A 63,778-nucleotide genomic window follows, 5' to 3' on the forward strand; every position below is an offset into this window, starting at 1 on the left:
ATAAAGAGAACCCAGTTAAACAAATGAGACAAAAATATTATACTTGGTCATTTATTTATTGAGGAAAATTATCCAATATTACATATCAGTGAGTGGCAAAAGTATGTGAACCTCTGGGATTAGCAGTTAATTTGAAGGTGAAATTAGAGTCAGGTGTTTTCAATCAATTGGGATGACAATCAGGTGTGAGTGGGCACCCTGTTTTATTTAAAGAACAGGGATTGATCAAAGTCTGATCTTCACAACACATGTTTGTGGAAATGTATCATGGCACGAACAAAGGAGGTTTCTGAGGACCTCAGAAAAAGCGTTGTTGATGCTCATCAGGCTGGATAAGGTTACAAAACCATCTCTAAAGAGTTTGGACTCCACCAATCCACAGTCAGACAGATTGTGTACAAATGGAGGAAATTCAAAACCATTGTTACCCTCCCCAGGAGTGGTCGACCAACAAAGATCACTCCAAGAGTAAGGCGTGTAATAGTCGGCGAGGTCACAAAGGACCCCAGGGTAACTTCTAAGCAACTGAAGGCCTCTCTCACATTGGCTAATGTTAATGTTCATGAGTCCACCATCAGAAGAACACTGAACAACAGTGGTCTGCATGGCAGAGCTGCAAGGAGAAAGCCACTGCTCTCCAAAAAAAACATTGCTGCTTGTCTGCAGTTCACTAAAGATCACGTGGACAAGCCAGAAGGCTACTGGAAAAATGTTCTGTGGATGGATGAGACCAAAATAGAATTTTGGTTTAAATGAGAAGCATTATGTTTGCAGAAAGGAAACCACTGCATTACAGCATAAGAACCTTATCCCAGCTGTGAAACATGGTGGTGGTAGTATCATGGTTTGGGCCTGTTTTACTGCATCTGGGCCAGGACAGCTTGCCATCATTGGTGGAACAATTAATTCTGAATTATACCAGTGAATTCTAAAGGAAAATGTCAGGACATCTGTCCATGAACTGAATCTCAAGAGAAGGTGGGTCATGCAGCAAGACAATGACCCTAAGCACACAAGTCGTTCTACCAAAGAATGGTTAAAGAAGAATAAAGTTAATGTTTTGGAATGGCCAAGTCAAAGTCCTGACCTTAATCCAATCCAAATGTTGTGGAAGGACCTGAAGCGAGCAGTTCATGTGAGGAAACCCACCAACATCCCAGAGTTGAAGCTGTTTTGTATGGAGGAATGGGCTAAAATTCTTCCAAGCTGGTGTGCAGGACTGATCAACAGTTACCGGAAACGTTTAGTTGCAGTTATTGCTGCACAAGGGGGTCACACCAGATACTGAAAGCAAAGGTTCACATACTTTTGCCACTCTCAGATATGTAATATTGTGTAATTTTCCTCAATAAATAAATGACCAAGTATAATATTTTTGTCTCATTTGTTTAACTGGGTTCTCTTTATCTACTTTTCAGACTTGTGTGAAAATCTGATGATGTTTTAGATCATATTTATGCAGAAATATAGAAAATTCTAAAGGGTTCACAAACTTTCAAGCACCACTGTAGCCTTCACTATACGAGGTACCAGCAGATAGCCTGCACCTTGTGATCTAAGTAGGCGTGGCGGGTCATAGAGGAGCAGAAGTTCACTCAGGTACTGTGGTGCGAGACCATTTAGTGCTTTAAAGGTCAATAGTAATATTTTATAATCAATACAAAATTTGATTGGGAGCCAATGCAGTGTGGATAAGACAGGGGTAATGTGGTCATATTTTCTAGTTTTAGTAAGGACTCTTGCTGCTGCATTTTGAACTAACTGGAGCTTGTTTATGCACTTATTGGAACATCCAGACAGTAAGGCATTACAATAGTCCAACCTGGAGGTAACAAAAGCATGAACTAGTTTTTCCGCATCATGTAGTGACACTAAATTTCTTATCTTAGCAATATTTCTGAGATGAAAGAAAGCTATCCGGGTAATGTTATCAATGTGAGTTTCGAATGAAAGACTAGGGTCAATAATCACTCCGAGGTCTTTTACTGCTGCACGTGAAGAAACAGAAAGGCCATCCAGAGTTACTGTGTAATCAGAAAACTTACTTCTAGCTGCATGTGGTCCTAGTACAAGTACTTCAGTCTTGTCAGAGTTAAGCAGAAGGAAATTAATAAGCATCCAGTGTCTAATGTCCTTTACACATTCCTCAATTCTATTAAGCTGGTGTCTCTCATCAGGTTTTGCAGAAACATACAACTGTGTGTCATCAGCATAACAGTGGAAACTAATACAATGTTTACGAATAATATCACCCAGAGGTAACACATATAAACAGCTGGAGGACCAAATTGCAACTCATTAGGTCAATTGGCAATAGGTCATTAACATGACTGGGTATAAAAAGAGCATCTTGGAGTGGCAGTGGCTCTCAGAAGTAAAGATGGGAAGAGGATCACCAATCCCCCTAATTCTGCGCCGACAAATAGTGCAGCAATATCAGAAAGGAGTTTGACAGTGTAAAATTGCAAAGAGTTTGAACATATCATCTACAGTGCATAATATCATCAAAAGATTCAGAGAATCTGGAAGAATCTCTGTGCCTAAGGGTCAAGGCTGGAAAACCATACAGGGTGCCCGTGATCTTCGGGCCCTTAGACGGCACTGCATCACATACAGGCATGCTTCTGTATTGGAAATCACAAAATGGGCTCAGGAATATTTCCAGAGAACATTATCTGTGAACACAATTCACCGTGCCATCCGCCGTTGCCAGCTAAAACTCTATAGTTCAAAGAAGAAGCTGTATCTAAACATGATCCAGAAGCACAGACGTCTTCTCTGGGCCAAGGCTCATTTAAAATGGACTGTGGCAAAGTGGAAAACTGTTCTGTGGTCAGACGAATCAAAATTTGAGGTTCTTTATGGAAATCAGGGATGCCATGTCATTCGGACTAAAGAGGAGAAGGACGACCCAAGTTGTTATCAGCGCTCAGTTCAGAAGCCTGCATTTCTGATGGTATGGGGTTGCATTAGTGCATGTGGCATGGGCAGCTTACACATCTGGAAAGACACCATCAATGCTGAAAGGTATATCCAGGTTCTAGAGCAACATATGCTCCCATCCAGACGACATCTCTTTCAGGGAAGACCTTGCATTTTCCAACATGACAATGCCAAACCACATACTGCATCAATTACAGCATCATGGCTGCATAGAAGAAGGGTCCGGGTACTGAACTGGCCAGCCTGCAGTCCAGATCTTTCACCCATAGAAAACATTTGGCGCATCATAAAACGGAAGATATGACAAAAAAGACCAAGACAGTTGAGCAACTAGAATCCTACATTAGACAAGAATGGGTTAACATTCTTGGGATGGTGGCCAGGTGTTTGGCAATGTTGTAAGTAACAGAGTTTATACTGCTGATGATAGGTCTGTGTGGAGCTCCTTCCTTGTGAATCTTGGGAAGTCCGTATATGAGAGGAACGGCTTCCCCAGGGTACAATCTGTAGTACAGAGATCGGTTGATGGCTTGGTCTTTTTCTAGTTGTTGCAGGCAGCTAACAACTTTCTCTTTGTAACAAACACCTGGCCACCATCCTGGCTCCTCTCGTTGGGAATACGCCACATCACGTCAAAAACTCCCAAGACTTTGCTACTAAAGTTGCAGACCTCAAACTAGACGCAGATGAAACCATAGTTTCCTACGACGTCACTTCTCTGTTCACCTGCATTCCCACCACAGAAGCAGTTGAATCTGTTAGAAAATGACTCCTTCGAGACAGCACCTTATTGGATAGAACGAACCTCACCATGGACCAGATTTGCACCCTGCTTGACCTCTGCCTGACTACCACTTATTTCCAGTTTAATGAAAGTTTCTACAGACAGAAGTATGGATGTGCCATGGGCTCACCGGTATCCCCTATTGTGGCCAATCTTTACATGGAGGAAGTGGAACATAAAGCTTTGACCACTTTTTCAGGAGTTGCTCCCAGCCACTGGTTCAGATATGTGGATGACACCTGGGTTAAAATCAAAACCCATGAGGTGGAAGCCTTCTCTAAGCACATCAATGCAGTGGATATTAACATCAACTTCACTCGGGAGGACGTCAGTGGGAATAATCTAGCCTTCTTGGATTGTGATGTACACATTAGACAAGACAGAAGCCTGAGCATCGAGGTCTACCGGAAACCCACACACAGAGACCAGTACCTACTCTTTCACTCTCACCACCCACTGGAACACAAATTGGGGGTCATTAGGACCTTGCAACACAGGGCTCAGAATATCCCTACAACGATAGAGGGAAAAGAGAAGGAGCAGAATCACATCAAGAAAGCACTTCAGAACTGCAGGTATCCCAACTGGTCTTCCCTCAAGAGCAGAAAAAGGAACAGAACGGACAAGGAGGATAACAGGAACAAACGCAAGAACATTGTCATTCCCTACATTTCTGGTCTATCTGAGAAACTCAGGAGGATCTTCTATAAACACAACATTCCGGTACATTTCAGACCCAGTAACACTCTGAAGCAGAAACTGGTCCACCCTAAGGACAGAATACCCAGACACAAACAGGACAACATAGTGTATGCCATTCAGTGCAGTGAGGAATGCACGGACTCGTATACTGGGGAGACAAAGCAACCACTTCACAGGCGCATGGCTCAACACAGGAGAGCCAGTTCCTCAGGCCAGGACTCTGCTGTCTACCTTCATCTTAACAACAAAGGACACTCATTTCAGGATTGCAACGTATGCATTTTAGCCAGAGAGGATCGTTGGTATGAGCGAGGAGTTAAAGAAGCCATTTTTGTCAACCTGGAATGGCCATCACTGAACAGAGGTGGGGGTCTAAGACATCATTTATCAGCCACCTACAATGCAGTCCTTGGCACACTTCCCAGACAACTGAATGCACACCAAAACCCAGCTGTTTTCAGTGACTCACAGGAGGACAGAGAGAATCAGCATTCCATTGATCACCCTAACAGGCAATCCATTGATCATCCTAATGACTCTTGAGGACGTTCACAACCAGCCCCCAGTTGACCCACACCAACAGGATGACTCAATTACACCTTAGATGAGCTTTTCATCCATGAGAGGATAAATACCTGATGCTCCCTACTAGTCAGACAGAACTGAAGAAGCCTTTCAGATGAGAGGTGAAACGTCTTCAAGAATCTTCAAGCAAAATCAGATCTGAGAAAATCTGCAAATTCAGAAAGAAACTCAGAATATGGCCCCAGGGGCCTGTAAATAATAAGCAATGGAATTAACTGGGTAGACTTATTTTTCGAGGCTACATACTGTACATTATATGAGTATGAAGAACTTCAAATGTATTAAATTTATAACCAGGTTTTTGTGTTACACCTAGATAATCATTATAAATAACCGCAACGCCTCCTCCTCTGCCAGTTAGACGAGGCTGGTGTATATAACTGTATCCAGGAGGACTCGCTTCATTTAATGCTATATATTCATTTGGCTTAATCCATGTTTCAATTAAACAAAGAACATTAAACTCCTGATCAGTAATGAGTTCATTAACCATTAGTGCTTTAGATGTAAGAGATCTAATATTTAATAGCCCCACCTTTAGATCAAAGGTGCTGGCAGCAGCTGTACAGTCAGTATGATCTAATTTTATATTGATTAGGTTACTGGAACAAACTCTCTGAATATTTCTACCTTTTTGTTGAGCTCAAGGAACAGACACAGTCTCGATGTAGTGGACCCTGAGTGACGACTCTGTGCAGCTAGCAGACAGTCGGTTTAGCCTGTTCGTCTGCTCCCTGGCCTTGGCTCTGGATTGTCAGAAATTAACTAGGCCTGTTTTGAGACTATGACCTCTGCTGCAGGAAATGAGAGCAGCACCTTCCTGAGTGGGATGGATACCGTCCCACGCTAACAGGCCAGCAGTGCCCTCAAAATTAGCCCAATTATCTATAAAGCCCACACTGTTTTCAGAGCACCACCTGGACAGCCAGCAGTTCAGTTCAGTAAATTAAGTGAAGGTGGAGCTACAAAAGAATTCCAAAGACTGTTATAAATGTCCGGATAAGAAAAATCACGTTTAACAATATGTCATTAGCTTATGGCTATAAATAAGACAGTTTGCACTGGCTTTGTTTTCTACTGTTGCATCACATTAATACTTAACTAACATCATGCACTTATTTGCACTTGGTGAGAATAAATGCATACTTAATACTTTTAATAGTTTTTTTTTCTTTAAACAAGCCTGTTTGACTGTTCACTAATGAGATGAGATGAGATGAGATGAGATGAGAGGATAAATAATATGACAAATGTATATTTAAAAAAATATTTGAAAGATTTTCCTTTCTGAGATAATGTATCTAACCCTAGTCTATGGTCTGATGAGCTGCCTAAACCAAATCATGTGCATAAATTCACCACATTGGGTGCAACAAAGGATTTGTTTTCGAAGCCAAGCTGGGACATGTTTAGAAAACTAGAGTCTCTGAACTACAGACAGTTCTTTTCATACATTTATGGACTATGCTATAGTATACTTTAGAGGCCTGTTCTACCTAGAGACAACCTTCAGTTGTCTCTGCTTCATGCTGTGTTGAAGCTGCATTTCCAAGCTATGGCATGTGAAGCAGACCTTTGCTGTTTGGTTGTACTGTACTTTATATATACAGTGATAATAAATACTATTTGTCTGTCTACTTCCTGGGTTCAGCCTGTCAGTGATACTTCAGATCTATGCAAGAGGTAATACAATGGTGCTTGAAAGTTTGTGAACTGTAACGGTGGTGTTTGTCTTCGAAAGTTAGTTAGTTTATTTATTTATTTAAGTTGGGTGCCAGGCAGTGAAAGACTGCCACAAGTCAAAAAAAAATCCCCGTTACCAAAACCCTTTTAAAGCATTAAAATACAACATAGCACAGGACACAGAAAAAATTTTGTTTTAGTGTATTTAGAAAACTCAGTTCGCTGGGTTCCAGTCTTCCATAAATTGAAGCAACAAACAAAAATCAACAAAATAAACAGTCAAATGAAACAAACAAACAAACAAAAAAAATGTTGGTTTACTGTGGGTGAGTGAAGGTGTATGCTTTTATAAGCAGGCGTGAGGGTGGGTGGGGTGAGAGCAGGTGGTCAGCCGTGTGTGAGACCCGGGAGAGCTTATTTTATTTTATTTTCTCTCCTTTTTTATTTTTATTTTTTCTGTGTTTGTGTAGTTTGATGTTTATTTGAGTGTTTTTGTCCGCCGGTTGTGGTGTAGCTCCGGACCCAGTTTTGGGCGTTGGTTCCCTCCAGGCCTTGGGTCGCTGTGGGTGATGCCTGTGCTCCCAGCTATGGACTGCAGTGAGCTCGTTGCTCATTTTAACATCGTGGTTGTCCAGCGCTCTGTGCTTTAATGCTTGGCGTGATGTTCCAAGCGATGTTGTTCGGTGGCATCGCGGCGGCTGTGCAGGCAGTTTGGGACATACCAGCGCTCTGCGTGGCGGTGCTTCTGTGCTCGCTTTGTGGATCCATGGCATGGTGTTCGAGCGATGTTGCTGGCGGCGTCACGGTGGCTGTGCTGGCAGTGTGGGACTTGTTTTCATGCGCCTTTTGGTGGGACTGTGGCTGCTACACCACTGGAATGACATCCTGACCCCCATTTGGTGGACTTTTTTTTTTTGTCTATAATTGTAAAGCGACTTTGGGTTTTGAGAAAGGCGCTATATAAATTGAACTTATTATTATTATTATTATTATTATTATTATTATTAAAAGATGGCTCCGAAACTCTCCTTCCGAATACTAAAACTGGCTCCTCAGCCACACTCACTGGTGTGCCGTTCACAGTAACTCTCACCACAGTTTGACATTTCACTTCCTGTTTTGTCAAAAGACCGTGATCTGCCGTGTCGTACTAGGCCACTTGTGACTGGTCAGACAATTAAGAAAGAGGAAAAAACTACTGATTTCTTGTAAAGTTATATAAATGAAATGAACGCATGGGTGTGAATGGAAACGTGATGTTAGATTAAAAAAATAAAAATGCACTTTGACAGAGGGCCATTCTGTCACACTTTCCCCCCTTTAGGAAAACAACCCTTGGTTGTATCAAAAAAGTTATTCAAATCCCAGGAAATCTTCATCATCAGACTCTTCTTCAAAGAGGTCCAGAAATATTTTACGCTCACAAGCATCAAGTTCCTCCGCTGTGGGGTAGCAAGGTTTGAGATTGACAACATTGATGTTGCATAGGTCTTCTCCATTATCCTCCTGAACTACAAGATAGTTCACAGGACCAAGTTGCTGGAGGACCCGATACGGACCCTTCCACTTAGGGGCAAGTTTGGCCACAAAGTGTTTGGATGCACTGGACTGAGGATGAGTACGAACCCAAACACGGTCCTTACACTTATATCCAACAACCCTACAATGCTTGTTGCAGTTCCGTAGTTGTCGTTTTTTAGCAAATATGCTATTCTCATGGGCCTTTGCTTTTATGCTTTCAATCAACTGTATCATCTCATAAGGTGGAGAGTCAGGGGTGAGATCATTCCATTGTAGGAGTTTATCCAAAGGACTTTTTAGTTTTCGACCCAACTGCAGTTCAGCTGGGGAAAGACCAGTTGTCTCATGGACTGCGGAGTTTAAGGAAAAACAAAACTCCGACAGATATTTGTCCCAATGTCGGTGATTCTCAGTGATGAAAGATGAGATCATGGTCTTGAGATTCCTGTTGACTCTTTCCATCATGTTTGTTTGTGGATGATAAGCGGTAGTGGTTCGTGGTTGCACAGTCCATTTCTTGCAGAGTTCCTGGAAGATATTTGAGACAAACTGAGAACCTCTGTCTGACGAAACATAGTCCGGGACACCCCACCGAGTGATTATTTCACAGTGAAAGACTTTGGCAATCACTGGTGCCATGGCAAAGTGAAGAGGAAACATTTCCACCCAGTGAGTGAAATAGTCGACGAAGACTAATAGATGTTCATTTCTGTTTGAGCTACGTGGTAAGGGACCCATCAGATCAACGCCAGTCATCTGATTTGGATGTTTCACTGAGGTCTGCTGCATGAGTCCAGCTGGCTTTCATGTGTCGCTCTTACAGACCTGACCAGTGGTACAATTTCTGACAAACTCTTTCACTCAGTCCACATCCTAGGCCAGAAGGCAACTTCTTGAAGATGCTTATAGATTTTGAAAAACCCCTGGTGGCCAGCCATGGGATGATCATGGTGTAGGTGCAATGGGCTTACCAGATCAGTCTCATCAAATCAGTCTCATGTAAAAAGGTATCAGTCTCATAAATTCATTAATCAGTAAATCAAATCAGTCTCATATAAAAAGGTATCAGTCTCATAAATTCATTAATCAGTAAATCAAATCAGTCTCATAAAAAGGAATCAGTCTCATAAATTCATTAATCAGGCTCATAAATTCATTAACAAAATGGGTGAAGGCAATTAGAGTTATTTTCTTAGCAGAGGTTGGCACTTCAGTGAATATTGTGGCAATAGACAGGACACAGTTTATTCCAAAGATACCATTTATTGAAATAGCTGACAGGAATTAGCAAACTAATACTGATCAGATATAGCAACAATAGCAGCCAAGGAATAATTCAATATAAATGATACAATATATACAAAATATAAGCAAAAGAATCAGTAGTGTGTATAATTGAAGCACTAATGGTGATCAGAAGTAATAGGGCGAGTGGATGTTAAAATGTGATAGGGAAAAATCACGTGGTTATGTGTGTGTGTGGAATGCGAATGGAATGCACGAGCCATGCCAGGCTACGCCTACAAGGAAAGCGCGCGAAAATTAAGACAAAGGAATCTGGAGTTTGAACTAGCCTCAGTTAAAAAGCGAGAAAAAGAGAGAGAGCATGCACAATCTAACTAAACAGATAGTAAACAAAGTAAACCAACAACACACGGTCTAAGACCAACTTTCATGTGAATCAAAATGCATACATTTAAATCATAAATGAATTCAAACAACACTGTTCATGTTAACTAGCTACAAGTAAAACTAACACACTTTGCCCAGATGCCAGCCTTACTCATTAGCGATTGGAAGTGTGCCTTCTCTGATTCGGGAAGAAGATGGTATTGAAAGTGAGCCTTCCGATCCGGGATAGCGCGGAACGCAGATCTGGAGTGAAGACGGTTTTGCTCCTTACTTGGGGTGATCGCTCTTATCAGCGATTGGAAGTGCCTTCTGTTATCTGGGATAGCACGGGATGCAGATCCGGGAAAAAGATGGTTTTGTTCCTTCAGCAGCTCGTCAGCTGGAGACCCTCGAGGTTTCGTTGGGCACCTGATGATCTAGAAAGAGTCTTGCTTATAATTTCGTCGATGTTGGAGAAAAAAAAGGGGTCCGGTTGCCTTTTCTCTCTTTGAAGTACTGCATAGGCTGCAGAACTAACAAGTTCAGTTATTATTACAACTCCGCGAAAACCAAATGCATTGAACTTTGGCTAAAGTCCGGTATCAACAGCTGGTTCTTTGTTCTCTGTCCTTCTGTAGCGCCAATGCATCGGCCTCTTTTTCACACATGGAGTCCACCAGAGAGAAGACATCCATGGCCAGAGAGAATGGAATTCATTTCCCTCGCTGATTTAAACCAGTCGTGACGTCACTGTACCTGGTATCCGGTACCCTCTGTATCCAATACCATTACAGAGAGTCAGAGGAAGGGGAGGAGATAAAGCATGGCATCGAGTACAGAGATGGGTGTGTTTCAAACTGGTTGTGAAAGGGTTACCATGGTTACGGGCATGGCCACTGTCCCTACAATGGTAAGCATGCAAGAGTGGTGGTGTTAGCGTGGACAGAATGTAGAGACGATAATGGACCTGCCCATCTGCTGGGTGAGTCTTCCGATACACTTTGTCTTCTAAGAGAGCAAAATTTTCCTGTGTGATGGGGTCTAAAGCGATCAAAGCTTTGTGTATCTTTTGAATTTCTGGGTGCTTCTTTTGCTCTTTCCAGATGGTGTCAATGGACAGCAGAAACTCAGAGTCACTGACACCATAGGACAAGATACAGTCAACACCACAGGAAATCCTAGACAGAGCATCGGGGCAGCGTTGAGTTTACCCTTGTGGTATTCCAAGACGAAATCAAACTTTTGTAAGCGAAGTGCCCACCTGATTAGACATGATGTGGTCTTAGTGGAGCTGATGACCCACTGTAAGGCAGCATGATCAGTAACCATGGTAAACATCTTCAGCTCAAGATAGTGTTGCCACTTCTCAAGTGCCCAGATCACGGCTAAGCACTCTCGCTCAGTGGTTGAGTAGTTTCTCTCGGCTTTATTCAAGGTCCAGCTGGTGTAGGTGAGGACTTCATGTCCAGATGGTTTCCGCTGTGCCAGCACAGCACCCAGACTGACTTCGCTGGCATCTGTGTAGACAGTGAACGGAAGTGGCAAGTCAGGGTGACCAAGAATAGGAGACGAGGTGAGATGCTTCTTCAATGTCTCAAAAGCAGTTTGGCACTGGTCACTCCAGACAAACTTGTGTCCTTTCCACTTCAAAGAATTAATCGGCTCTGCAAGCTGTGAGAAACCAGGAACGAAGCGATGATACCAGCCTGCAAGCCCTAAAAAACGCTGGACTTCCTTCAAATTGGTGGGGACTGGATAGTCTTGGATGGCGGCAATTTTTTCAGGGTCAGCTGTAATTCCTTGTGCAGAGATTACATGTCCTAAATATTTAATCTGGTGGAGGCAGAACTTGCATTTTTTTTAGGTTCAAAGTTAGCCCTGCTGCACAGAGTTTGTCAAGGACAGCTTCGAGGTCAGAGAGATGTTGTTGAACTGTATGAGAATATATGATTGTCACCAAGATAAACCATACAGTTTTTGCCAAGAAGTTCGCCCAGAACATGCTCCATCAAACGTTGGAAAGAGGCTGGGGCATTCTTTAACCCAAAAGGCATTACGGTAAACTGAAAAAGACCAGCAGGCATTATGAATGCTGTTTTAGCTTTGTTGTTCTCATCCATGGTTACCTGCCAGTATCCACTGTTCAGGTCCAGTGTGGAGAAGATGGCAGCTCCAGCAAGCGATTCCAAAAGCTCTGAGATGTTGGGCAGCAGATAAGCGTCTCATTTACTCCATTCAGCCTTCTGTAGTCCACACAGAAGCGGTATCCTCCACCTTTTTTGGGAACGAGAACTACAGGTTGGGATGAACCCATCCAGAGAATGAGGGTTCCACAATGCCACCGGACAGCATGTCACTCAGTTGCTGTTCCACAATAGATTGCTTCAACGCAGACATCTGATAAGCTTTCTGCTTAATTGGCATTTGGGAGGTGGTATAGATGTAATTTGCAAGACATTGGTTTTTCCTGGTTTCCCAGGGCAAAGTTCTGGATACTCTTCCAAGAGTTGGCATAACAAGACTTTTTCTTCCTTCTGCAGGTCACTGTTCTGTATACTGCAAACTGAATATAATCTGCAGGCATCAACTTTAAAGGAGAGGGCATGAAAGATGAAGGCACAGAAGAAAAAAGACCAAGGCCTGATTTCGGTGATGCAGTTGGTGCTGGTGGTTTTCAGGCAGAGGATGTAACTGATGGTAGTACATGACGGAAGAACCCCATCTCATTTGGCTGGAATGGGTATAAAATGGATTTAGATTTGAAGCTGTACTGCAAGTCTGCAGCATTCACCTGAAGGCCACTGAGAAAGAGAAAATCTAGGCCTAGCACTACAGCATAGGCTAAGGCCTTGGAAGTCAACACAGCCACTGGCAGTGAAAAGGTATGTTCATGGTGACACAATTGTAACTCCACCAGGCCTAACGGCGTTTCCGTCTCACCATTGGCAAGGTAGAGTGGGCCACTTATCCAAGGTTTTGACTCTTCACTGGGTTGTTTGATGTCATCCCAGACACTTTCCTGAATGACAGTGTACGTGGCTCCAGTATCAATGATGGCTTTTCCCAACCAGGAACGAATGGAAAGTGGAACAATCAGCTGCTTTGTGAAAACAAGAGATGGAAGGCCGGCATCTTTAACAGGTCTGGCATTCTTCCTATTTCTCACATTTCCTGTACTAGAAAGAGTGGAGTATGTGTTTTTACCGCCTTGACTCCCAGACTTCTGAGGGTGGGAGGTCTGCTGGGCATGTTTGAAAGAAGGCTGCCCTGCAGTTTGAGATGGTCCCTCAGTCTGAAACCGATACTGAGGGCAAGCACCAGGAACATGGTATCCGTTGCATCTCCAACAGGTGACAGTAACCTTTTCAGATGGCCTACTGGGCACCTTGGGCATCACATTAGGTTGGCGAGATGACAAATGCTTCTTTTCATACTCCCTCTGCTGCTCCAAGTCCTTCTCCAGTTGGTGACCTAACCTCATAAGTTCATCCACTGAAGAGACACGTCCTCTGAGCTGGCTAGTGAAATGAGGCTTCGCATTCTTTAAGATCATTTTCACAATATCACAATCTGACATCTCAGGTCTCCATCTTTTGCAGAGCGCTCAATAGGAAAACGCAAAGTCTCGGATTGGCTCCGAGTCTCCCTGTCACCTCTTGCACACATGGTCAGTGAGCTCTTCTTCGTAATCCTCTGACAAGAATGCACTCAGAAAAGAGGTCTGGAATTCATCCCAAGAATTGACAGTTGCACAGGCTATCTCCCACCAGTCACGAGCAGTGCCATGGAGAACAGACCTAAAAGTAGCTAGGATGTCAGCACCACCCAAAGGTTGAATGGCTAGGAAGTACTGGCATTTGGACAAGAAAAAAACAGGATCTGGATCATCATTGGGTCTACCAAAAGTTGGAAATGAAAGTTTGAGGTGATCTGTTTTAAGAGGTGGAACCATTGGCTGAGGAGGGAACACAGAGTGAGGAGGTCTCACAAGAGTGGGCCCAACTGAACTTTGGGTAACCAGAACTGGGTGTGAATAAGGAACAGGCTTTTTGCTGAGAATGTCTACCTGTGTGTACAGCTTTTTTAGTTCCTTTTCATTTTCTTGTATGTGACACATCAGCTGAGACTGAACACTGTTCACTGTTAAAGACAGACTTTCCACAAGTGCAATGCAATGATCTAATTTGTTATCAAGTTGTTCCTCAGAGGCATATGTTGCAGTGTGGCTAGCATGGATGTCCTGTTGAACTTCAACCTGCAGTTGTTGCACCATGAAGCGAACCTCAGTTGACTGTTTTACAATTTTATCTTCCAGTTGTTCAGACAATAAATTTTTCATTGCTTTTAGCATGTTGTCCAGTCATTGTGTCCTTATCCTCCTGAATGAGTTTAAGTTCAGACAGCTTTTGGCCATTCTCTTTGGCAAGAGAGTTCACCTTTGTTTCCAAGATAGAACAGTTTTTGTTGATTTGTGTTAGAATTTCTTGGTGCTGAGTGCTTCGCCTTTCCCCAGTCTCCTTTAACCCTTTGGTGACTGACCCCTTGAAAATGGTTCCTCCAGGAACGATGACGTTTCAGTTGTCAAGACAACGGAAAAACTAAAATACAAAAACAGAAAGATACGTCACAATGCTCTTGTGCACAAAACAAAATGCTCTTGTATTTGTATTTGTATTTTAGTTTTTCCGTTGTCTTGACAACTGAAATGTCATGGTCCCTGGAGGAACCATTTTCAAGGGGTCAGTCACCAAAGGGTTAACTGACCCTGAGCTCAGGCAACAAGATGTCTAGCAGGACTTGGAAGTGCCCTGGGGAGGTTGTGTTGTGAGACTGGTGTTAAGGACATGTCAGAGGATGTATCTTCTTGTTCCTCAGAAGGAGAAGCTTTTTGCGACACTTCCTCACGCACACCCTCTTCTGTGGGTGTTGGGTTATCATCATGTCTCCTGGCACGTGTAGAAGTTTGATGCAATGAGGTGTTGAGGGAGGGGAATGAACAGGCAACATGGAGAGGCAGTCTACCACTGAAAGAAGTTTGAAAAGGGGTAGATATGTTTGGTAGGCCTCTAAGGACTCATTGACATCAGAAGTGGCATTGGGTTTTTGGTCAGCCATTTTAAACAGTTGGATGTAACGGGGGGGTGCTGCTAAAAAGCACTTTCAAAATTCCCACACACAATGTACACTTGTTCAATTCACTTTTCAGTTTCACAATTCAAATTCATCTTTTTCAGTTGCAACGAAGTGTTTTCATAAAAAGAATTAAACTTCAGAAAATTCAAACTCACAAAACTTTCACTTGTTCACCAAAAAAGTTTGCTTAACCACATTTTTAATTAAACTTAAATTAAAAAAGAGGATTATTAGGAAATTAAACAACAGCACCTCCTTTGAGCCCCACGTTGGGCGCCATTGTAACGGTGGTGTTTGTCTTCGAAAGTTTATTTATTTATTTATTTATTTATTTATTTAAGTTGGGCACCAGGCAGTGAAAGACTACCACAAGTCAAAAAACATCCCTGTTACCAAAACCCTCTTAAAGCATTAAAATACAACATAGCACACGACACAGAATAAATTCTGTTTTAGTGTATTTAGAAAACTCAGTTCGCTGGGTTCCAGTCTTCCATAAATTGAAGCAACAAACAAAAATCAACAAAATAAACAGTCAAATGAAACAAACAAACAAAAAAAATGTTGGTTTACTGTGGGTGAGTGAAGGTGTATGCTTTTATAAGCAGGCGTGGGGGTGGGTGGAGTGAGAGCAGGGGGTCAGCCGTGTGTGTGACCCGGGAGGAGAGTAGTTCGGAGAGCGATGTAGAGAGGCTGGCAATTCTGTTGGAGGCCGGGTGTGAGAGTGGAGATCTGGGGGAATGATTGTGACGTAACCAAGGTAAGCTAGGCCAAAAAAACAATTGCGTTTCCTATTATGGTACCTGTGGAATTCCCGATCTGTCTGTTCCACTTCTTAGAAATCCCAGTCCCGTATTCCACCACGAGTGGTAAAATCCATCCAAAAGATGCCTCCAAAACTTTCCTTCCGAATACTAAAACTGGCTCCTCAGCCACACTCAGTTCACGGTAACTCTCACCACAGTTTGACGTTTCACTTCCTGTTTTGTCAAAAGACCATGGCCTGCCTCGTACTAGGCCACTTGTGATTGGTCAGACAATTAAGAAAGAGGAAAAAACTAGTGATTTCTTGTAAAGTCATATAAATGAAATGAGTGCATGGGTGTGAATGGAAACATGATGTTAGATTAAAAAAAATAAAAATGCACTTTGACATAGGGCCATTCTGTCACAGAACCCTTTAGAATTTTCTATATTTCTGCATAAATATAAGCTAAAACATCATCAGATTTTCACACAAGTCCTAAAAGTAGATAAAGAGAACCCAGTTAAACAAATGATCCAATATTACATATCTTGTGTGCTTAGGGTCATTGTCTTGCTGCATGACCCACCTTTTCTTGAGATTCAGTTCATGGACAGATGTCCTGACATTTTCCTTTAGAATTCGCTGGTATAATTCAGAATTCATTGTTCCATAAATGATGGCAAGCCGTCCTGGCCCAGATGCAGTAAAACAGGCCCAAACCATGATACGACCACCACCATGTTTCACAGATGGGATAAGGTTCTTATGCTGGAATGCAGTGTTTTCCTTTCTCCAAACGTAACATTTCTCATTTAAACCAAAAAGTACTATTTTGGTCTCATCTGTCCGCAAAACATTTTTCCAATAGCCTTCTGGCTTGTCCACGTGATCTTTAGCAAACTGCAGACAAACAGCAATGTTCATTTTGGAGAGCAGTGGCTTTCTCCTTGCAACCCTGCCATGCACACCATTGTTGTTCAGTGTTCTCCTGATGGTGGACTCATGAACATTAACATTAGCCAATGTGAGAGAGGCCTTCAGTTGCTTAGAAGTTACCCTGGGGTCCTTTGTGACCTCGTCGACTATTACACGCCTTGCTCTTGGAGTGATCTTTGTTGGTTGACCACTCCTGGGGAGGGGAACAATGGTCTTGAATTTCCTCCATTTGTACACAATCTGTCTGACTATGGATTGGTGGAGTCCAAACTCTTTAGAGATGGTTTTGTAACCTTTTCCAGCCTGATGAGCATCAACAACGCAACAACGCTTTTTCTGAGTTCCTCAGAAATCTCCTTTGTTCGTGCCATGATACACTTCCACAAACATGTGTTGTGAAGATCAGACTTTGATAGATCCCTGTTCTTTAAATAAAACAGGGTGCCTACTCACTCCTGATTGTCATCCCATTGATTGAAAACACCTGACTCTATTTTTACCTTCAAATTAACTGCTAATCCTAGAGGTTCACATACTTTTGCCACTCACAGATATGTAATATTGGATCATTTTCCTCAATAAATAAATGACCAAGTACAACCCCGATTCCAAAAAAGTTGGGACAAAGTACTAATTGTAAATAAAAATGGAATGCAATAATTTACAAATCTCAAAAACTGATATTGTATTCACAGTAGAACATAGACAACAAATCAAATGTTGAAAGTGAGACATTTTGAAATTTCATGCCAAATATTGCCTCATTTGAAATTTCATGACAGCAACACATCTCAAAAAAGTTGGGATGGGGCAGTAAGAGGCTGGAAAAGTTAAAGGTACAAAAAAGGAACAGCTGGAGGACCAAATTGCAACTCATTAGGTCTATTGGCAATAGGTCATTAACATGACTGGGTATAAAAAGAGCATCTTGGAGTGGCAGTGGCTCTCAGAAGTAAAGATGGGAAGAGGATCACCAATCCCCCTAATTCTGTGCCGACAAATAGTGGATCAATATCAGAAAGAAGTTTGACAGTGTAAAATTGCAAAGAGTTTGAACATATCATCATCTACAGTGCATAATATCATCAAAAGATTCAGAGAATCTGGAAGAATCTCTGTGCGTAAGGGTCAAGGCCGGAAAACCATACTGGGTGCCCGTGATCTTTGGGCCCTTAGACGGCACTGCATCACGTACAGGCATGCTTCTGTATTGGAAATCACAAAATGGGCTCAGGAATATTTCCAGAGAACATTATCTGTGAACACAATTCACCGTGCCATCCGCCATTGCCAGCTAAAACTCTATAGTTCAAAGAAGAAGCCGTATCTAAACATGATCCAGAAGCACAGATGTCTTCTCTGGGCCAAGGCTCATTTAAAATGGACTGTGGTAAAGTGGAAAACTGTTCTGTGGTCAGACGAATCAAAATTTGAAGTTCTTTATGGAAATCAGGGATGCTGTGTCATTTAGACTAAAGAGGAGAAGGACGACCCAAGTTGTTGTCAGCGCTCAGTTCAGAAGCCTGCATCTCTGATGGTATGGGGTTGCATTAGTGCGTGTGGCATGGGCAGCTTACACATCTGGAAAGACACCATCAATGCTGAAAGGTATATCCAGGTTCTAGAGCAACATATGCTCCCATCCAGACGATGTCTCTTTCAGGGAAGACCTTGCATTTTCCAACATGACAATGCCAAACCACATACTGCATCAATTACAGCATCATGGCTGCGTAGAAGACGGGTCCGGGTACTGAACTGGCCAGCCTGCAGTCCAGATCTTTCACCCATAGAAAACATTTGGCGCATCATAAAACGGAAGATACGACAAAAAAGACCTAAGACAGTTGAGCAACTAGAATCCTACATTAGACAAGAATGGGTTAACATTCCTATCCCTAAACTTGAGCAACTTGTCTCCTCAGTCCCCAGACGTTTACAGACTGTTGTAAAGAGAAAAGGGGATGTCTCACAGTGGTAAACATGGCCTTGTCCCAACTTTTTTGAGATGTGGTGTTGTCATGAAATTTAAAATCACCTAATTTTTCTCTTTAAATGATACATTTTCTCAGTTTAAACATTTGATATGTCATCTATGTTCTATTCTGAATAAAATATGGAATTTTGAATCTTCCACATCATTGCATTCTGTTTTTATTTACAATTTGTACTTTGTCCCAACTTTTTTGGAATCGGGGTTGTATAATATTTTTGCCTCATTTGTTTAACTGGGTTCTCTTTATCTACTTTTAGGACTCGTGTGAAAATCTGATGATGTTTTAGGTCATATTTATGCAGAAATATAGAAAATTCTAAAGGGTTCACAAACTTTCAAGCACCACTGTACAACAGAGCATCAGAAGAAAAGTATAGCTTCAAATACAGATGCTAGAAAGGACTCACAACAAGAGGGACACAGTTAACCTTAAGATTTCCAACAGGTACACAAAAATCCAAGAACCACACAAAGAACGTTATATTTAGTCAGGTGTTAAGAGCTAATGTCCATTCTGCCCCCTTGTGATCATTCAGAGCAAACTCATCCGACACATCAACTACAAGTTTTGTCTGTTCGTTAATTTCTCTGCAAGTCCATTAATCTGTCATTAATTCGTCTCAAAGTGCAGGCCACAGGAATAAATAAAAGCACTATTATCTCTGAATCACTTTAGTGCTGGTTTCTTATTTTCACCAGTTCACTAGAAGAAGTGTGTTTTGGAGATGCAAGTTTTATTCAACATAGTCTGAAGGTCAAAAGTGTCATGTATTTCTATAATGATGGAGACATTATTCCCCATAAAGCACATACCCCCCCCCCCCCCCCCCACACACACACACACACAGATATACATACATAATAGGTGAGAGCATGTCAGAGGGATCTTGTTTCTCCGCAGAACTGTTAATATGGACCTTTACATGTACCAGTGTCTACATGCCCCATGTACCAACATCCACTCGAACATGTGACCTGTGGTCCATAAAAATATAAAGTCGCTAAAACAGTATCATATTCTTATATGATCTTAGTCTATGAGATCTCAAGCTTTAACTCCAACTCCAATCCACAACATCCAATCCAGATACTCGAGATCTAGTGAAGTGTTTGTAAAGCTTTAGAGCCGTGAGTCTAAGCATAGGGTTTGAGCTACAGTATCCTCCAAAAGTTTTGGAATAGCAAAGTCAGTGCTGTTATTTTTGGCTATACTCCGTTATTATTTTTGCTATACACTGAAGACATTCAGGTTTGAGAACAAAGGATGAATATGAGACGATATATCAGAATTTCAACTTTCATTTCCTGATATTTACATCTAGGTGTGTTAAAGAACTTAGAACCTGGCACCTTTAGTTTAAACCCACTCAAATTATTACAATATCAAAAATATCGGAACATGTGACTGACAGGTGTTTCTTGTTGCCCAAGTGTGTGCTATTAGATTGACTGTTTAAACAATTAATATCACTAAATATCTATTCTTGGGGTAAGAGCTGGGTTTTGCCTGTGAAGGTGGTATTTGTTGTTAAGAAGAATAAACAAACGAAGTCTAGAGAGCTGTCTATGAGAGAAAAGCAAACCATTTTGAAGCTGAGAAAAGAGGGGAAATCAGAGCCATTGCATAAGCTTTGGGGATAGTCAATACAACAATTTGGAATGTCCTGAAAAAGAAAGTAACCACTGATGTACAAAGAACTAGATATCAAACAGGTCCAAAACCACACAGCCAACACAATAAAAGTATTCATCAAGGAAGACCCGCTCAACCAAACAACCTAACGAAGCTGCGGTACAAACCTGGAAAAGCATCACAGTGGGTCACTAGCTTGAAGCTGTTATTGTAAGGGATATGCAACCAAATATTAAGTTTAACTACTTTAATTTCCTTTAAGAATATCTGTTCCAATGCTTTTGCTCGCCTCAAAATTGGGTGGACTACCACCAAAGGTGCCATGTTCTAAGTTGTTTAACACATCTGGATGTAAATATCAGGAAATTAAAGCTCACATTCTGATCTATCATTACATCCAAAAGTCTTCAGTGTGTAGCAGAAACAAAAGAATTGGCCTTGCCATTCCAATACTTTCAGAGGAACTGTATTTTCTTCTGCATGACGGTACATTTCCAGATGTACATGTTCCAGATGTTCCAATCAGCATTTCCAATGGTTTGCTGAAAGTTCCAAAAAAAGACATCTGGGCCATCATGAGAAAAAAAAAACTGGCTTCTAGTCAAGATTGTGTGAAAGTAATTTCAGAAGTAACATTAAGGTTTCCTCTCAGAACATACTGTGTATTTTACCTGAATACAGACCTGAAGTATTTCAATACATAAGAGCGGAAGTGATATCACAAATCTATTCATTTAAAAAAAAAAATTTGTTCTGGAATACCACAACAGTGCGTTTAAATGTAAATTTTTTTAAATCTATAAAACCTTCCATTTTAAAGACCTACACCATATGTTTTCTAAACACCCTTTCACACTTTTCAGTAAGACTTTACTAACTTGTTGGATTGTGTTATTCTTTATATAATAATAATAATAATAATAATAATAATAATAATAATAATAATAATAATAATAATAATAATAACACTGCTTGTGATCAGTTTTGAATTGGAATTTTCAAGAATAATCTAATAAAGATCCTATTGTAAAATTCTTATAATTAAACCGAGGACAGAGGAAATGAATGAAAATCAATTTCTATCTTTTCCAAGTAGCTTCAAACACTATAATGCATTAACTAGAAATGTAACATTAGATATGTGGCCGCAGATTATCACTGCTGCTGATTCCACTTGCTTAATTCATTTATTATGGTCTTCAAACTTCAGAATATTAGGCACAGCTCCTGTAGCCATTGTGGCTTTTGCTAGAGAAAGGGACAGATAAGTCACTCATCACCTCACTACACATGAACCAGTGAATGGATCCCTGAATGCCACACAACCCAACACATAGAAAATAAACTCCATGCTTTACCTCATTATACATCTATTTCAGTATGAGAGTATCTGAGTAGTCTCTATAATATGCAGAAAGCTCTCTTACTTTAGGCAACTGGCTTTTTCTTTCTTTTCTCCTCTCAAGCCCATCCACCACATCATCAAAGTTATAAAACTTTAAGAAGCTCTGACTCAATAACCAGCAATGACAGCATGCTGAGTCTACTCTGGCCTACTTTAGTTTGGAGATCACTTTTAATTGGGTCCAGTCAGGAAAATGAACGTTCTATGGCATTTTTATTTTTAATTTCATCTACACACTTAGTGTGGGTTTATGGATATCCATGGTTGTTTAATCCATGTATCTAGCCCCAATTAAAAATAGTCAGGACCTAATTACAAATCCAAACCTCAGACCCACACACCAATAACATTCCCTGAATTTATATCAGATTATATGACTTTAAATTCATTGGCTCATTTTCTATATGTATGTATCATGTTATGGGTGACAGTAATTGCTGATTCATTCAAATCTTCACATCTATGCTTGCCGAGGGCCTCCTTGTACCTTCTAGTGCCTAATAGGTCTAATTAGCAATATTAGAGCAAGAGAGTCTGGTACTTTTGTTTAATAAACATGGGCTAAAAGTTAAGGGGGCCAGCTAACCCTTCCCAGAATCCTCCCCACCAAGTAGCAAGTCTCCATTTTCGATGCTAACAATATTCCACAAACAATACACAGTTTTGTGACATCTATCTTAACTAGTAACATGAAATTGAAGCTATTTTGTCAAAGTATCTATATTTCAGGGGAGGCACGGTGGTGTAGTGGTTAGCGCTGTCGCCTCACAGCAAGAAGGTCCTGGTTCAAGCCCCGTGGCCAGCGAGGGCCTTTCTGTGCGGAGTTTGCATGTTCTCCCCGTGTCTGTGTGGGTTTCCTCTGGGTGCTCCGGTTTCCCCCACAGTCCAAAGACATGCAGGTTAGGTTAACTGGTGACTCTAAATTGACCGTAGGTGTGAGTGTGAGTGGTTGTCTGTGTCTATGTGTCAGCCCTGTGATGACCTGGCGACTTGTCCAGGGTGTACCCCGCCTTTCGCCCGTAGTCAGCTGGGATAGGCTCCAGCTTGTCTGCGACCCTGTAGAACAGGATAAAGCGGCTACAGATGATGAGATGAGATGAGATGAGATCTATATTTCAAATTTTTTCAACAGGAACATTCCACTTTTGTACGGTTATTCTGTCGTAATGGACCCGAACCGGCCATGGCTGTTTAGCAAGAAATGATAAGGCAAATTTTGGTCAAAGCTTCCATGTGTGACACAGATGACGAAAAAGTTCAAGATGTATTTCAAAGAGATCACTAACAGTGAATTTGTAGAGGTTTTGACGCACAGAGAGCTAACAGATAGCGAACACATTCTTTCAAAACAAAAACAATAAATTGGATTCTGACAAGAGTGAGCCATCTCCTTTAAACACAGGGGCCATTAACTTTTACCAATCAAGTACCTACAACCCCAAATCAGAAAAGTTGGGATCTTATGTTAAAATTGAAATTTAAACTGAAAACAATTATTTATAAATAATCCTTGACCTGTGTTGCATTGAAAACAATACAACAACATATTATTTCATGTTTTACCTCGTTAAATTCATTGGGGTTTTTTTTCCCAAAAAATAATATCTTATTACAATTTTGATCCTTGCAACACATTTCAAGAAAAGTTGGGAGAGTAAAGCATTTACCACTTTATAATGTTGCCATTCCTTCTCACAACACTTTAAAGATGTTTAGGGACTTGAACACACCAAGTAATGAAGCGTTTCAGATGTTATTTTGTCACATTCTTCCTGAAAACAGGTCTTAAGGTGTGCAACAGTACAGGGTTGTTGTTGTTGTTATGTTTTCAGAATGATGCCAGATGCCACAGAGCCCAGAGAAGTTGACAGCGCTGATGTGGTTATATCAGCTATAGATGAATGATGGTTATTTGTATTTTCCATACCATCCCAATTTTTTTTTTCCCAATTTGGGGTTGTATATCTTCCTCTTAAAAAAGTTCAGGATCTGCATGTTGTGGGCAAAGCAACAGAGACTGAAACTCAAGATATCTGATTTAGAGTGTATGAAATAAACATGAATTTTCTCCACTCTCATAGATCATCAAACATTATTCCTCTGTGTATGCATTAGGAAACTCAAGGAAAACAAACACAGTGGTAACATCCTTACAACCCCGATTCCAAAAAAGTTGGGACAAAGTACAAATTGTAAATAAAAACGGAATGCAATGATGTGGAAGTTTCAAAATTCCATATTTTATTCAGAATAGAACATAGATGACATATCAAATGTTTAAACTGAGAAAATGTATCATTTAAAGAGAAAAATTAGGTGATTTTAAATTTCATGACAACACCACATCTCAAAAAAGTTGGGACAAGGCCATGTTTACCACTGTGAGACATCCCCTTTTCTCTTTACAACAGTCTGTAAACGTCTGGGGACTGAGGAGACAAGTTGCTCAAGTTTAGGGATAGGAATGTTAACCCATTCTTGTCTAATGTAGGATTCTAGTTGCTCAACTGTCTTAGGTCTTTTTTGTCGTATCTTCCACTTTATGATGTGCCAAATGTTTTCTATGGGTGAAAGATCTGGACTGCAGGCTGGCCAGTTCAGTACCCGGACCCTTCTTCTACGCAGCCATGATGCTGTAATTGATGCAGTATGTGGTTTGGCATTGTCATGTTGGAAAATGCAAGGACTTCCCTGAAAGAGATGTCGTCTGGATGGGAGCATATGTTGCTCTAGAACCTTGATTATACCTTTCAGCATTGATGGTGTCTTTCCAGATGTGTAAGCTGCCCATGCCACACGCACTAATGCAACCCCATACCATCAGAGATGCAGGCTTCTGAACTGAGCGCTGATAACAACTTGGGCCGTCCTTCTCTTCTTTAGTCCAAATGACACGGCGTCCCTGATTTCCATAAAGAACTTCAAATTTTGATTCGTCTGACCACAGAACAGTTTTCCACTTTGCCACAGTCCATTTTAAATGAGCCTTGGCCCAGAGAAGACGTCTGCGCTTCTGGATCATGTTTAGATACGGCTTCTTCTTTGAACTATAGAGTTTTAGCTGGCAACAGCGGATGGCACAGCGAATTGTGTTCACAGATAATGTTCTCTGGAAATATTCCTGAGCCCATTTTGTGATTTCCAATACAGAAGCATGCCTGTATGTGATGCAGTGCTGTCTAAGGGCCCGAAGGTCACGGGCACCCAGTATGGTTTTCCGGCCTTGACCCTTACGCACAGAGATTCTTCCAGATTCTCTGAATCTTTTGATGATATTATGCACTGTAGATGATGGTATGTTCAAACTCTTTGCAATTTTACACTGTCAAACTCCTTTCTGATATTGCTGCACTATTTGTCGGCGCAGAATTAGGGGGATTGGTGATCCTCTTCCCATCTTTACTTCTGAGAGCCGCTGCCACTCCAAGATGCTCTTTTTATACCCAGTCATGTTAATGACCTATTGCCAATTGACCTAATGAGTTGCAATTTGGTCCTCAAGCTGTTCCTTTTTTGTACCTTTAACTTTTCCAGCCTCTTATTGCCCCTGTCCCAACTTTGAGATGTGTTGCTGTTATGAAATTTCAAATGAGCCAATATTTGGCATGAAATTTCAAAATGTCTCACTTTTGACATTTGATATGTTGTCTATGTTCTATTGTGAATACAAAATCAGTTTTTGAGATTTGTAAATTATTGCATTCCGTTTTTATTTACAATTTGTACTTTGTCCCAACTTTTTTGGAATCGGGGTTGTACATTTAAGCTATATTTGCTACAAAACACACATATAGAAGAAGGAACAAATGGACCAAAAATTAAATAGCAAACAAAACTGGGTGATCTGTCACAAAAGTGCCTTGTAAAGTTGTTTAACAAATATAGATGTAAATATCAGGAAAATAAATCTAAATTTATGATCTATCATATAATTATATTTGGATCTCAAACCCAAATGTCTGTAGTATATAGCAAAAAAAAAAAAAATTTAATTGTCCTTGCTGTTCCAATACTTTCAGATGGGAGGAGACTATAGTGAAAACAAAGAAACACGACAAGTAAGGCATGAAGTGTTTGATGAATATTTAAATGAGACTTTTTGTACTGGGAATTCATCCCCAACTTTTCAATATATGGTGTTATGAATTCTAGAAAACTTAGAGACAGAGACAGAAAGGTTGATAAAAGTATAAGACATCTGCTAGAATAACGGATTATGTGTTCTGGGTTTACTGAGGGGAATCACCTAGTTAGAAGCTTTTTAGCTGCACAGAGATTGTTGGTCTTCTTTCAAAGGCATAATGCAATAAAACTTGACTGACTGGTAGCTTGTCTTTACTTGCATGTTCCTGCTTACTATCCTGGTCATGGTGTTGTTGTTGTTATCATTATGTAATGATGCTATTTATTATTCAAAAACATCACTTTGTTCATGGATGATTATGTATGATAAAAATAGTATGCATACTACAAGTGTGTTTATATGAAGTTAACATTATGTAATGAAACTTTTATCAGTACAAATCACATGATCAAAAATATATTTCTGACCAGATGGATACCCAAAATTATAACTGGCCTGAAAATATCATTTGGGCTTAGACATGATACTGGAAACAGATATATATGGAGGATAACAAGGACAAGTTGTTTTGAAAATGAAGATTCTACTCAGTTCCATATACTTTATATGCTAAAGGGTTCAGCTTGCCCCTCTGGGGAACCCTTAATGATTTAATGTAGAGCTCCACAATGGAGGGTTTCACTTTCAGAGATTGATGATTTATGAAGTTTTTCAAAAACCAATAATAAATATTTTGGAAATGTCATTTTGTATACAGGATATTAGAGTGGTGCAGCAATCTGGAGTTTGATCTGAGCTCAGGTGACTGAGCTGTCTGTGTGGAGTTTCTGTGCATGTTCTCCCCTGTCCACATGGGTTTCTTCTGGCTTATCCTGTTTCCTCCCAGCTTCCAAAACATGCCAGTAGGTGGACTGGCTAAGATTAATTGCCCCTACGTGTGAATAAGTGTGTGTTTGTATGTATGTGTGCATGGTGGCATCCCATACAGGGTGTATTCCTGGCTCACGTACAGTGACAGTGTTCCTGGGATCCAGTGTGATCCTGATCAGTATAAAGCAGTTACTGAAAGGAAGTTAATTTTATATACATATCACAGACAGAAAAAAAAACCTCATGAACTTACCAAAACAGTTAAAGTTCATTTTAATCTTTAGAGCAGTGCTACATGTATATGCAAAAGCAGCATGTACAGTAAGCCAATGAAATGCTATGGATTGCAGGTTGGAATAAGTTCAAAATACAGTACTCTATAATACAGTAACGATCAGTGTGACAATTTCTTCTGCAAAATAAATGTTTGTTTCTGATTCTCCTAAGAATTATTAGTTAGTTACTACACAACATTTCTCTTTTGTGTCTGTGAGAAGAACAAATCTACTTTAAACAGCAGAGTCAAAGAATACATCTGTGGTTAGGAACAAGAAAAAAATCTCTCTCCAACAAAAATTGTACAGAAATTCAACCCAAAGCACTAAAGAATAAATAGACGTCAGTGGTATTATCCATTTTTGTCTAAAGCCTCAGTCAGGAACCAGTGGATGAAAGTGCAAGACATTTCACTGGAGTTGTTAAACATTGCAGCAACTGCTGATTAGACTTCTGTCACTCTACAGTATGGCGGTGGAATGCCACTGTGCCTGTCAGTGCAGTACCTTTATCTTACACACACAGACTCACACGCACACGGAAGTACACACCCAATCGATATCACCATGGTGCGGTGCGGTGCGGTGCTGTGGGAAGGTAACGTGATCTTAATGAGTGTCTCACCTATATCTACTTTAACAAAGGCAGGCAGTACATCTTGTTTTTATCATGAATTCTCAACCTATGAAGCAGGAACTTGTTCAAACGGCTACCCATGTATAATATGACTATAAGAAAGGTAGGCTGTTCTACACAGACACTGAAAAGATCAATGATTCATCAGATATGTGGTTAAAAAAAAAAGAAACTCATCAGTGCAAACATGGCCTCTAACATTAATTGTTAATGTAATGTCTACATGTGATACACACTCAACTATACAGGGCACATGCTAGCCTTTTAACAGCCTCATAAATATTACTTATGTCTTATAAACAGAAAGGATGCAAATTATCAACAAAATGAAGTTGGAAAGCACTTCAGTAGTATAGAAATGAATTTTGGGCGGCACGGTGGTGTAGTGGTTAGCGCTGTCGCCTCACAGCAAGAAGGTCCTGGGTTCGAGCCCCGGGGCCGGCGAGGGCCTTTCTGTGCAGAGTTTGCATGTTCTCCCCGTGTCCGCGTGGGTTTCCTCCAGGTGCTCCGGTTTCCCCCACAATCCAAAGACATGCAGGTTAGGTTAACTGGTGACTCTAAATTGACCGTAGGTGTGAATGTGAGTGTAAATGGTTGTCTGTGTCTATGTGTCAGCCCTGTGATGACCTGGCGACTTGTCCAGGGTGTACCCCGCCTTTCGCCCGTAGTCAGCTGGGATAGGCTCCAGCTTGCCTGCGACCCTGTAGAAGGATAAAGCAGCTAGAGATAATGAGATGAGATGAGATGAGATGAGAAATGAATTTCAGGTCCATACTAAAAAAGTATCTTGAAGGTAACTGTAAATTCAGTATGCATTACGTACGTCAGTACGCTGAAGCACTTGATTATGTAATCTGGGAAGCAAACCCTGCAACGATGAGGTGATAGTAATGCTCAGTTTGACAGAAACTGACAGCAAAACTCAGACCACGTGATGAATGTGTGAGAGCTGCATTTTACACAGTCAGGTTCTGTAGCTGCTGTGAGTTTGTCTCAAAGACTTGTGGGATTAGGAGCCTTACTGCTACAACTCAGTGTACACAATATACCACTATTAGAATTTTATAAATAGAAAGTCTCTACACTTCGGTCAGGTTAGAACCACGTGTCCTGCCTCAAACAGTGTCCAGTCAAGGTGAGCAGTTATTCATGTAATAACATCATTAGAAAAATAGCTGTCAAGTAGCAAATAGCCACCATTAAATAATCATAAATATGTTGGATTATATACATATATTCTATGTACACTTCGCATATAAAAACTGAAACCATAAGGAGTTCAGTGGCATTTCAGTATTGTGCAGATTTCCAAGCAAATTCAGTTTCTTCTCATCACAGTTTCTCCCTGAGCGCAGTTATTTCGTAGACCGACCTGCTGACATTGATGCTGAGCGTGCGAGTTGCTTCCGGTGGCCTTTTGGACAACGGCGTAAAACAAAGTCATAGTTGGCCGAAGTAGACATGGCATAGAAGACATTGGCTTTGTCTGGAATGATCAGCTCTGAAAATAATCATTAATCCATTAGAAATAAAGGTTACAGGACAGGAACTGTGGTAGTAAGTTTTTACAGAACCTTAACAATATTTACACGCACCTCTGCCTTGAGCCAACATCTGGACGAGACTGAAGTCTTGTACACTGGCATTTTCCATGTTGTGTTTCTGTAGAGCCCTCTCGATCACCTGGGCTGTCTTTTCCTGACTAGTCAGCTGCAAAACATCATGGTCATGGTCACTGACACCATCACAAATGTAAATAACTGGGTGGTATTTTTATCTAATGTAATTTTTTCAATTATTTCTACGTACAGTTCTTTTTTTTATGCTTACTGGCTGTTAATCACAGAAACAGCACCCAAGTGCTTCTCACTATTTAAACATTACTGATGTTGATACTCTGAGGAGCTGCAGGAGATGTGGAGTTACATCATGCCAAAAACTCACACCAAAAAGTGTTGCTTGCTATTTAATTTACATTGAATGATTATAAAGATGTAAGGTAATTAGAGAGAAAGAGTCCAGAACAAACTATCATACCAGAACAAACTAACCTGATGCCAAGTTAAAGTGCTTCCAGAAATTATCCCCCCCAACCCCAATGATTACAAGATCGCGTTACATTACATTAATGGCATTTAGCAGACACTCTTATCCAGAGCGCCATACAACATACTCTCCAGTACAGCCTGGGGAGCAGTTGAGGGTTAGGTGTCTTACTCAAGGGCTCTTCAGCCATTCCTGATAGTCCAGGGAATCAAACCTGCAACCTTTCAGTCCCAAAGCTGCTTCTCTAACCATTAGGCCATGGCATCCCCATCAAATTTAATTATACCAGAATGGGATTTTTTTTTGTCTGTTTATTTTGAAGTGACTCTACCGAAATAAAATTAAGGAGGAAAAACGATGGAAAAGGTCATTAAAACATCTGAAAAGCTTTGAACCTTCTTAACAGCACTGTGAAATCCATGATAAAGTAGAAAAAATATCACACAACCAAGGCACTACCAAGATCAGGCCAAACTAAGTTCTCAGGCAAGAAGGACAATTGTCAGAGAAGTGTTCAAACATCCAGCTACAACACTGAAGGAGTTACAGGACTCACTGGCTGAAAAAGGAGAACCTGTGCAGACCTCAACAATAACCCACCACTATGGGAAAGTGGAAGCCACTTTTGAGAAAGGCCATGTAAGAAAATCTGAAAGCTTTTTAAAAAAGGATTTTGTGGTCTAATGAGACTAAATTTGAGCCACTTGTTCTAAAGCCAAAGCATAATTTTTGGCACAAACTAAAGGCAACATGCATGGTGGTGGTAGCATCCTGTGCTCAGAGCTGCTCTTCAGCGGGAGGAATTGGAAAGCTTGTTGCCATGACAGGCAACATGGATGGAGCCAAATACATATAAGCAAATTGTTGAGGAGAAACTGTTCCAGTCAACCAATATGTGTTCCAACACCAGGACAAAACTACAAAGAAACGGCTTGAAAAAATTAGGTTTGTGTTTTGGAATGGCTGAGTCAAAGCCCATGGCATATCCAGCCCTCTCAATATATCTCTGAGAAAGGGGCAAGTAAGAAAGAGTAGTAGGCAGAGGTTAAGCGTAAGCTGAGTGGAGGCTGCGTTAGCCGCCGCCACGATGTATAAAAAAGAGGGGCGTCCGGGGGTCTTCCCCCGGAAAATTTTGAAAATGTAGATGTTAAATGGTGAATTCTGAGTGATCCTGAATGCAAAATTTGGATACAAAAATTATATTCATGATCTGAAGATCATTGTGTGTTAATATGTACAAATATAAATTTTAAAAATAAAAAAGACTGACACAAGAATACAATTTCAATTAGTTATTCATTAGAACTTAGAAAAAGTGACAAATACTGTACATCATTTGTATTTCAAACTATTATAAACAAGTCAATTGTATTGAAATGTTCTAACAGAACTTTAGTAAATATCATATTCACAGTCACACAGCTTATAGCATTCATAAAAATATTTATGATCTAATATTGGAAATTGTTCAGAAGCCATCAAAGTCCTCATCACTGTAATCCCCTTTACTTCTTGTACAAGCTCTGGTCTCGGTGTGTTTAACAATTTCGCGCCATTTTGACTTTAATATATCGGCCTTAGGCTAGTATTTGCGGTCACCGGAAAATTAAAAACTTTTAAAACTAACAAGGATTCATTTCTAAACATTTTCCAACATGATAAAAGGCATCTTTACAAGCAGACATTAGATCTACCTGATACAGGCTATAAATCATTATAAACTATGTTAAGAAGCCAAAACAACATGCTAAGATGCTCAGGGACCTCATAAACAATAAAAACATTCTCAAAATTATCAAGTTTTATTTATTTTGAAGAGTGACAAAAGATGATCACATTAAATGAACAGTCCACCATACTTCCATAATGAAATATGTTCTTCTCTGAATTGAGACGAGCTGATCCGTACCTCTCCGAGCTTTGCGCGACCTCCCAATCAGTCAGACGCGCTGTTACTCCTGTTAGCAATGTAGCTAGGCTCAGTATGGCCAATGGTATTTTTTGGGGCTGTAGTTAGATGCGACCAAACTCTTCCACGTTTTTCCTGTTTACATAGGTTTATATGACCAGTGACATGAAACAAAGTTCAGTTACACAAATTGAAACGTGGCGATTTTCTATGCTATGGAAAGTCCGCACTATAATGACAGGCGTACTAACACCTTCTGCGCGCTTCGACAGCGCATTGATACCTTCACTCCTGTTTTTTTTCTCTCCCCCGCCCCCCCAACTTCCGTCAATACAACCAACGTGACCACCAAGACAAGTAGCCTACACTCCTTGGAACACAGTCTAGTCAGGAGGGCGGGGGAGAGGGGGGAGAGGGGGAAAACAGGAGTAAAGGTATCAATGCGCTGCCGAAGCGCGCAGAAGGTGTTAGTACGCCTGTCATTATAGTGCGGACTTTCCATAGCATAGAAAATCGCCACGTTTCAATTTGTGTAACTGAACTTTGTTTCATGTCACTGGTCATATAAACCTATGTAAACAGGAAAAACGTGGAAGAGTTTGGTCACATCTAACTACAGCCCCAAAAAATACCATTGGCCATGCTGAGCCTAGCTACATTGCTAACAGGAGTAACAGCGCGTCTGACTGACTGGGAGGTCGTGCAAAGCTCGGAGAGGTACGGATCAGCTCGTCTCAATTCAGAGAAGAACATATTTCATTATGGAAGTACGGTGGACTGTTCCTTTAATCCCGGTCTTAACGGGTTGCTGGTATTGGATTTGATATCATCATCATATGCTTGTTCCGGGGGCCGCATACAAATAAATGACACTTAATGACGGCCCATGATAAAGCATACATAATTAGGCCTGCTTACCACAGTTAATAGCTAGCACTTCACCACTAACTTGAGTTAATCATTGTCCAAGCATGTAATGTTAGGCCTAACAAAATGACCGACATACATCATTTTAATACAGCAAAGAACGTTTTTAACCCTGATACGCACACACAATGGACTAATATATATATATATATATATATATATATATATATATATATATATATATATATGGAATGGCTAACTATCCATATGCTATATTAATTTGCAAAAACGTGCGGGGCCAGATACTATAGGCCCTACAGCGAAGCATTGCATGTTAACCTAGATCTGTTATCGCTCCAATGTTTCTCCCAGAATCTGGAGAAAATAAAAAAGAAATAGTCACTTTCCAAGCATGGTTTGTTACATGTTTACAGCAAACACTGGAGGACCTGTCACAGTCTTATTACCTTGTGTTTTCGACCTTTTTGCAGCGAAAAAGTCGCTGATGTTTGCCTGGCGCTTCCCCGACATTTTTCGGCTTTTTGTAAGCCTAACATAGTGTTGAACAGCCCCAGGTGAACACCACAGTTACACATAACGCACGTGCACGCATACCGCAATATATCTGTCAAGTCTAGGCTGTCCGCATACCCGAACAGAATTCTTAGGCCTACTGTCTAAATCAACCGATTTTTGAGTGAATAAAAGAATGTCTTATAAAAATAGATGGGGGAAAATTTTATTTTTATGAAGTATAAATTATGAAGTAAAAACTTATTCATTTCAATTCTTTGAAAAACCACTGTGAGTAGCTGGCAATGGAGCGTTTGTAGGCGGCAAAATCGCCGGTTGCCGGCAGTTATTGAGAGGACTGCATATCTTCTGGAGGCACTGTACGTCTAAACAAGTTAAAGGTGTCTCAGTCTTTTTGGTGGGAGTTAGCTAAAGCTAGCTATTTTCAATTCTACAGTCCAGACAAGTTCAGGCCTTCCTTTCAGTGTTTCCTCCATATCCTGCCTATGCTCAAACACCTAAATGCTAGTGCAAGTAGACATGTGTCATTGCCCTCATTGGATGGATATTGGTAGTCGATATCATTGATTTCTTTCTTCCATTTACAGAGCCAGTGGCACATAAACTGGATTTAACCCTCTGATACTGTAGATATTTCATGGATAGCTACCAGAATGTGAGGCAAACTTCACCAAATATTACAAATATTACAAGACATCAAGTTTACATCAGGTTATTTTTTGAAAAGGACATTGGAGACATTTCCCCATATTTTTTCATGTGCCCAGAATTTGTCCCTCAACACTTTTTGAAAGTGTAGTATGTTAAAATTATTTTATGCAAAACATGCTATGTAAAACCCAACGCTTCCTAAAATGCCAGTTTAGCGCTGTTGGTTAGTCTATTGGTTTCCTGTATGATAAAATACACACATCATTATGATCACACTGCTGTATAATAAACCTATGTAGAACTACATAAATCTAAAATCATGATATTGTGGCAAATGAAAAATATAAAGTGAGGCTTTAAACCAGCTGTAGCAATCAGCTATATAGCCAAAAACTTGAATTTTTTTTCCTAATGACCTTCAGTATGACATGGTTTTGATGATGTGAACTAATTTTTAAAAGACATCCAAAGACCCCATCATACTGCAATTGTTGAAAAGTTTAAGAAGGTGGTGTGGATGTGGTGTTAAAATGGAAGCCTGATACAGCTTCAGAATCGCTTTTAATGTGACTTGTTTAAGTCTCTGGATTGTTTTGCTTTTTACTCTCATCATATTTGTCATCCATGATAAGTTGGGTTTCTGATTCAGTTTGTCCCAGTATGATCCCTTCTTCTCTCTTCCTTTTACCATTGGCTTGCAATGATGCGTAGTGTTGTGTTAAAGCAGTACTGGCATGGTGTACTGGAAAAAAAACATATCCATTTCTTAATCTGTACTGATTAAGCTTTGTACATGTGGGAATAGAGGCCTTAATTGCTGTACATCTACACATAATACATTTTACCCAAAATGAAAATGAAATATGCCGACCATATCTCGATGGAACACCTCAATTATGTGCTGAACAAAAGGATACATTTATACATCCAATTTTCCAATATTAGCCACTATATACAGTACTGGTTCATTACTCATTAACCAAAAACTTTATGGCTTCTCAGTACTCACCAGTATGCTCTTGTACATGTTGCCATTGTTTCCGTTCTCCACACTGATCCTAATGATGCAGGAGTCGGCGACCTGCCTGTTGTACAGGGGCAATGAGGTCATGGAGACCGAGCGCTTATGGCCGGGCTTGGCTGGAGCTGATGAAGTGGATGGTGAAGACAGAATAAGGTCGGCCTGGGAGCTGGTGGAGGAGCTAGAAAAGCTCGTAGGAGAAGGGGAAGAAATGCTGTCAGCCATGTTTTGGCAGGAGCTCGAGAGCGACTAGAAGGAGAAAGAAGGAATGTGATAATGTCACGTCAACTGAATTATACAGTATTGGTTCAGAATGATTGGACAGTTTTATCCCACCCTACAGTGTTCACATTAGTTTTTAATGTAAAAGGCTGTAAGGTTGGACTTGAGTACTTTTACTATCCCATCACTGCTGACAAAAAGTGAGCATAAGAAACCAAGCGTGCTGCGATGTTTAAAAATTCAAGACCCTGGAATTATAAGGTTCTGTTTGACTTTAAAACTGTTTGACTGTTTCTAACTTTAAAATACTGATTCATAAAGCTTTTTTATACCTTTAAACAATATTTTGATGTTAAACCTCTCACGTGCATTCACTGGCATGTAAATCACATGTTTCAAACAACTAATTTTTCCAAAACAAGTCTGATGGAAGCTTACAATTGCAAAAGATCTTGAATTTCTAAGCCCAGTTTTCCTTATGCATGATGAAAAGCACATTTATGCACAAGTAGTTTGGAGTTTTTATTGAAACCTTCCTAGCCATTTGTAGACACCACCAAGTATTTCAAAATCGCAACACATATTAATGGCTCTCTCATCTCATCTCAGGTTATATCATTGTTTTTACTTTGACCTTGCTGAATGTGGCACTGTGGTAAAAAGAATATCACACTGGCCATAACTGAAGAATTTAGGTGTTGCAATCTTAGGAGTGTCTCTCAGACTGGGACAACGGTGCTCTCCTGAAGTGCTTTCAACTATGAAAACAGCCCACTAGTCAAGTGCCAAGATCCAGGTTAATATAAAATGAAGTACATTCCATAGTCAAGTCCTGTTAAGTTGTAATGGGTTGTCAAACAGACAAGAGACATTATAACGAATGTTCTGAATCTGAGGATTATGACACAGTTGTGTGGTAAACTCGAAATATTTATCTAAGGTGATGATCGATTTAGTGCTTAGTAGATGAGTTAGCAAAGGAAGGAGTTCAAAACTCCAGTCCCTAGAGTCGCAGTTAAGTACGTACCATGAAGACCATAGAATGCCACATAGGGTAAAAGGATGGGTGTTTATTTAGTACCTGTGCTCCAAGAGGAGATGACTGATTTGTGGAGAGATCCTCCATTTCAGAGCTGCTGGATCCAGAGGATGAGACACTAATCTGGTCAGCATTCTTTTTGGCACTCTCAGTCACATTCAGGAGGCTGCGCGCGCGCACACACACACACACACACACACACACACACACACACACACACACACACAGCACAGTGTAAGATTTATTATGTATTTTCTGCCTTTCTGTCGCATAAATCAAAAGATGTTTTTCTGTAAATGTTCACACTCACGAAGTGAGCTTTTTGGCGAGTGATCGGTGATTCGGGGCTGTACTGCTGGACGGTGAACAGCTGTCAAGTGGAGGCTCCAGCTGTCTGGATAACTCATAACTGAGGACGTATGTACAGAAACAATATTTATTAAGTATCCATTGTGATATACACTCACTGACCACTTTATTAGGAACACCCATACACTTACATTTTTGCGCAATTATCCAATTCATAGTACTGTATCATACAGGCAGTGATACTATACAGAGCTCCAGGTAATGCTCACATCAAATATCAGAGTGGGGGAAAAAATGTGATCTCATACACTTTGACTGTGGCATGGTTGTTGGTGCCAGATGGGCTGGTTTGAGTATTTCAGAAATCTGAGTTTTACTCACAACAGTCTACAGAGTTTGCACAGAATGGTGCAAAATACAAAATAGATTGCATGAGCAAACAGTTCTGCAGGCGGAAATGCCTTGTCAATGACAATCCAGAGGAGAATGGCCAGATTGCTTCAAGCTATAGGACGGCTACGACAAGCAGTCTTTCCAACCATGGTGAAGATAAAAGCATCTCAGAACACACATGTTGAACCTTGAGCCAACATGTTCCAACCCTGTCACTGTCTGGTCTTTTTCCAATTTTCAACTGTCTAGTTTCAGTGAGCCTATGCTCATTGTAGCCTCAGTTTACTATTCTTTGCCGACAGGCCAACACTTAATAAAGTGGTCAGTGAGTGTAGATCAGTGATAAAGAACAACAAAGACAAGTTGAACTTGGTGTCAATAGTGTCAACGGAGATGCCTTTGCCACCCATAAGTGTAGTCCTTCTTGTTACTAATTTGTATGTCAGAAATACCCTTAAAATGTACTTCAAACAGGAAGGAAGCTATTGAAGAAAAACTATTTCAGACATTTGACATTGCTGTGACATTGACCCTGTTTGGATTGATTCCAAAATCGAATCAGTTCATCTGCTGTTCCATCCATCCAGCCATTATCTGTAGCCGCTTATCCTGTTCTACAGGGTCGCAGGCGAGCTGGAGCCCATCCCAGCTGACTACGGGCGAGAGGTGGGATACACCCTGGACAAGTCGCCAGGTCATCACAGGGCTGACGCAGAGACAAACAACCATTCACACTCACATTCACACCTACGGTCTCATCTGCGGTTTACAATGATAATTATAATATATAAAAACAGAGACAGGAAATTTAGACAGCTAGAACATATGGAATGGGACTTTGTTTGCATTTCATAGGTAGGGAATAAACCCAGGGTTTCTTGTTTTCTTTCTAAGAACATTTTAGACCTTTCAAAAAATTTTCCAAGATTTGAACTTCAACTAGAACTGCATCTATTTAATCAATAAGCGCAAAACATAGGGAACCCTCCTGCAGGGACATGGAGTCTCACCTCTCCTGATCCGAAAGCAACCTGGGACACTGTAACCAGGCTGCAATCTGAGGATGGTCTGGTAAAGTGTACTGAGCGCAGGATGCTTGGAGCTGACGGATTTGCCACAGAATCTCATACTCCTGCAAAAAATACAAGTGTATAAAGATAGGCATTGGTGACATGTAGGAGGTAAGGTAACTCCCTACTACTCTCCCCTACGAGCTCCCTACCCGTATCTGGTTCTTCTGTGCTCCATGAGTTACAGAACAACTAGATAAATGTTTCACAAAGTTGGGAATTGTGAAACCTCTTCCGTAGATAGTACACCAGTATAAATGAACAGTAAAATTTGTCAATAAGCAAACTTAAGTTTAAGTTTAGCAAAAACATCAAAGGAAACCGATGTACAAAATGCAAATAAAAATACTGGCTTGAAGTGATCAATATGGACTTTTTAGTAAAATATTGAGAACAATAAATATTTTTGCTTTTTGGTTTTTTTTTTATTTGTTCTCTGGTTGTTTCACTGCAGTTTACAGTTGCAGATGTAAGTGAAAAAAAACTCATACTGCAATACTTTATCTGATTTAAAGTTATGTCTTTTGTTTGTCATTTGTAAGTAACGAATTGTGCATTCAATGTTATATACTGAGGCCATTCAAAATGTTCATAACGTCGCGATATAAAACTTTGTCTGTATCGCCCACCCCTGCTGGAAGATTTTCCATGACTTCAGAACAGTCTTATCTCTAAAAGCACACCAGTGTGTAAGCTTAACATGTACAAAGTAACACCCAAGTCAATCATGAGAGAAAGCCAGAAACTCACCCTCCTGCGCTTCTCAAAATTGATGAAGTCACGCTGTTTAAAAAAAAAAAAAAATTATATGGTAATTAGATGCTTATTATAAGAATAAGAAAACTCACAATGTAGTTTAAAAGTCACATCGTAGAGCCTTTCAAAAGAGAAATGCTATTTGCTTATAACATTACTGTAGCCTCTCCATCAGATGCTGTGTTTAAACTGACAGATTTGGGAAAAATGTTCACTCATTAGAAAAAAAAAAATAACACCAGCATGCTTTCAGGTTTTCACTCATGTAGTCATAGAGAAGGTGATGTAACATTTTAGGTTTTACCTCCACAGTATCAGGCAATGCTGTATCCAGCATGGTGAGTACACTGAGGTATGTTCCCAGGTAAGGCACGACTCCATTGTTGGCATTCTATAGAAAAAGTTTCATTAGCAAATTAGAAAGCAATCAGTAAAACATGTATTGGTTCTCAGGCAGTTAATATACACTACACGGCCAAACTTTTGTGGAGTTTTTAAGCATCCCAGTCCAGATTTATTCCCCCTTTGCTGTTATAAAAGCCTCCACTCTTGTGAGAAAGCTTTCCACTGGATTTTGGAGCGTGGTTGTGGGGATTTGCCCATTCAGCCACCAGCGCATTAGTGAGGTCAGGCAGTAATGTAGGGCAAGGAGACCTGGAGTGCAGTTTACATTCCAATTCAGTGGGGTTGAGGGCACGGCTCTGTGCAGGCCACTCAAGTTCTTCCACTCCAACTTGGCAAACCATGTCTTCATGGACCTCACTTTGAGGGAAGTGGAGAGAAACTGTAATACTACAGCAGACAAAGACATCCTATGCAACTGTGTGTTTCCAAATTTGGGGCAAAATTTTGGGGAAGGACCACGCATGATTGTGACAGTCAGGTGTCCACAAACATTTGACCATATTGTGTATAACTAGAACAAAGAATATAGAACAACTACACATTTAGGGTAGAAACTAGTTTTATCTCAATTTTCAATGCAATGAATCAACAAAGTGGCTTTATGTTGTTTGGAGCATGGTGTGTGTGTGTGTGTGTGTGTGTGTGTGAGAGAGAGAGAGAGAGAGAGAGAGAGAGAGAGAGGGAGGATGTGGTTAACCATACACAATTTCTCTCAGAACACTTGGTCCCTAAAAACCTTAAGTAGACAGAATTTTTGCCGTTTAATGTCGAGATTAATGGCATCCAGGAGCCCAAAAGTGGACACGCTTGCTTGGCTTGCAGTTACCTTTCCCTTCATTTTTTATAATTAGAAAGAACTGTGCATGCACGATTACTTGAGGACTTTACCATCTGTTTAAACAGTGGACACTGCTTGGATGTCTTTGGTAAAATATTGTCCATGGCTGCCTGGCTCCCATCCTAAAATCCATCAGAGACAGTTATTAGATAACACACACACACACACGCCAAGTTGACTATGGAAGAAAAAAAGTAGTATTACATACTGTAAATAGAACCCCATTTCTATGAGCATCACTGGATGAACGTTTGGTGATATCAGACATTTAAACAAACAAAAAAAATCCAGTATAATGAACTAAAAATGTACTAACAAGTACAACTCTGTTGCAAAATGACACTGTTCACTGAATGACCAAGAGGGGTGTGTAAGCAGCAGGTACCAGAGATTTTAAGGGCGCTTTCCCATACTGTGTTTCAGTCAAATCTCATGCAGGTTTTTTGGTTTGGTTTGGTTCTGGACAAAAAGCACCAGTCGGAGACTACGCACTTGACAGTGAATCCTAGCACGGTAGATTAGTGAGAAAGCATGCTGTGTGTTATGGATTGCAGATGTTTTGACATGCAAGTTAACTAAACTGACATGCGAGACGCAAAATCAGACCTGGAGGGCTGCTGAAGCACGATGTATTCTAGATATCTGAGCCGAAAAACAAGCAAACAAACAAAAAATGCTGGATACAGTTCATAAAATATGAATTATTCAGTTGTTGAAAGGTTTGCTAAAATAGCTGAAAGGTTTGTTAGCACATCCCTCAGCAAATGTTTTGCTTTTCTGATGCATTTGTTGAATCAGTTCAGTGGAGTAAGGTTAAAAGCACCCCGAATAGAGAACAAACGATTGATTCCATTATCATTATCTCCACTGGTTAACACCTTATTTCCACCAACCAGAACCTGAATGTGCTGATACACTGAATGGCTAAAACACTACAATGGCAGTTGGGTCTACAGTAACAATACTGTGCAAGCAAGTACCAAAAGAGCTTCCGAGTGTGTGGAACTATGTGGAAAAAAAAACTTCATCCTGATGTGAAGCTAGTTTTAATACTTGATAACAGTTAACTGTCTTGGCACACATTAACAATGGGTGTGAGGTGTGTTTTCATGGCTAAAAATCAGCAGTGTGATACTTTAGACTTCTGTTAACATACAATTACAGTTTGTGTATGTGTGTTCTCCAACCTCCTCAAGGATTTCTCTGCTGGTCAGTACACAGTTCTCATCCGGGAAAGTTTCATACAGATTCTCAAAAGTGCTCATGCTTTCTCTGGAAAAAGCACATACAGAAAATATACAAAGTCAAATTGACACATCCATCCATCCTATGTAGCCACTTATCATGTACAGGGTCATGGGCAAGCTGGAGCCTATCCCAACTGACTATGGGCAAGTGGTGGGGTACACCCTGGACAAGTCACCAGGTCATCGCAGGGCTGACACACAAACAACTATTCATACTCACATTCACACCTATGGTCAATTCAGAGCCACCAGTTAGCCTAACCTGCATGTCTTTGGACTGTGGGGGAAACCGGAGCACCCGGAGGAAACCCACGCGGACACGGGGAGAACATGCAAACTCCGCACAGAAAGGCCCTCGCCGGCCGCTGGGCTCAAACCCAGGACCTTCTTGCTGTGAGGCGACAGTGCTAACCACTACACCACTGTGCCTCCCCGATTTAAACATAGTTTAAATAAATTGTCAGTGCCAAAGAATGGCTCCAAGTCATTTTCCACCAAGACAAGCCTATCCAAACCAGATTTGCATAATATTGTTGAAAACTCAAGACCCAACTCCAGGAAATTGGCTCTGTCAAAGTTACATAAAGAACATGATTCATTTACCACTCAGCTATAAGTGTGTGTTAGTTTAATGTGTACCTGCTCACTGCAGCCCAGGTCTTTCTCAGCCTGTAAACCGGGTTGGACTGCAGCGCAGACAAAATGGCCTTCAGGGAGGAGAAGTTCTTCAGCTGCCTGCACTCCTGTGGGAACAAATAAAAGCAGACTGTTACACCACAGAGATGAAAACAGATGAAATTTTAAAAGTATCATCTGCTTTCAGGACAGACAGTGATGGAGTCAAGTTGGTCGCCACAAGATCTTAAATACTCTGTGACCAATTTGATGAAAATCCAGCATGGAGACACAAAGTAGCAGTAAAATCAGGTATTTTAAACAGAATTTTACTCTGAAACCTCTTCAGAGCAGAAAAGTGAATAATCAAACATGATTGATCTAACCTGTGCAACTCTTATCCATCTCTCGATGACTCTTGCTCTCTGGTTCAGAGTGGATGATGGAGTGGAAGAAGGGGAGGTGGAGGGGCAAAGCAGTGAGGTTATGACACGGTTAGTAATAGCATTGAACTGGGAGATGGTAGCATGAATGGTGGGCGAGAGGTTTTCATTCTTATCTCTCTGTGACCACACACAGCCCAGACACTGGAAGGGTACCACCTTCACAAACAGCTCCTACAAGACCATACCGAGAAACGTGAAAGGTTGAAGGTTACTGATCATTTACAAATAATGAGAAACCTAACAGAAGTGAAAAATTCATCACTGGTTATGTGTACACACAGTTTAAATGAATTCAATCTGAATACAGTTTCAGAATTAACTTAAATATAAACTCAATTTGTGTAAATTTCTTTTTTTTGTCATTACTTTTAAATAATACAAAGCAAATTTATGCATACTCAATAGACTGGGGTCAATGCTACCATGACAACAAGAAGCCCTGTAAGTCTTGTCCGACTGTAACATGTAGCTAACTTTAGCTCAGCATGATCAATCACCATGCTTGTGTTTTCAAAATGCCCTTCTGAGCAAAACATAAGACATTTCACACGTTCTCTCCCAACAGAAGGCCACAGATGTCTATCACACCACCAGCAAACCTCTTAATTATTTTAAAATCTTTTTAAAGGAACAGTCCACCGTATTTCCATAATGAAATATGCTCTTATCTGAATTGAGATGAGCTGCTCCGTACCTATCCGAGCTTTGCGCGACCTCCCAGTCAGTCAGACGCAGTCAGACGCGCTGTTACTCCTGTTAGCAATGTAGCTAGGCTCAGTATGGCCAATGGTATTTTTTGGGGCTGTAGTTAGATGCGACCAAACTCTTCCACGTTTTTCCTGTTTACATAGGTTTATATGACCAGTGATATGAAACAAGTTCAGTTACACAAATTGAAACGTAGCGATTTTCTATGCTATGGAAAGTCCGCACTATAATGACAGACATACTAACACCTTCTGCGCGCTTCGGCAGCGCATTGATACGGAGCTCAGATATCAATGCGCTGCCGAAGCGCGCAGAAGGTGTTAGTACGCCTGTCATTATAGTGCGGACTTTCCATAGCATAGAAAATCGCTATGTTTCAATTTGTGTAACTGAACTTGTTTCATATCACTGGTCATATAAACCTATGTAAACAGGAAAAACGTGGAAGAGTTTGGTCGCATCTAACTACAGCCCCAAAAAATACCATTGGCCATACTGAGCCTAGCTACATTGCTAACAGGAGTGACAGCGCGTCTGACTGCGTCTGACTGACTGGGAGGTCGTGCAAAGCTCGGATAGGTACGGAGCAGCTCGTCTCAATTCAGATAAGAGCATATTTCATTATGGAAATACGGTGGACTGTTCCTTTAAACTTTGAAAACATACATATTTTTCCCAAAGAATTGACGTTGGATGGCAACACAAACACGGAGAATGTGCAGAATATATTAAAAGATTCCAAAGTTTAGATAGTAAACAGATTATTCACTTCTATTCATTAGATAGATATTTGATTGACATTAATTCATTCATCTTAACCATAATAAAAGTAATCATTTTACTGTTGATCTGGAGCCTATCCCAGGCATGAGGCAGGAACCCACCCTGAACAGGATGCCAGAATAACAATCCATCACAGGGCTTGACTTGTTTATGTTATTCACATTTCAGAGTTTCGATGAAGTGTATTCATGATAATTCATTCAGCATAAAATACCCTTGATTAATAGGTTATTATTGGGTTATTAGGCTGAGCATGTAAATATAACTATTGACACTCACAGCATCCTGTCTGGTGAGCTGCTCTGCAAGTTCTGTGACAGAGAAATCCATGAAGTCTGCCTGATCAGTGACATCATCCAAGTCCTTCTCTCCCTGATTCAACTCTGGCTCCTGTTTCTCACCAGCTTGATCTTTATTCACAACATCTGGGGGGGGGGAAGAGTTAGCTATGTTACTGGGCACTGCTATATTGTATGTGGATATAGTACCTCTTTATAATATTATATATTTGACTTATATGACTTAAAAGACGTCAAGTAAACAGTGTCGCAGCAAATGTCTGACCTTCTGTTTGAAATTTTTTGAAGAGAGCCTCATAGCACTTGGCCAGATCTGAAAGAGAGGTGTGTTGCCTCAGCTGCAAGCACATTAAGCGCAACGAAGAGTGCATTGGGGGATCCCTGAAATCCTCAGAAAACTCATCCAACCAGGTCTGGAGTAGAGTCCGTAGAGAGCTTTTAAAAAAAAAAAAAAACACTGACCATTTGCTTGCAGAAAATCTGACTGCAGGTTACCGAGACAGTTGCTTCTGACAAATGGAGGGTTGGAATAAATAAAATTTTATTTTACACTGTAATTGATCACTTTCTAAAAACAGCATGCCCTCTTATACTGCAGCAATTAGCTAATTTTTTTTAAATTATAAGCACGTGGAGCATAGCCCCGTATGCATCCACCTGATTTTTGATGGCTTGACCGTACAATGTCCGTATGTACGGTATGTACCACCACAGGGAACCCCATCATAAGTGCAAGGCAACGTATCTCATAAACACTTGACCACCGGACAGTGAAACTTGTACCTTTATTTATATAAGATAGATAGGTTTTTATCCAGCGCTTATTTTTAATTTGCTTTTGAAAAAATAGCGTGGGATTATTTACTAACACATTTTATGGAAAATATTCCTGACAGTTTCATTTAAAACTAGTTAAAACAGTTATATTAGTCCACTAGTTTGTTGGACAATTTACAGTTCCTTTCATTTAAGGGTGATAGACGGATGTAATCACAGGAAGAGTTTTATTGAAGGCACACTAGCAAACAGATCCAAAATGTAGACAAAGGCAGAGTCGAAAAACAGGCAGTGGTTGAGCGAGGCACAAACAGGATATCAGAGGTAATACAATACTCACAGTCCAAAACCAGAAAAGCAAAACACAAGGCTTGGTATACTTGGTATACTTCGCAAAGTCTGTGTGTTACTGAGAGTCCTTATATGCATGTGCCATGATTGTACTCTAATCAGGAACAGGTGCATGATAATTAGTCCTAATGGTGCTGTACGTGCTTTACAGTCTGCAGCTGCGCTCTGAGCTCCAAAGCGTGTGGATGTGAGACATGTAACCAGACAACTGTTTGGCATATCAAGTTTGATATTCGATCATAACTGTATAGCAATGATGTAAAGTGAAATGGTGTAAAGATAGTTCATATGCTATAAAATTATTGTTCTATTCAGGTTGATTTTGTGCCCTTACAGATATTTTGCTCATACACTCATCGGGAGCTTCGCTTTTAGGCAGTGCCAAAATATATATATATATATGTTATTTACCAGCTGGGAGGTCCGTATCGTGAAATACCATGACCAAGGTCTTGAAAGTACTGACCGAGGCCCTCTGGGCCGAGGTCAGCATTTAAGGCCAAGGTCACAGTATTTCACCATACGAACCGACCTTAAGCTGGTAAATAATATACTTAATTTTTTCTTTACCAAATTCTAACAGAAAACGAGAGCGCCTGAAAGGGAAAACCGAGCCGAGTCGCCATTTTGAATCCTCATTCACGGCTGTAATGCAAATGGCTTCCTCCTTGGTATACAAGTGCACTTCTATGGCGGGAAAAAAAACCCCTACATTTTGCCACCTATGTAGTCCCCTATTTATATAAAATTGAGTCATTCAGGATTCAGCCATGTTTTTGCTCTGCATTAGCAACAGTTAAGAGGTTTTTAGCTTTCTCCTGAAATGTTTTCTTTTATTTCTTCTTCCTCAGGGTAGTAAAACTCGCTTTCACTGTGAAGACTATTGTTATCGCTATCCATGCTGTAAAATTAATGCTATTCTCCTGAGAAATGCTGGCAAAAGTTTATAAGATTTTTGATAATCTTATAAAAAAAAAGATAAATGTTGACAAAAAATGCTACTATGTTTGTTGTTGTGAACGAGCAAGTTGCCAGAGGTCCATAACAGGGGTCCATAACTGGGGTCCGTATCATAGGACACGGACCCGCTTGCCAGCCAATCAGAGCGCAAGATTTGATGGAAACTGGACTGCAAAAAAAAATATATATATTAACCCAATGATCCCTAGGCTATTTTCAGAGTAATTTCACTGCCTCTACTTTTAAGCTCTTATCTTAGCCATTACACGGGCTAGCCATAGATGCTGTATCTTTTTATTTTCCAGAACAGTCTAGGCTATTCAGATCTTCCATCATTTGATATGATAATGCTTGTAAATTTATTTTATTTATTTTTTTCCCTTTATATCAAGGAAAAAAGATTGTGTTTTATGAAATTGTTGTGTTTTAACATGTATCTCACCAGAAAATGTTGGCAGTAGAGATATCTTTTTCATAATTGTGTCAGGGAGAACCATGGTTCTGTAAACATCTACCGTAGTTACATCTAACGCTGGTTAGCATAAGAAGTAAGTTAGTTCCCATTATCATTTTCATTATGACACCTATAAACAGTCATTCCCTTATAAGCTTCTCTTTTTCTCTTTCTGTCTTAACATTAAGAAGCCAAAAAAGCAGCTTATCACAAAGAGCAAATTCCACTGCCTTCAAGACTTGCCCCATAGTGGAAAACTTAAAGGAACAGCTTTACCTCAAAGCCCTGATAATGACTGAAGTTTTCATTCATAAATGTACAAATAAGCATCTCAGATAATTTGCCTATAATTTTCCTTTTTTCCCCCCACTGAAAGAACTTTCAGAGATGCAAACCTGTTTCCCTCAAACTATGTGTCTTACCTCTGATGACACTTGCTGTTGTCCAACTCAGAGTCAAGACTGTCTCTGTTAGAGAGAGAAAAGAAGTTATACACAGATAATTCATGCCTAAGTTCAAATTTAATTTGGATTAATTCACTGATTGATTAATTAATTGAATAATTAACTGAAAATAAAATAATTAAATGAATAATGGCATAAGCATAATAATTACAAAATCAGGAACTCCAGATGCAAAACACCCCCCACAGCATACAGTCTTACATGCAAACACACATTGTGCAGCTGTTTCTGCATTCAGTTTGTAAACACTCACCCACACCTCTGGAAAAGCAACTCGATGAGTCTGTTGGTGCTGATGAAGGTACGGTATGTAGAAAGAAGTATCCTCCCATAGTCCTGCTCTTGACAGCTGGGATCAAGCAGGTGATCCATCACACGGCTCAGCGTTGCTGCTTTCAGTCTCCGGACTTTACATGTACGGTACTGAACATATGCAGAGCAGGGAGACGCCTCGGCTGCCTCGCCTGAGTGTTGCACTCGCTCTCTACGCAGTGTGATGCCGAAAACAGCGCCATCCTCAAACTCCTCACCCCACTCCTGAACTGGGTCCTTATATAAAACACAAGCAGAACAAACCTCAGATTTCAGTTAAGGATGAAACTGTGCCTGTATGCACTGAGTGATGAAGTCTTGGCTATTTCTATTGATTCAGTATGGCTAGTGGACTTGCTAATTCAGATCATGGTCATAATTACCCAAGATTTGAACAGAGAAACAAACCTTTCTTTTCATTTCATTAGCAATAACATCGAAATAATGTTATAGAGTATATTGCAAGAACATTGATCAAAAGTGTTACCTTTTCTGGTATGAAGAAGAGGAGATCATTTTTAACTTTTGGGTGGCTAAATATTACAGAGAAGTGAGTTTATACTAATGTGAGCTTACACGAGTACATTAGCAAGCTAACAGCATGCTCAAGTAACAAATACAGCCAGGTCCATAAATATTTGGAAACTGATAAAGTTATTGTTATTTCAGCTGTCTACCACAGTATACTGGACCTGAAATTAAATAATGGTAAATGTGCTTTTATCATTTTTTCAGTTCTAATTTAAGCATATTTACATTCAAATCACCTAAGCAATGTAGGAATTACAGCACTTTTATATGTAGTCCCTCTTTTTAGGAGACCAAAAGTAATTGGACAAACTAGCAGTCATGTTTCATACTTGGTTGCAAAATGTTCGTAGTCAATTACTGCCTGAAGTCTGGAACCCACAGACATCACCAGATGCTGGGTTTATTCCCTGGTGATTCTGTGCCAGACCTTCACAGCAGCTATCTTCCATTCTTGGGGAACGTTGTAAGTTTTTTTCTTCAGCAAATGAAAAGTGTGCTCACTTGGATTCAGGTAAGGTGATTGATTTGGCCATTGCAGAACATTCCATACTTCGGCTTTAAAATTCTTAGGTTGCTGTCAAATTATGCTTCAGGTCACTGTCCGTCTGAACTGTGCACTGTCCAATGCGTTTTGATGAACTGGCTGAATCTGAGTGGATAATATAGCCCAATACAGTTCAAAGTTCATCCTTCTGCTTCTATCAGCAATCACATCATCAATAAATACAAGGGAACCAGTTCCACTGGCAGCCATACTCCGTTAGATGAGATGATGTGCTTCAGATCATGAGCAGTTCCTTCCCTTCTTCATACTCTTCTCATCCCATCATTCTGGAGCAAGTTGATCTTTGTCTCATCTGTCCGTAGGACGTCGTTCCAGAACTATACAGGTTTTTTTCAATATTTATGGCAAACTCTAATCTGGTCTTTCTGTGCTTGAGACTTGGTTTACATTTTGTGGTAAATCATCTTGTAGTATTTACTCTAGTGAAGACTTCTCTTGATTTTGACACAAATAGGCCTACCTCCTATACAGTGTTTTTGTTCTGCCTAACTATTGTGAATTGGTTTTGCTTCACCAGGGAAACAATTTATCCGTCATCCACCTCAGATGTTTTCTGTGGTCTTCCAGGCCTTTTGGTGTTCCTGAGCTCACCAGGGTGTTCTTTCTTTTTTAAGAATGCCCCAGTAGTTGCTTTGGCCACACCTAATGTTTTTGCTATCTTTCTGATGGGTTTGTTTTGATTTTTCAGCCTAATGATGGCTTGCTTCACTGACAGTTTGGACATCATACTCAGAATGAACAGCAACACAGTCCAAATCCAAACTTTAAATCAACTCTAGACCTTTTATCTGCTTACTTGTAAGTAAAATAATGGGAGAAAAACACGACTCTGTAATCTCTACACTGTTCACTTTATTTGGCTGTAAATACCCTCAAATTAAACCTGAAAGTCTGTACTTTACGGTCATATTCATTATTTATTTTCAACTCTGACTATACAGTGGTAGACAGCTAAAATAACTTTGTTAGTGTCCAAATGTTTTATGGACCTGTCTGCATGTTTGGAAAAGCAAGAAATATGCTGATTCAATGTTTAATGTAATAATATAAGCTATAATTAATATAAGCTCAATCAACTGCCTGCACTCATACTGATATGTTCTCAAGAATAAGGAGTTCAGAGAACAGCTAGAAAAAAAAAGGGAAAAAAAAAAACACTTTCCACAGTGCTAAGAAGAATATTAACAAATGAATGGATTCATTGCAGCAGTATCAGTGCATTTAGGCCATGGATGGGCAAAGTTTTTGTCACATTGGCTTTTACAAATTGAGCTGAGGCTGTGTAATGTCTAATATACAGTACAGTAGGTACCATTGGGTCTAACACTGTATACTTCTCCGACTCAATACCATAAACACGCGCGCACACACACACACACTTGAGTCTTTCAGTGAGACATAAAATAGACATAAAAATACAATTATGGATAATTTACTGCTTTTGCTGGTGAGTTTTGTCCATCTAAAACCTAAAACCATGAAATCTTAAATACAAGTCTTAACATGTATAAAGACATAAAAAGTGCACGTTTCCAACAAGCTTATTTTCAGGGTTATGTCCCCATCCTTGTTTTATGATATTTAATCAGAGAGATGGGGCGGCACGGTGGTGTAGTGGTTAGCGCTGTCGCCTCACAGCAAGAAGGTCTGGGTTCGAGCCCCATGGCCGGCAAGGGCCTTTCTGTGTGGAGTTTACATGTTCTCCCCGTGTCCGCGTGGGTTTCCTCCGGGTGCTCCGGTTTCCCCCACAGTCCAAAGACATGCAGGTTAGGTTAACTGGCGACTCTAAATTGACCGTAGGTGTGAATGTGAGTGTGAATGGTTGTCTGTGTCAATGTGTCAGCCCTATGATGACCTGGTGACTTGTCCAGGGTGTACCCCGCCTTTCGCCTGTAGTCAGCTGGGATAGGCTCCAGCTTGCCTGCGACCCTGTAGAACAGGATAAAGCGACTAGAGATAATGAGATGAGATGAGATGAATCAGAGAGATTTCCCTGCTATTCATCCACTCTGTGTCACTCAAAACAGAGCCACAACTGCAGGCTGAAATATAGCTCATGTGCTGTTTACATGATGATCATACACTGCAATATAAAGCATTTTGTATTTTGTAGTATTTGTATCTAACCCAAGAGCAAGACACACACAAAATACTGCAGAAATAAAAACAGAAAAAAGTGGATATGTAAAACAAATGCAGAAGGGAGCTTGGGTTCACATTACATGCGTATCACAAAGTGCTGATGGACTGAATAAAAAGATGGTTAATATACTGTAGATGTGTATCAGCTTCATATGTCAGAATCAGAAGCACTTTATTGCCAGGTATGTTACACACACAAGGAATTTGACTCCGGTTCGACTTAGCTTTCATAGTACAGACAGAAAGAAAGTATAGAAAAAAAATGTGATCTAATCACACTTCAGAACTGCCTCCGATCTTAATTGGCGTTTAATACAGGGTGTTTCAAAAAATTTGATATTATTTGAGATGTAAATATCCCAGAAACTACATAGTCTAGGCAAATGAAACTGAACAGGCTTAATATAATATTATATTATAATATAAGATTTATTCCTCAAACGTTGAAGGAGAAACTTAAAAGGTATGTGGATTCCATAAACAATTTCACAAATTTTCAATGTGTGTGCCGCCTGAGAGACGGCACACGTCAAGTCAGTAGTCCAGCTCCTGCCAAACACGCTGAAGCATATCTTTGGTAACAGTCTTCTCTGGCAACAGTTCATTTTTAGAGAATTCTCTCATAAATGCACGCTGCTTAGTCTTGTTCGACTGCGTTCGAGCGTACTCTAACACACAAAACGCCTTTTCTTTTCCGGTCTTGACCTGTTTCCAAAACATGCTGTTAAAATTTGAGGTCAATTGAATGAGAATTGGCAAAGTTATTAGACTGTGAAATGATATCAAATTTTTTGGAACACACTGTATAATGCTCGACTCCATATTACTTTAAAAAATGTTGAAAAAAATGGACAGTAGGTGACTAAGGACATATGTTGTTAGTGAAGATAATACAGTAAAGTAGCTGTGGCAGGAATTCATAACATTTCTTGTCATCATTTTGAAATAAATAACTCATGACTAAAATCGGGGTGGCACGGTGGTGTAGTGGTTAGCGCTGTCGCCTCACAGCAAAAAGGTCCTGGGTTCGAGCCCCGTGGCCGGCGAGGGCCTTTCTGTGTGGAGTTTGCATGTTCTCCCCATGTCCGCGTGGGTTTCCTCCGGGTGCTCCGGTTTCCCCCACAGTCCAAAGACATGCAGGTTAGGTTAATTGGTGGCTCTAAATTGACCGTAGGTGTGAATGTGAATGGTTGTCTGTATCTATTTGTCAGCCCTGCGATGACCTGGTGACTTGTCCAGGGTGTACCCCGCCTCTCGCCTGTAGTCAGCTGGGATAGGCTCCAGCTTGCCTGCGACCCTGTAGGACAGGATAAGCGGCTACAGATAACGGATGGATGGATGACTAAAATCACCCCGCCTCTCGCCCATAGTCAGCTGGGATAGGCTCCAGCTTGCCTGCGACCCTGCACAGGATAAGCAGCTACAGATAATGGATGGATGGATAACTAAAATCAGTTCGGAGAATAGAATAATGGGATAATAGGTTGCTTTTGGCCTTTCATTTACTCACAAAAATGCTGATGTAACATGGCCTGAGGAACCATTAAAGAACCTTACAGTCAAAAATTTGGACACATCTAATTCAATGTTTTTTTCTTTATTTTTGTAATTAAAAGACACTTCCTGTCTTAAAGTAATGATGGATGCCATTTCTCTTTACTTAGTTGAGTGGTTCTTGGCATAATATGGATTACTACAGTTGTGGCTCATCTCATCTCATTATCTCTAGCCGCTTTATCCTGTTGTGGCTATTTACTGTATTTTTATTATTTACTATTTGATCTCAAACACATTAAGAAGGCACTAATTAACTTTTCACAAGGCACACCTGTTAATTGAAAAGCATTCCAGTTGACTACCTCATGAAACTGGTTAAGATAATGCCAATAGTGTGCCACATTTGTTTACCACATAATTCCATATATGTTCCTTATGTTATTTGATAGTTTTGATGTCTTCAGCATTGTTCTACAATGTAGAAAATAGTCAAAGTACAGAAAAACCTATGAATGAGTAGGCGTGTCCAAACTTTTGACTGATACTGAATCTATCTAGAACCCTACTTCAGAGAGTAATTGTTTTAGAAATGACTATAACTACTGTAGAACCGCATTAGTTAACCTCACAAAATCAATGAAATCATACACAATATTAACATTGCATGCCACTGCTACAGCACAGTAAGCATAATTTTTATAGTAGACCGTAGACATTTGTAGATGAAGCCTTCTGTGAAATAAATCACTTTTAATGAGGAACCATTTCCTTGTAGGAACTTCAACCAGTACCAACCATGTTGTTTAGTCAAACCAGTAGCTACAGTGGTGCTTGAAAGTTTGTGAACCCTTTAGAATTTTCTATATTTCTGCATAAATATGACCTAAAACATCATCAGATTTTCACACAAGTCCTAAAAGTAGATAAAGAGAACCCAGTTAAACAAATGAGACAAAAATATTATACTTGGTCATTTATTTATTGAGGAAAATGATCCAATATTACATATCTGTGAGTGGCAAAAGTATGTGAACCTCTAGGATTAGCAGTTAATTTGAAGGTGAAATTAGAGTCAAGTGTTTTCAATCAATGGGATGACAATCAGGTGTGAGTGGGCACCCTGTTTTATTTAAAGAACAGGGATCTATCAAAGTCTGATCTTCACAACACATGTTTGTGGAAGTGTATCATGGCATGAACAAAGGAGATTTCTGAGGACCTCAGAGAAAGCGTTGTTGGTGCTCACCAGGCTGAAAAAGGTTACAAAACCATCTCTAAAGAGTTTGGACTCCACCAATCCACAGTCAGACAGATTGTGTACAAATGGAGGAGATTCAAGACCATTGTTACCCTCCGCAGGAGTGGTCGACCAACAAAGATCACTCCAAGAGCAAGGCGTGTAATAGTCGGTGAGGTCACAAAGGACCCCAGGGTAACTTCTAAGCAACTGAAGGCCTCTCTCACATTGGCTAATATTAATATTTGTGAGTCCACCATCAGGAGAACACTGAACAACAATGGTGTGCATGGCAGGGTTGCAAGGAGAAAGCCAGTGCTCTCCAAAAAGAACATTGCTGCTCGTCTGCAGTTTGCTAAAGATCACATGGACAAGCCAGAAGGCTATTGGAAAAATTTTGTGGACGGATGAGAACAAAATAGAACTTTTTGGTTTAAATGAGAAGCGTTATGTTTGGAGAAAGGACAACACTGTATTCCAGCATAAGAACCTTATCCCATCTGTGAAACATGGTGGTGGTAGTGTCATGGATTGGGCCTGTTTTGCTGCATCTGGGCCAGGATGGCTTGCCATCATTGATGGAACAATGAATTCTGAATTATACCAGCAAATTCTAAAGGAAAATGTCAGGACATCTGTCCATGACCTGAATCTCAAGAGAAGGTGGGTCATGCAGCAAGACAACGACCCTAAGCACACAAGTCGCTCTCCTAAAGAATGGTTAAAGAAGAATAAAGTTAATGTTTTGGAATGGCCAAGTCAAAGTCCTGACCTTAATCCGATCGAAATGTTGTGGAAGGACCTGAAGCGAGCAGTTCATGTGAGGAAACCCACCAACATCCCAGAGTTGAAGCAGTTCTGTACGGAGGAATGGGCTAAAATTCCTCCAAGCCGGTGTGCAGGACTGATCAACAGTTACCGCAAATGTTTAGTTGCAGTTATTGCTGCACAAGGGGGTCAGACCAGCTACTGAAAGCAAAGGTTCACATACTTTTGCCACTCACAGATATGTAATATTGGATCATTTTCCTCAATAAATAAATGACCAAGTATAATATTTTTGTCTCATTTGTTTAACTGGGTTCTCTTTATCTACTTTTAGGACTTGTGTGAAAATCTGATGATGCTTTAGGTCATATTTATGCAGAAATATAGAAAATTCTAAAGGGTTCACAAACTTTCAAGCACCACTGTACCTGCAGCCATCAGGTTCTTTTGTTTGCAGGAACAACAGCAAGGGCTAGGCAGTCAGCTAAAAGAAGAGCTATGTAACCCACAGCAAACACTTAAAGAGATGCTCATCACACGCTAACCCCCCTCAAAGATCTGGTCCAACAAGTGATGTCAGCAAAAGCAATGATACAGTACAAGTCAACACATGAATCATGAGTCTCTGCTGAGTAACCAAACTGCACAGCACCAGAAAAGCTCATAATGAGCTCTTGTGCTGTTTTAGACTACTGTTTATGGTCTTTTAGTGTCAAGCTACCTGTATATAGACAGAAACAACAGCAAGACAAACACACAAGTCCACACAGAGGTGTAGCTCGAGGGTGGATTCAGTATTTGAACCCCCTGAAATATTTTAGCACAGTTCCAACTGCTGATTCACAGGGAGTTAACATAACACACACAAAGCACAGCTGTGTGTATGCTGTATATAGTGTACACGTCAGATAACACTGTGTTGCAGTAATTTTGCTGATGTTCAAAAGATGTAAAACAAACACATTGTTTGGTTTAATCATATTTTATTTTGCTACAGTGAGAAACAAGAGTAGCCTAAATTATGCATTTTCCTGGTAGATCTGTTTTTTTATGTAATTTCCATCATATTACTGATATTTTAATCATTTTCAGTAAAACTGTAATCAAGGCATTTTATTTCCTATACAAATTAGCATTATTAATGTGGTACGATTAGTTGATGGTAAATTGTGCCTGCTGTCTGGCATCCACCCAAAATACGTTAGCGCATCACACTTAGGCTACGTTTACATTAGACCGTATCTGTCTCGTTTTCTTCGCGGATGCACGGTCCGTTTACATTAAACCCCCTGGAAACGCCAGGAAACAGGAATCCGCCAGCGTCCACGTATTCAATCCAGATCGTGTCAGCTCCGGTGCTGTGTAAACATTCAGAATACACGGATACGCTGTGCTGAGCTCTAGCTGGCGTCTCATTGGACAACGTCACTGTGACATCCACCTTCCTGATTCGCTGGCGTTGGTCATGTGACGCGACTGCTGAAAAACAGCGCGGACTTCCGCCTTGTATCACCTTTCATTAAAGAGTATAAAAGTATGAAAATACTGCAAATACTGATGCAAATACTGCCCATTGTGTAGTTATGATTGTCTTTAGGCTTGCCATCCTTCCACTTGCAAGTAGTAAGTGAAATGCGCTGGGATCACACACACAGCGGCTCAGCCCGAATCGTGGCTTGTTCACTTCACTCGCGCGCTGTGTGAGCTGCGCAGGGCTGGAGTGCGCACCCTCCAGAGGGCACTCGCTGTTCAGGGCGGAGTGATTAGGAGCGCAGGATGCCTGCAGAGCCGAGCGTATCCGTGTATTAGGCTTGCCATCCTTCTACTTGCAAGTGGTGAGCCTTGCGCATGCCCTAAATGCACTGGGATCATGTTACGCGCCGTCTGAAATGCACTGGGATCATGTTACACACCGTCTAAAGTCATGTGATTAGCGTATCCGCGTATTGGTGTTGCTGTGTGCACGGCTAACGGTTTTAGTGTAAACGCGAATCGTTTTAAGAACGTTAATCTGATGATCCGCTGATTCGACGTAATGTAAACGTAGCCTTATACTTGTCCAGCTAACACACTGATTACATTTATCGTATTTTCTCATCCCCACGGAAATTAGTTTCTGGCTATACTGGTCACTTAAAAAAAAAAAAAATCAAACTAGTACAACCATGGGGTTGATACATACTCTAATATAAAATGCTGAAATGTTTTCCACTTACAATGGCGGCTATCTGCTTTGTGACTCAGGCTGAGCTTGTAATCCACTAACAGAACCTTTTAGATTTTACTATTAAGAATATACTATGTGAAAATGGAATTGCCAGATCTCAGGTGCAACCCACTGATCTCCAGCTCCAGAGAGGACAAGAGTTCATTACAGTTTCCGATAAATATGCATGAGGTGTGGCCTCTGTTTAATGTAAATTAATGAACCCATGTCCACAGAAGTATCGTTAGGAAACATGCTGCCGCAGTTCAAAGAAACACCTGGAACATTAAAACACAACAGCTCACGAGGACAAGGTGGGTGGCATCAGAAGCAAAAGAATAAGCATGCATTAACACGAAACATTAAATCACAAAACAGCCTTGTTCCCTGAATTTTGAACATTACTAATTTCCAAGCCCAGCTGAATTTTTCTTCCAGCTGTTTGTTCAGTTGCTGTATAACCTTACAGTCCTCCAGCTATCATTTATAATCCAATTCTAACACATCTAGATTTGATGCTCAGTTCTCCTGAAGAGTTTCACTGGCCTGATCAAATAGAAAATTATGAATGGTAATTAATAGACTGATTTTATAGTATACATTTATAGAATAATAGCACTATCCGGTGTCACCTCTAAGACGATGTGCTCCCCTTTGTGTCTGTTTCCTCTTAAGATGTCTTCCTGATGTAATTTCAGAGACTTTTTCCTTTCACCACTGTCTCCTCTGGCTTGCTCACTAAGGAGCTAAATCTATGTCCATATTGCTGTAAAGATGCTGTGCAACAATATCTATTCTTAAACATGCTGCACAAATAAATAAGATTGAAACTGAAATTTAAAAGGTATAAATACAACAGGCCTGGTGCTGTCTATTCCTAACCTGCAAAATCTGATCTAGACCACATCATTTCAGTTTATATTAGTAGAAAATGTAGCCTTCACTCACAACGTTTAAACATACTATGTAAGGTTCCATGCCTCATACAATCTGGGTCAGGAGTGTCAAGTTCCATCTCAAGTGTGCAGGCATGGAAAGAACGGCCAGACGTACAGCATACCGCTGAACCCGATCACTATCACAAATCTCTGTTCTTTCACATGACACACAGCTCCCATCGTGATCTGACACATTCCAATAATGTGGCTTATTGACTGGCATGCAAACATGTCTTCATTATTACATTACTGTTAAAGACAAGATGAGAGCGTCTTGGCTGAAGAAATGTTCAGGAGCAAAGAGAGTTAGGACAAATAAGCAATGTGGGTCAAAGTATCCAGGTTATTGCACTATTGCATGCACTGTGTACTATTAAGGTGGATATTTAGACTGGATAATATTGCTTCAGTGACTCAAAGGAAATTCAAAAGTCAACTGTGGGTATTTATGTTCAAATCAGATAATTAGGTCATTAAGCCAAAGCACTGAGAGTCGCAATGACAGTTATGCAAGCTGCAGAACAAACTGCTTTTATACATACTGATGGCTTATATTTGTCCCAGAGAGACAAAGGCACACAGTGGTCAAGCAAAGGCAATGTCTGTGGCCTAAAGACAAATCAACCATGGGGGAGTTTTGCATGGCCTGTGCGTCACCATTTGACGATGACACAGACAAAGAAAGCAGTGCTGCATCAGAATTACAGAAAGATTTTCAGTATTAAAACAGCAGGTTTTTTTCATGGAATAACCATTTGGTAACACGGAGGATCTGTGTGGTGGGTCAGCTACAAATGTCACTTAATCCTTATACACATGTAAATGTGCATAGGCTACATTATTTAACACAGCATTTACAAGAATTAAGGCATTGAAACAACATAGATCAGAGAGACAGCAGGCTATATGAATAAATAACTTCAAGTAATAAACATGCAACACAACTAAGCTGTGGTCAACAAGGCCAACCAAAGAGCCTGTTAAGAAATATATTCAGAGAAAAATTCAAACGAATGCAAATTCTGTACTTAGCTCAAATGCATTCACTCAGGGTGAAAAAAAAGGTAATGTAAGCTTGGGGCTGTCGAATGTTTTCCTGTGCTATGGTTATCATGCAAAGAGAAAGCTGAAAGTAGAGTCTGTAAATCTGATTCACTCCCCCTTTATTCCCCGACCCAAACTCCCACTTCACCCCCCGACCCAAACTCCCACTTCACCCCCCGACCCAAACTCCACATTCATCCCCCGGCCCAAACTCCCACTTCATCCCTCGACCCAAACTCCCACTTCATCCCCCGACCCAAACTCCACATTCATCCCTCGACCCAAACTCCACATTCATCCCCCGACCCAAACTCCACATTCATCCCCCGACCCAAACTCCCACTTCATCCTTTGACCCAAACTCCCACTTCATCCTTCGACCCAAACTCCCACTTCATCCTTCGACCCAAACTCCCACTTCATCCCCCGACCCAAACTCCCACTTCATCCCCCGACCCAAACTCCCACTTCATCCCCCGACCCAAACTCCACATTCATCCCCCGACCCAAACTCCACATTCATCCCCCGACCCAAACTCCCACTTCATCTCCTGACCCAAACTCCACATTCATCCCCCGACCCAAACTCCCACTTCATCTCCTGACCCAAACTCCACATTCATCCCCCGACCCAAACTCCCACTTCATCTCCCGACCCAAACTCCCACTTCATCTCCTGACCCAAACTCCCACTTCATCCTTCGACCCAAACTCCCACTTCATCCTTCGACCCAAACTCCCACTTCATCCCCTGACCCAAACTCCACATTCATCCCCCGACCCAAACTCTCACTTCATTCTTTGACCCAAACTCCCACTTCACCCCCGACCCAAACTCCCGCTTCACCCCCAACCCAAACTCCACATTCATCCCCCGACCCAAATTCTCACTTCATCCTTCGACCCAAACTCCCACTTCACCCCCTGACCCAAACTCCACATTCATCCCTCGACCCAAACTCCCACTTCATCCCCCGACCCAAACTCCACATTCATCCCCCGACCCAAACTCCCACTTCATCCTTCGACCCAAACTCCCACTTCATCCTTCGACCCAAACTCCCACTTCATCCTTCGACCCAAACTCCACATTCATCCCCCGACCCAAACTCCCACTTCATCCTTCGACCCAAACTCCCACTTCATCCTTCGACCCAAACTCCACATTCATCCCCCGACCCAAACTCCACATTCATCCCCTGACCCAAATTCTCACTTCATCCTTCGACCCAAACTCCCACTTCACCCCCTGACCCAAACTCCACATTCATCCCTCGACCCAAACTCCCACTTCATCCCCCGACCCAAACTCCACATTCATCCCCCGACCCAAACTCCCACTTCATCCTTCAACCCAAACTCCCACTTCATCCTTCGACCCAAACTCCCACTTCATCCTTCGACCCAAACTCCACATTCATCCCCCGACCCAAACTCCCACTTCATCCTTCGACCCAAACTCCCACTTCATCCTTCGACCCAAACTCCCACTTCATCCTTCGACCCAAACTCCCACTTCATCCTTCGACCCAAACTCCCACTTCACCCCCTGACCCAAACTCCACATTCATCCCCCGACCCAAACTCCCACTTCATCCCCCGACCCAAACTCCCACTTCATCCCCCGAACCAAACTCCACATTCATCCCCCCAACCCAAACTCCCACTTCACCCCCTGACCCAAACTCCACATTCATCCCCCGACCCAAACTCTCACTTCATCCTTCGACCCAAACTCCCACTTCACCCCTGACCCAAACTCCACATTCATCCCCCGACCCAAACTCTCACTTCATCCTTCGACCCAAACTCCCACTTCACCCCTGACCCAAACTCCACATTCATCCCCTGACCCAAACTCTCACTTCATCCCCCGACCCAAACTCTCACTTCATCCTTCGACCCAAACTCCCACTTCACCCCTGACCCAAACTCCACATTCATCCCCCGACCCAAACTCCCACTTCATCCTTCGACCCAAACTCCCACTTCACCCCCTGACCCAAACTCCACATTCATCCCCCGACCCAAACTCTCACTTCACCCCTGACCCAAACTCCACATTCATCCTTCGACCCAAACTCTCACTTCACCCCCGGACCCAAACTCCCACTTCATCTTCCAACCTAAACTATAAAAAGGGTACAAAAGCGTTGTGTGTCCTCCATGTCCGAGTGTTGCCCTAATTCTCTCTCTCTCTCTCTCTCTCACACACACACACACACACAGAGAGAGAGAGAGAGAGAGAGAGAATGGTGATATATGAAGGGCAGGTGTGCGGAGACAGATGACTATTTCAAGAGCATTATTTGATTGCAGTACATTACATGTGTCCTGATCAGACACAGAGCAAAGAAGCAACATTGTCCCGCTGGGTTTATCAGCAGTTTCATTAACTGTTCAAAGTAATAATACATTAAAACTGCGACCTTACCATGGTTAACTCCCATTTTCCCATCTTTCACAGCAAAGTCCGAGCAGAGACCTACACTGCAACTGCGTCCATTCCTGTCCCTATAACTACAGTCACAACCTACAGCGATTATCTCTGCACACAACGCTCAGTATTAAGGAAAATACAAAACTAAAACTATTTCCTTGAAGATTATCGTGTCTAACACGTCTTGTATATGTTTAAAAGTTGCTCGAGTTTAATGTTTGATATTAAACCGCCGAGAAATGTCCAGTTTAAAGACCGTGAGTAATATTCTGTCTCTTGTTTATGTTCAAGCTGCTTCTTCTGTGCCTCAGTCAGTTCCGACGCGCGCGCGCCTCTTGCCAACGCCAATTCCCCCTGCACCGCGAGCGCACTGTGCCTGTCAAGAGGGCGGAGCCAAAGGAATAAGCTGCTCTCTCATTGGTCACGGCTAGTGTGGGTGTAGATTTTAAGCTAATATTTTATAAGGCAAAGTTCCGGTTACGGTCCAAGCAGCGTGTTACTGTAGAGGACAGAGAGGATGTAAAAATCTCGCCATAGACTGTGACTTCGGATATCATTTCAGTGTGAAGAGTGGATAAATATAACGGAATGCCCGTGTAAAGACAGCTCAACTATGTGTCAAAAGGATTTAGAGAATATGGATTTTAAAGTAAGGTATAGCATTTTAAAGGCATAGTTACATTAAAAATACTCATCTCATTATCTCTAGCCGCTTTATCCTGTTCTACAGGGTCGCAGGCAAGCTGGAGCCTATCCCAGCTGACTACGGGCGAAAGGCGGGGTACACCCTGGACAAGTCGCCAGGTCATCATAGGGCTGACACATAGACACAGACAACCATTCACACTCACACCTACGGTCAATTTAGTTAACCTAACCTGCATGTCTTTGGACTGTGGGGGAAACCGGAGCACCCGGAGGAAACCCACGCGGACACGGGGAGAACATGCAAACTCCGCACAGAAAGGCCCTCGCTGGCCACGGGGCTCGAACTCAGGACCTTCTTGCTGTGAGGCGACAGCGCTAACCACTACACCACCGTGCCGCCCCATTAAAAATACTACTACTAATAATAATACTTATTTATAAAGCAATGTTCATATGGTAGTTTACATATGGTGGACTAGTTCTAGTTTTACTAGCAAGTAGTGAAAATTAAATGATAAAAAGTTATATAAAAGAATGCACAGGATGAAATATTTTTAATAAATAATAGAAAATATTCAAATCATAAGATGCTTTTCTGTTGTTCCTCTCATCTCACAGCACAATCTCATCTCACAGTGACAATTCATTTGGGTGTTTTTTTTTTTTAATTTGAGTACAGTGATTTTTGCATTATGATACAAATAACATTTCTAGTTCTGTGTATTCATTGAAGAGTTTAGACACTAATGGCAATGCTATAGGCTAGAAAATCTCTGTACATAACGGTCTTTTCTGTTTCTACTGCATGTAAATTGATAGATCAGGCATGGTATGTTTGTACATACAATATTTCCATATTAATTTTACATACTGTTTTACATGTCACTGAATTCTTGATGAGTTTTGAGCCCATAAAGGAAATTGACAATTACAAATGGAGGTAGAAAGTTGTAAACAAATAAAAACTAGATCATACATACAACCCCGATTCCAAAAAAGTTGGGACAAAGTACAAATTGTAAATAAAAACGGAATGCAATGACGTGGAAGTTTCAAAATTCCATATTTTATTCAGAATAGAACATAGATGACATATCAAATGTTTAAACTGAGAAAATGCATCATTTAAAGAGAAAAATTAGGTGATTTTAAATTTCATGACAACACCACATCTCAAAAAAGTTGGGACAAGGCCATGTTTACCACTGTGAGACATCCCCTTTTCTCTTTACAACAGTCTGTAAACGTCTGGGGACTGAGGAGACAAGTTGCTCAAGTTTAGGGATAGGAATGTTAACCCATTCTTGTCTAATGTAGGATTCTAGTTGCTCAACTGTCTTAGGTCTTTCTTGTCGTATCTTCCATTTTATGATGCGCCAAATGTTTTCTATGGGTGAAAGATCTGAACTGCAGGCTGGCCAGTTCAGTACCCGGACCCTTCTTCTACGCAGCCATGATGCTGTAATTGATGCAGTATGTGGTTTGGCATTGTCATGTTGGAAAATGCAAGGACTTCCCTGAAAGAGACGTTATCTGGATGGGAGCATATGTTGCTCTAGAACCTGGATATACCTTTCAGCATTGATGGTGTCTTTCCAGATGTGTAAGCTGCCCATGCCACACGCACTAATGCAACCCCATACCATCAGAGATGCAGGCTTCTGAACTGAGCACTGATAACAACTTGGGTCATCCTTCTCCTCTTTAGTCCGAATGACACAGCGCCCCTGATTTCCATAAAGAACTTCAAATTTTGATTCGTCTGACCACAGAACAGTTTTCCACTTTGCCACAGTCCATTTTAAATGAGCCTTGGCCCAGAGAAGACGTCTGCGCTTCTGGATCATGTTTAGATACAGATGCTTCTTTGAGCTGTAGAGTTTTAGCTGGCAACGGCGGATGGCACGGTAAATTGTGTTCACAGATAATGTTCTCTGGAAATATTCCTGAGCCCATTTTGTGATTTCCAATACAGAAGCATGCCTGTATGTGATGCAGTGCCATCTAAGGGCCCAAAGATCATGGGCACCCAGTATGGTTTTCCAGCCTTGACCCTTACGCACAGAGATTCTTCCAGATTCTCTGAATCTTTTGATGATATTATGCACTGTAGATGATATGTTCAAACTCTTTGCAATTTTACACTGTTGAACTCCTTTCTGATATTGCTGCACTATTTATCAGCGCAGAATTAGGGGGATTGGTGATTCTCTTCCCCTCTTTACTACTAGAGCCACTGCCACTCCAAGATGCTCTTTTTATACCCAGTCATGTTAATGACCTATTGCCAATTGACCTAATGAGTTGCAATTTGGTCCTCCAGCTGTTCCTTTTTTGTACCTTTAACTTTTCCAGCCTCTTATTGCCCCTGTCCTAACTTTTTTGAGATGTGTTGCTGTCATGAAATTTCAAATGAGCCAATATTTGGCATGAAATTTCGAAATGTCTCACTTTCGACATTTGATACGTTGTCTATATTCTATTGTGAATACAATATGAATTTTTGAGATTTGTAAATTATTGCATTCTGTTTTTATTTACAATTTATATTTTGTCCCAACTTTTTTGGAATCAGGGTTGTAAAACAAAAGCAATCAATATTCAATTATGGGTTAATATATGTAATAGATATAATGTGTGGGGTGCTCATTCGTCATAAGCCATTTGCACGCCACTTCAGGTCCCATATAATACATTTTGTAAGTTTGCATTGTTTGTAATCGAACTAATTTCAGGTACC

The 63,778-nt window shown here is 40.8% G+C and overlaps 1 protein-coding gene across 2 annotated transcripts; it reads right to left on the bottom strand.

Annotated features, from left to right (window-relative positions):
* Window positions 1-26,890: 26,890 nt before the first annotated feature.
* On the bottom strand, window positions 26,891-60,723 carry LOC132868572 (ral guanine nucleotide dissociation stimulator-like 1). Of its 2 annotated transcripts, none has more exons than XM_060901555.1 (17): window positions 60,385-60,723; window positions 46,970-47,259; window positions 46,669-46,713; window positions 43,970-44,139; window positions 43,685-43,830; window positions 41,855-42,085; window positions 41,493-41,596; window positions 40,794-40,878; window positions 39,657-39,728; window positions 38,668-38,754; window positions 38,358-38,390; window positions 37,548-37,669; window positions 36,146-36,244; window positions 35,878-36,001; window positions 34,563-34,823; window positions 29,142-29,256; window positions 26,891-29,047 (listed from the first exon to the last, which is right to left on the bottom strand). In XM_060901555.1, the coding sequence occupies exons 1-17, from the start codon at window positions 60,406-60,408 to the stop codon at window positions 28,902-28,904; spliced, it is 2,154 nt and encodes a 717-aa protein (XP_060757538.1). In that variant the 5' UTR covers window positions 60,409-60,723; the 3' UTR covers window positions 26,891-28,901. The 2 variants fall into 2 exon arrangements, with proteins under 2 accessions (XP_060757538.1, XP_060757537.1); XM_060901554.1 differs by having other exon boundaries at window positions 46,964-47,259.
* Between the last annotated feature and the right edge of the window lie 3,055 nt (window positions 60,724-63,778).

Source organism: Neoarius graeffei, chromosome 20, assembly GCF_027579695.1.
Source record: "Neoarius graeffei isolate fNeoGra1 chromosome 20, fNeoGra1.pri, whole genome shotgun sequence".
Lineage (NCBI taxonomy): Eukaryota > Metazoa > Chordata > Actinopteri > Siluriformes > Ariidae > Neoarius > Neoarius graeffei.

What these genes read in the sequence shown, in the direction of transcription:
- LOC132868572 (XM_060901554.1), bottom strand. Translation starts at nt 60,408, where the DNA reads ATGGGAAAATGGGAGTTAACCATG. An exon ending in GATGGATAAGAGTTGCACAG is followed by an intron (nt 41,597 to 41,854) that starts GTTAGATCAATC and finishes TTGTTCCCACAG; the next exon opens with GAGTGCAGGCAGCTGAAGAA. An exon ending in GATGTTGGCTCAAGGCAGAG is followed by an intron (nt 29,048 to 29,141) that starts GTGCGTGTAAAT and finishes GATTATTTTCAG; the next exon opens with AGCTGATCATTCCAGACAAA.